The following is a 72,089-nucleotide window of genomic DNA, read 5'->3' on the forward strand; positions in this document are numbered from 1 at the left end:
CCTTAGTTAATGAGGAAGTTGATCTCATCAGAAGACCCTCTTCCATGCTCCTTTGTTCTGGCCCTGCTCCACCCCCTCACATACCATCTTTCGCTGGCCACCTAAGCCCTTCTATATCTCCCTCATATGCAGGACCTCAAAATATTGTCATTTTACATGTGGACATATTGAGCAAGCACCTGGACAACTTTATTAAAAAGAGGCTAACATGCAAAAAAAACTGTGCTTTTTCTACCTAAAATATCTTCTTCTGCAATGAATGTCCTCTAGGAAGCATTCAAATGGACATCTATATTTTGATAATCTGTGCCCATTCTGGAAGATCTATTACCAGAATTGATCCCTAACTTTCTTTGTCATCAATATTTCTAATCTCTTAATTCATCCAGATCAATCCAGATCATCTAAGAAACTTTTATCAGATATTCATGAATCAATATAGACCCATGCTTTTTACAAGTCACAGGGAATAAACAAATGTACTGTCACAATTTCTTCCCATGTGCATCATTTCTCCTCATCATTATCTTATATGGTCACAACCATATTAAAAAATGCTTGAGCATGTTACCAAAAGTTTGGTTCTTGTCCCCATGCCAATTTAATAATGAGGACATGGTTTTGAGAAAAAGGGGGAGAAGAGGTTTATTGCTTTGCTAGCAGCGTTAAAACACAGAGGACTCCAGTCCCAGAGGTTGTGGTTCTTCCCATCAGGGAAAACAGAGGGCTTTTAAAGACGATATGCAAAGGCTCCATTCTAGGTATGCCCTGAGAGTGGGTCCCAGGTGTTTCCTGGATGGTGTGTTGAAATTCACTTGTTAATTTGGGAGATAGTCACTTTGTAGTTTTTCTGGTGACATCTTCTTCCTGTAAAGAACAGATAACTCCAAGCAATCTGGTTTCCTGCCCCCAGGTTAGGAAAGGGGAGAGGAAGAATAGGAAAAGAAAAGCATATTCTTTTAAAATAAGCACCAAAGGCTATATTCAAAAGTGAAAGTGCATCGTTGCTACAAGCATAATGCATTTCATGACTGGGGCTATAAGACTACAGACATTACTTCTAATTACTGCCAAAATATCATTGTAACAGGGGTCCACTTCACATTTTGAATATAGCCCTTGTTGCTCTGAGGCTTATTTTGAGAAGGATATTTTTTTCTCTCTCTCTCCTCCCCTTTCTCCCTCCCTAGCTTCCCCTAGTTAATTGTCCTTGAACAAACACACCACAGAAAGAAGATGACTTTCAGAGAGTCTAAGAAGTGAATATCTAACACATCATGCTGCAGAGATGCTCTCAAGTCTGCTGTGTGGGGATATCACAGTTCTCAGATGGCCACTCCATCTGAGCAGTACCCAGTTATCCTCGTCCAAGTGGTTCTCCCATTAAATAATATCTTCTACATCATAAAAAGTGTTTATTTAAGAGAACTTTTAATACATACAGAAAAGCACAAAGGATTACCTATCACGTGTGAAGTGATATAAAACTCAGTTGGTACATGACTCAACATGACTCATAACCTAAGAGCAAAGGAGGGCATCATGAACTAGTGGGAGGAATATGGATTTTCTCCATTTGTACCTCATCCAGTGTAGAATATCTCAGGCAATCTATTGAATTTTCTAAATTTAAGTTTCTCTTTGTAAAACATAAATGTTAAGAATCTAGCAAGGTTTTAGGACTATTAGTCTAAACATTTACAGAAGAATATTGTACCTAGAAGAAGATTTTTAAAAAAAATTGCTGTATTTCAAACCCGATAAAGAAGCAACTCAGTTTGTCTCCTTTCACTTACAATGCAATGTAATTATTTCAAGACATAAAATTACCCCCCACATACATATTTTAGAATTCACTCTGAGTTCCAGGTAAGAATCCCTTAGGTCCTTTAATAGCATCTTTTATCCTATTGCCTCTTTTAGTTCCTCTTTAAATATCATTGGCTCCTAGAAATGGCAGGGTGAAAGCTGAAGAAGGTATGATATTTCCAGAAGGCAACAGTATGTAGGACATGTCCTTTGATGTATATACCAGGTAGCTTTGCTGAGTATGTATGTGATAATTTAAAGAGAATATAATAAGGATGTTTCTGAAAGTTTCTCCTGTATTTTTTTTTTTTTACAGAAAGTCCTTTTGTGTGAAATAAAATTTTTGCCAAAAAATATTTGGAAACTGTACTGCTACAAGATTAAACTGAATGAACAGAAAGAGAAAATAATTAATGTTTATTCAACATTTATGAAAAAGTCATAAAAATTTAATTGCCTTTTGTATAATTCTGACATCTTTACAATACATTTTATATTGAGTCACTTCTTTGCACAGATGAAGAAATGGAAATATAAAGTAGGTTTAGATCAAGATGACCAAAAAGAGAGAGATTTAAGACCAGATATGACAAATTAAAAGTCTATGGCTAGTCTGCTAATATTCCTATGAAATAAATATTAATATAATATTAAATATTATAAAACTACTAAAAACAAAAGCTGATAAGAAAAAATATCATTTCTAACTGGTAAAGTTCCCTATGAAAGCATATATTCATCTTTTAGCAAATTTCTCTCTTAAACACAACTGAAGAACTTTTTTCTGTCAACTATCTTCTCTTGCTTATTCCAACATAACAGATCTAGAACTGTCTATTGAAAAATCATCCTAGAATGTTTGAATTGATAAGAAATTAAGTTTAGTGATAGAGGTCATATTTTTCAAGTTGCTCAGAGGGCATAAATCTATCAGGTGTTATATCTGAATATTTTCTTGAGAAACTAATGTATACAATGGAGTATTATACATTTTGTAAGACGTATGTGCTTGTCTGTTTGTGTGTGTGTAGCACATATATACACACACATATGTTATTATTACTCCTTTAAGTTAAATCTTTGTAAATTCCACATATAAGATTATGTGGTAATTTAACCAGGCATGTTGGCACAGGCCCGTAAACCCAATGGCTCAGGAGACTGAGGCAGGAGGATCCCAAGTTCAAAACCAGCCTCACAAGGGCAAGGTGCTAAGCAAATCACTGAAATGCTCTCTCTAAATAAAAATACAAAATAGGGCTGGGGACATAATTCAGTGGTCAAGTCCCCCTGAGCTCAATCCCCAGTACATTCCCCACCCCACCGCCCGAAAAGATTATGTGGTAATCTCAATTTTTAAAAATATTAAAACAAAATAATATTATTGACTCCTCCAAATGAACTTATAATCATATTGCATAAGAAACAAATAGAAATGCTTCGGAATTAATTAATCTAAAGAATAAAGGGAATGTAGATTCCATTGATGAAGTTGAGAGAGCTATCATTAATATCTTCTACCACAACTCATATACAGTGTTACAGAGGATTTGATCAGGAAGAGAGTCTTTAAATACAAAAATCTCTGGAGCTCTGCCTGAGATGGAACACAACATGGAGGGTTCCATGCCCCAGGACTCTGTGGAAACGATGGTTATCTTGGCGAAGAACAATCAAGAGGGTGGTGGAAGTGCCACAATACTGGTAGCAACAGTAAAAATAGCTGAGCAAATGGGAATATAATGGTGAGTACCACCCAAGAGGAGATTATAGTCAATCAAGACTCTGGAAACCTGTTTACAAATGTCAGTTTACACCTTCTCAAGAGTAATCAGAGAAGAACACGGTGCAGATGGTATGGATGAAAGGGAAAGAGACAGGAAGGAAGAACTTTGGGGGCTGAAGCACATTCATCAGGTTGGCTATGTTGACCTCTTCAGGCTGCATATATTTCAAGATGTATAAAACAGCACTGTGAAAATATGCAAGTTGTTATATGCTTAATTGCACAAAAATAAAGGCTTTGTTTAAAAGATCTCAGATGTATTTCAATTTTATTTATTTATTTATTTATTATTTACTTTTTATTTATTTATTTTTTTTTATTTTAAGGCATGGTCTCACTAAATTGGTGAGGGCCTAATTAAATTGTTGAGGCTGGCCTCAAAATTGCAATCCTACTGCCTCAGCCTCCCAAGCCCCTGGGATTATAGGCATGTGCCATCATGCCTGGAAAATTTCCTATTTTTTGAAAAAAAATTGTAGAAATAATCTTGATAATTTGATATCCAGTGCATAACTGTCAGGATGTCAACTAATCACAGATAATATTAAAACAACAGTCAACCAACCAAGATTATCTACCTATTTAAACAATGTAGTCATATATCACATAGGTGTATGATTTGTCTTTTAACTGAAATTAAAACTTTAGTTGAATCTAATTATATCAAGTTACAGATCAAGTTTTCAGATGTTACCTCTTTATTATAGGCATAATGTTTAAATTTTACTAAGTTTTAACTCACAGATGATTTTTCTACATTTTTTATTAAGTATTATAGGTACATAATAGTGGAATTCATTGTTATATGTTCATATATGCACAAATATAACAATGTAATTTGGCCAATATCACTTCCCAGCACTTCCCAGCTCTCTACCCTCCTTCCACCTCCTGGTACCTTTCCTGAACTGATCTCCCTGTGATTTTCATGAGATCTACTAACATGTTTCTTTTTCTTTTTCCTCTCTAGCTTCCACATGTGAGAAAAAACATATGACCCTGGACCTGAGTTTGGCTTATTTAGCTTAATATAATGTTCTCAAATTCCAACCAATTTCCTGCGAATTACATAATTTGATTTTCCTTTATGGTTGAATGAAACTCCTTGTGTGTATATATGCTACATTTTCTTTAACCATTCATCTGTTAATGGATATCTAAGCTGGTTCCAAAGCTGATCTCTGTGATGTTTATCTTGTCTCCTTGTTATGTTTTCCAATGTATGAAAAGGTTGATGTTACTCCTAACAAAGATGTACTCAAGGGATGTTTAAAAAAAAAAAATCCATGATTCTTTTTCTGCCTGAAATACAGAACAGGAAAATTTCACTCAAGGGACCTCTTTTGTGTTTTAAATATGTCAGGCTGAGGGAAATCACTTCCACTAATACTGTCTCCACACAACAATGGGTGTCAACTCCAGTGGGTTGCGGAAGAGCACACTGAAAGAAAATGTGACCTTACACAACACCCATGGTGAGTAAGTCATTTAATGTTCTCTGTGATGTTCAAAGAGAAGTAAAATCCAATGCATAATGATGTTCATATTGAAATAGTATTAAAACTTCTAACCTGAGGAAGAAGGAAAACAGAACAAGGCACTAGAAGGAACGTAACATTTATTCCAGTGGACCTCACCCAGTACATATCTAACGCAATCTATTAATTTCTTTAAGGGTAAGAATGTCCTTATGTAAATATTGATATTCTCACAGAGTTTTAGGGTTATGATAGAAAACATTTTTCATAGAAAGATAGCATATTTAGGGTTATGATAGAAAACATTTTTCATAGAAAGATAGCATATCTAGAAGGAGAACAAAAATTTGTGGCTATATTTTATTTATTTTAATCAACGAATAATTCTGTACATTTATGTGGTACAATCTGTTGTCTTGATATATGTGCACAACATGGAATGGCTAAATCAAGGTAATTGACATATCCATCTTCTCATTATTCATGTTACAACTTTTGAAATTTGTATTTTAGCAGGTTTAAAACATAAAACACACCACAGGATGTAGTAGTGCACACCTGCAATACTCTCAGCAATTAAGGAAGCTGAGGCAAGAAGATCCACGAGTTAGAGGCCAGCCTCAGCAATTTAGCAAAGTATTAGGCAACTTAGTGAGTCACTGAGCAATTTAGTGAGATCCTGTTTAAAAACAAAATTTAAAAAGGCTGGGGATATGGCTCAGTGATTTAAGTGCCCTGGGATGAATTCCCAGTACCCAGCCACCACAATAAAATATATAATGCATTTTATTTATATTTTTATAACATCATAATAAGCTGTGGCATAGAACAATATACCCAATTCCTCTTGACCAACTGAAGCTATATCCTTTGGCCAATATCACCTCCTGCCTTTGGTAACCACCATTCTACTCTTTATTTCTATGCATTTAACATTTTAGATTCCACATTTAAGTGAGATCATATAGCATTTATCTTTCTGTGCCTGACTTACAAACCTAGAAGCCATTATGCTGCTATATTCTCTACCTCCAAGAAGAGTAATTTGTCTATTTTCCTTAACTTTACAATTTTAACAGTTTAAGAATTATCATTAACCCTGTTTGTGAAAATTCTGAGTTAATGATAAGAAATCTAAATCCACTCTTACACAATGTTCTACTGTCTCCTATAGGTCCTCTTAAATTATTAATAACTCCTCATGAGCCACAGAAAAATTAAAAAATGAAAAGGGCATAATAGAAAGGATATGTCCAATATGGGCTATGCACCTGTCCATCCCATAGTTTTGCTAAGCCTGTGTGTGTGTTAATTTAGCAAAACTGGAAATAGTAACATTTTTTAAAGGCAATTGTAATAAATGCTCTAACAGAGATATGCTCACCAGTACTCTGACAGGACAAAGAGGGAACAATCTTGTTGTGGCACATTTGGGCTGGGATTATTCAACAGCATCACCAAGCCTTCAGAGTAAATTCAAAGTTCTTTATACCCATGGGCCTTTCAGCTGGCCACTGCCAAACTTCCCACTGGCCTCCCACACACTTCATTCAGGCCATTTGTTGTTTCCCTACAGGTCATGTGGCTTCACCTCTGACCTGAGATGTTCTCTCTGCAGGACTTGGCGAAAGGTTGCTCCCTGACCCCCACTCATAAAGAAAGGCAATTGCATATGTTTCAGTGAGAGAAAGTAATTGGCTGTACATTAAAGTTGTTTTTTTTTTCCAAAAAGCCTTGAAAACTGTACTCTTAAAGATGGGGAATAACTAATAGTTATTAAATTTCACAGTACCAAAAAATATATGTGATTTTTATTTTTTGTTGTTAATTTTCACATCATGCCTATTAGATTGAATAATCTTTTTTTAAATGAGAAAATAGAAAAAATAATAGACTAGTATCAAAGTCACAGTTCACAAGAGTGATAACTCAGACCAGATCTTACAAATTAAAAAACAGATGACTGTTAAACTTTCTTAAATAATGATTGTTTAACTTACCTATTAATATTAGATAATATAGTTATACTATAATAATTCTTAAATGTTAGTAGTTTATAAAACTAATGAAAATCAGCTGGATTTCTTACTGCTAATAATGTTCCCTGTGAAACTATGTGTTCATTTTGTAGTGATTGCCACCAAAATTCTGCTTTTGTTATTAACACTCTTCTATGTCATTTATTCCAACAAGTAGAGAAATAGCTACTAATTTTTTTTCCTAGAAAGTTTTGCCATGTGCTATCAGGGTATTATCCTTAAGTCAGGTAATTCTCATTACAGATTATATGTTTACTTGTATTTTGAGGCTATTATCATATTCATCTCTCTTTCAACAGAAAATGTATGCTTTGTCAAATTGCTTTAGGAATGATTCTTTCTTTTTGTCCTTAATCTGTACTTCTGAGATCTCAGAGTAAGATAAGGGAACAGTTTGGGAGGTTGTAGTGGTTTCCATCCCTCACCTGTTCTCCTTTGTATTACTTTGGAAAGTTAAGAGTATAAAAGGAGATGAAAGCTGATTTAAAAAAATGGAGCAATGTCAAGGAAGAGAATTAATAAAGAGGTGAGGAGAATGGGCAGTAACCTTTCTAATATCCAGTTTCTTTCTAATATCAAGTTTCAGATACCTCAGTTTATTTATGGATGAACATAAGCAATATCATTGTTATATTTGGATTTAATTTCTCATCACTGAAGCTTTAATTTCTTATCTACTAAGCATTAATAGTCAAATATAATAACTTCCTACATATCTCTATAATATATTCTTAGAAAAATTAGATTAAGTAGATGATAGGTATATATATAGATAACAAAATAGGCAAATTTTATGACTTTGACAGAGATGATACTATGTCAAGGCTGGTTGATTTCCCAACATTCATTCATATAACTGAAGAAAAATACTTTCTGCTAATAATCTTGAGTAAAACTAAGCTTCAATTTAGATCCATAAATTCTGAAATTTTGTCTCTGTGGCCTCTACTTTAATTTCAGTCTTACATAATTCTCCATAGATTTTTTTGTATTCATTTAGCTGATTAAATAATATCCACTTAATTATATATTTTTAAAATTAATAGTAAGGTAGTATTTGAGTTTGTTTCCAAATCTTCATATCAGTTATTTATTTATTTATTTGTCTATTTATTTATTTATTGGTACCGGGAATTGAACTCAAGGGCATTCAACAACAGAGCCACAGCCCAGCCCTATTTTGTATTTTATTTAGAGAAGTGATCTCACTGAATTGCTTAGCACCTCACTTTTCCTGAGGCTGGCTTTGAACTCCTGATCCTCCTGCCTCAGCCTCCCAAGCAACAGAATTACAGGTGTGTGCCACCATGCCTGGCATCATATCAGTTATGTATTATATGACTTTTCCTATAGTTTATCTCTGAAACACTGATCTAACATACATTTTAGAGTGAAAAATTTATAGTTATTTTTATGATGTAGGACAGCAACAGAGAAACCGTAATGTTATATCAAATCTCTTTACCAAATTGCAATATTACTTTGCCATCATTTTTCCAAGGACATCATCTAAATTTTTGCTATTTAGTATAAAGATCACTGTTGTTGACCTGCCCAGATCACTTTTACTGGACTGATCCTTTTTACCAGAAAACTGGAGCTATTTCCAGGCAACGTCTCAAGTATGTGTTAGCTTTTCTTCTTGCTGTCCTATTTTTCTCACACCCTGTTGAAAGAAAACTCATAATGAATTATTCACCTAACAATCCCATGTTATTCTCTTAAAAATCCCATCATGGCTATCTTTCCATTTGAACATAATACTAGATATATTGAACTCTGAATTTTCTTCCAATTATACTTTTAATTTCAGATATAGATGCTAATGTCAATGTAAACATCAAATTCTAAAAGTCAAGTTCCTTTTTTATCCCCATAACTGATAATCTATGTTTCTCTCAAGGATATTTCAGAAGACACATTGAATAAAATGGATGGAGGAAATCAATCCATAGTGTCAGAATTTTTGCTTCTGGGACTTTGCCATTCATGGGATATTCAGGTCTTGCTCTTCATGATATTATTTATGATTTACCTGATGACTGTATTTGGAAATATTTTTATCATGCTACTAATCATCAAGAATACCCATCTCCATTCCCCCATGTACTTCTTGTTAGCCAACCTATCCTTTGTTGACATGTGGCTTTCCTCAATCACCACTCCTAAGATGATCATAGGATTCCTCAGGGAGAACCAGAGCATTTCCTTTGGAGGCTGCATGTGCCAGATTCTCTTTGTCCATTTTGCTGGAGGGACTGAGATGGTAATACTGGTGGCTATGGCCTATGACCGCTATGTAGCCATCTGCAAACCCCTCCACTATACCACCATTATGAGTCTGCAAAGGTGCATTGGGTTAGTAGCCATTGCCTGGATTGTTGGCTTTGTGCATGGCATGAGTCACCTGGGTGTGATTGTGCAGCTGCCTTTCTGTGGCCCCAGAGAAATAGACAGCTTCTTCTGTGATATGCCACTGGTAATCAAGCTGGCCTGCATGGATTCAAAAAATCTGGACACTTTAATGAACATTGACTGTGGGTTTGTGGCTGTAACCTGCTTTATTCTATTGCTGATATCCTACACACATATTCTTATCACTGTTCACCGAAGCTCTAAGTCTGGTGCATCCAAGGCTCTGTCTACATGCACTGCCCACATCACAGTGGTGGTGCTTTTCTTTGGGCCCTGCATCTTCATCTATGTGTGGCCAGTCAGCGCTACATGGTTGGACAAATTTCTTGCTGTGTTTTACACTGCTATAACACCTCTTCTAAATCCTGCCATTTACTCATTGAGAAATAAAGAAATTAAAGATGCTATGAAGAGATTAAAAAACTATTGCATGAATTCCAAGGCTAATATTTAATGCCCAGAAGCAAGTGAGTGCTTCAAATTGACAATATATTGATCTTATAAAATAGGTTGAAAATTATGACAAGAACTGAGAGGTGAATCATACTTCCAAGAGTTTTTATTTATTATTTGACATTCAACAGCACAGTAGAAAATTTACTTTTCACCAAATATGTTAAAGCATAACTCATGCCAAAAATAAAGTACCAAAATGTCTCTATTAAGCTAACAAATAAAACACTAGTTATTGTAAATGGTATAATTTTCAATGAAGTTTTCTCTTTCATTATGTATTGTGAAGAAAGTAAATACCTCTCCAGCACATGCCTGTTCACCTATGGTCACAAAGAACTGGCAGTCCATCATTTGGTTGTCTCTATCTTAGAAATTGCCTCAATTCACCTTTAAGGGATACTTTTTCAATCACTGTGTTTTCATCACTGTATGTTCTAAGTTACCATTTTTTCCTACCCAGAATGCTTATTCTGTTTATAGCTCTTTGCAAGTCGTTAGAAGTTAAACTTGAAATTTAAGCACTATTTTAAACATTTCATGAAATGGGTATAAAAATTAAAAACACAGATTTGACTATTCTGTAGTATAACACAGCATGACAAATTCCAAGAGTAAATGCCTCAACTCAGACATTTTCATCATGTTTTACTGTGCAATTCAAGCCTAGTATATACACTTTAATCTAATTAGCAGACCTAATTTCTTTTTTTGTTAGAATCATCTATACAAATACTAATCTAGAGAACTTATAGATATGAATGTTCCCTAGACAAAGCACAAATTACCATAGCCAGTTTTTATTTTCAAATTAATGAAAATATTGTTTTCAACTCTGATGGAAGTATAACTTTCTCAGGGTGAGAGTCCTCCAATCCAACAGAACCCAACCTTAGAGGAAGGCAAGTAAAAGATTCGTGATGAGTAGTAAGTATAACAATAAGAGGAGCTTCTCCCACTTTCTCATCTTCATTCCCAAATCTTAGAAATAATTATTTTTTTTTTCCCATGAGAGCCATACAGCCTCATCACTATGCCATTCAACATTCTTATAGACCAGTTGTTTATGGGTGATCATGTATGTGGTCAAACTAGTAAATTCATTGGTCATGAACCCATTGCTTCATTTGTGTGGCTGTCATATAAAGTTTGCACAAATATCATGATGGTGAATATGAAAATACTTAAACCCACGAGTGGTCGTGTAAGCTGAGTATTGTCATAGGAAGAATACTCATATGTACAATAAATGTGCATTCTCATATCTACAATAAATGTGAATTCTCTACTTCCTCCATGGTGTAAATATTCTAACATCATCCGTATTCTAACATACCACTAGGATCTCCACAGAATACTGTGCCATATTAATGGATGGGTTCTAAAGTGCTGGTAGCCAGATAATGCATATGATTCATTGCATACAGGACTTCAAACTCTGGTCACTTTATATGAGGACCCATTGATGAAATACTGGGACACCTTAAAAAAAAACTTAAGCTTTGTCTACCTAGAAAATCTTCCTCTACAATGGATGCCCTCTAGCATTCAAATGGACACCTATATTTTGATAATCTGTGCCCATTCTGGAAGTATCTAATTCTAGGATTCTTTCCTTTGTTTGTCATCAATATTTCTAGTGTCTTCATTCTATATTCTAGTCATCTAAACAAACTGTTATCATTATTTATGAATCAATATAGACTCATGCTTTTTACAAGCCAAAGGGAATAAACAAATGTACTGTCACAATTTCTTCCCATGTTTATCATTTCTCCTAATCATTGTTTTATATGACCACAACCATATTAAAAATGCTTAAGCGTAATGCATTTTTTGACTGAGGCTATAAGACCACAGACCTTCACTTCTAGTTACTGCCAATATTTCATGTAAACATGAAGCAAAATTTTTATTTTCAGTCCACTGTTTCTAAGGAGTTTCCCACATAGTCATGGCTGTGTAACAAGGGAAACAAAGCAATCTGGCAGAAGTGGGTGTTGTAGTTGTGGCACCAGAAACTCATGCAATCCCTTTACGCCCCAGACTTGATGAGCTTGATCATGTTCCATTTCTACTTGATGACAGCATAGGATATTTTGCATTTCAATTTGTGAATTACAGAGTAAGATACTGTCTAGGTCTAATAGATGGTGACAGTTAGACCTCAAGACACTTTATTGATATCTCTGACACCATCTGTTTAGATACGTCTAAGGCCCTCAAAATAGTACCTCCTTTTTCCTGATCACTCATTCTATCAGAATTTTATGGTCCAGATATGAGGTGTTCCCCAGAAAGTTGATGTGCGAGGCACTGCAAGAAGGTTCGGGGATGAAATGGTCTGAAACCTCTTCCAGAAAAACTTTGTTGCAAGCAATCATCTTTTCTTCTGAAGCTGGTTACCTGAAAGACTTCATGCACACAACAAATTCTCCCATTTGCCATGCATTTATTTCATTTAATTCCCTTTATCTACCATAAACAACCATCACTACCCCCATTCCCTCCCCCCAGAATCCCAAGGCCTTATTTTCTCCTATAGCCAGGAATGCTTTTTACACTGCAAACATCTGGACCTTCTTTGAGTCTCCTATTGAAACAGAACCCCTCTGAAGTTAAAATCTCCAAATTGTTTTAGATCCTGAGCTTCCTCATACTGAGTATGGAGGCTGAGGGGCAACCCTCTGACCTTGGTGGGTGCCTGGGAAACAGAGAATGTAACCTGTTTCTCAGCCTAGCTGAATCTACATATGTACATTTCCTAACTTTAGTCCCACTGTGCCTCTTTTCTTCTTTTTCCTTTTTTTATTGGTTCTTTTTGGTCATACATGACAGTAGATTCCATTGTGACATATCTACACAGACATGGAATATATCTCTCTCTAATTAGGACCCCATTCTTGTGGCTATATATGAAGATGCAATTCACTGTTATATATTTATATGTGTACACAGGACTAAGTTATATCAGATTCATTCCACTGTCTTTCCTCTTCTTACTCCCTCCCTTCTCTTCATTCCCCTTTGTCTAATCCACTGAATTTCTATTCTTTCACTCCTCCCTACCTCCCTTATTGTGGGTTAGCTTTCACATATCAGAGAAAACAAACCTTTGGTTTGGGGGAATTGGCTTATTTCACTTAGCATGATAGTCTCCAGATCCATCCATTTACTGGCAAATGTCATAAAGTCATTCTTTTTATGGCTGAGGAATACTCCATTGTGTATATATACCACATTTTCTTTATCCATTCATCTATTGAGGGACACCTACATTGGCTTCATAGCTTAGCTATTGTGAAATGTACTGCTATTAACTTTTTATGTGGCTTCATTACTGTAGTATGCTGATTTCAACAGCTTTGGATATATATTGAGGCGTAGAAAATTGAGTCAAATGGTGGTCCCATTCCTAGTTTTTTGAGGAATCTCCATAATGCTTTCCAGAGTGGTTGCACCAATTTACAGTCCCACCAACAATTATGAGTGTGCCCTCTTACCCACATCCTCACCAACATTTATTATTATCTGTATTCTTGATAATTGCTACTCTGACTGGAGTGAGATGAAATCTCGATGTAGTTTTAATTTACATTTAATTAATGCAAATTAATTGCTTATAATTCAACAAATATAAGAAAAAAATATTCAACATTATTTGTTGAATATTGGTATTTCTACTTTTGAGAAGTGTCTGTTTAGATCCTTTGCCTATTTATTGTTTGGGTTGTTTGTTTGTTTGGGGTGTTAAGGTTTTTTTAAGTTCTTTGTATAACCTGGAAATTAATGTCCCATCTGAGGTTCAGGTGGCAAAGATTTTGTCCCATTCTGAGGCTCTCTTCATGCTCTGAATTGTTTCCTTTGCTGTGAAGAAGCTTTTTAGTTTGATGTCATCCCATTTATTGATTTTTTTTATTTTACTTCTTGTGCTTAAGGGGTCTTTTTAAAGAAGTCAGTTTCTAAAATGACATGATGGAATGTTAGGCCTACATTTTCTTCTAGTAGGTACAGTGTTTCTGATCTAATGCCAAGGTTTTTTTATCCACCTTGAGTTGAGTTTTGTGCAGGGTGAGAGAGAGAGGTCTAATTTCATTCTACTGCATATGGATTTCCAGTTTTCCTTAATCCATTTATGGAGGAAGCTATTTTTTCTCCAATGTATTTTTTTTTTTTTGGCATCTTTGTCTAGTATGAGATAATTGTATTTATGTGGGTTCATCTCTATGTTTTCTATTCCATTGGTCTTCATGCCTTTTTTGGTGCTGGTTTTCTTACTCTAGCTCTGTAGTATAATTTAAGTTCTGTATTGTGATGCCTCCTGCTTCGCTTTTCTCAGTAAGTATTGCTATCTGTTCTAGGCCTCTTATTTTTTTCTCATGAATTTCATGACTGCTTTTTCTATTTCTATAAAGAATGCCACTAGAATTTGAATGGAAATTTCATTGAATTGGTGTAGTTCTTTTAGTACTATGGCCATTTTGGCAATAATAATTCTTCAGACCTAACCTGACCAACAGAGATAAACTGTGTATGTGCCAAAAGGTACCCAATCTAGGGGGACTTTTCTCTCCATGGGAAAAAAAATAGAGGAGGGGACAACTAATTTAACAGACAGAACCAGGTAGTAGAATGCTCCTGAGATTGGAAAGAACACACAGGTTTAGGACATTTAAATCCATGTTCTAGCATGATATTGTAAAATATGTATTTGTAATTATGGTCCACTTCATGCTTTGAATATAAACTTTGCTGTTCTGCCATTGAGGCTCATTTTGAAATAGACATATATCTTTTCTCTTCTCCCTCTCCCCATCCCTAACCTGGGGGGAGACAACCGAAGTATACTTCTTCCCATCCTAGGTGGAGTTATCTGTCCTTGAGCACATGCCCACAAAGGAAAGAAGTAATTCAGACTTAAGGGATGGAGGTAGAAGATCTAAGAATTAGCTGCCTTCTAAATTACCAAGTGAATTTAAAAAAAAAGAAAAAGAAAAAGAAAAGGGCACACTGGAATGTAGCCTTTGAAAATCCTCTCTTCCCCATGATGGCCAGAATCACAGCCTCTGCAACAGGAATCCCTCATTTTTCTTCTTTGCTAGCAAAATGATAAAACTTTTTCCTTTTTCTCAAACCCTTTTCTTCATCATTGAATTGTTATTGGAAACAAGGACCAAGCTCAGTAATACATTCAGTATTTGATCTACCTCCTAACATAAAGCTATTAAATCCCTTGGGCTCTTTGCATGGACAAAAGGGTCTTTTTTTCCCCCTAATGAAATGAATGGGGGTGTGCTAGGGTGTAGATAGTTTCAGGATGGGGCTGAAACAGCTACTTGGTTTGTGTCTGGCAGCTCAAAAATAAATGGACAACATCCTATCTGGAATGATGTCACTGAAATAGAAAAGGGTAAGCAGTCGAGAGTAGGAAAGAGAGAGAAAATGTCAACACGAGGGCAAACAAGTGAACAGCCATCTTAACGTGTCTCACCATGTTATGAATCAGTTTTAATTTCTCAGAAGGGCATTAAATTTCCATTTTGTAGAAAGTGACTGTATAATCCAGCCAGAGCCCAAGTGCAGGACAATTGATATATCAGGAACCAATCAACAAAGGGCACATCCCTAGTAACAATGTGGAAAACGTCAAGAGGATCTTATCAACTTTTCCTTATGTGCCTTTGAAAGAGGAAATGTTGTTGTAAGACTTAAACAGCACTCTGGCTCTTCCCAGGCACTGAGCTGGAAGTTCCAAGACTTTTCTTCCAATTTCTTTTTTAATAAAATTCCTGCTCACTTGATTACTTTGGCATTCAGGGGTTCATTCTTCAATGCCATGGAACATGAATCTGACCCCAACTCCTGCCAGTAACACTGTGATTTTAAAAAAAGAATATAAAACTAATGAGCTCAGTAGAATTCATTGCATGTTATTTTATAGCTGTGATGGAAAAATGAATAGTTGTAAAAGACCTTATATTTCAGTTTTTACTAGCTTATGAACAGTGGCCACTGCCCTTACCATAGATGCAGGCAGGAAGTCCATGGAAACCTGGATTAAGAAAGGGATTCTGCATGGGACACAGACAAATGAAAATTCAAGGGGGACATTAAAGAGATAAAAGTTGATGCCTAGTAGAAAACTCCTGGGTTCAGAAGATGATTGGAATTGACAAGCAGATAATCCCAGTTGAGGTGATCACCTGTTCCACGAAGGAAATGGGAGAGCTGCAGCGTTGCAGATATGGGCCTAATGTAGACATATTTCTCTTGTACTCCTGAGGGACAAAAATTAACAAGAATTGTTCTGTCTACCAGCAAAAGAAACAGAGACTGTAGGTGGAAATGGCAAGATAGGGTCCTAAACACAGTTGACAAGTCAGTCTGATGTTACTAGTCCTGGGGGCCTCAGATTGGTTTTGCAGACTCTGGACTGAGCTTCCTTTCCTGGTGGAAGCTGCAAATGCTCAGAGAGCTATAGAAAAGGTGTAACAGAAGATATTGCACCAAGTTGGTAGACCAAGGAACCCTCTGCGTTGCCCAGAATGTCAAACAATGGTCAAGAAATATCCTCCACAGAATAGTAGTTTCATAGCAGAATGGAATGGGCAATTGAAACATAGATTATCTAAAATGGGTTAGGATACAATTTGCTTTGGCACTTGAGTGTGTGCTCAAACTTGACATGAGTAGGACTGAAGTATCGCCAATAAATTAATCCCCTGATTTTCTGTGGATCTGGGAAGAGAGAGTGGTGGAGGATTCAGATAGGACTGTGCAATACCTACCAAGGAAAGCTGGTAGCATGACTATTAATAACTATACTTTTTTCCCTTTCTTCCCATAATACCTGTTAGGTTTTTTTTAAGACTTTTTGTTTAAATTGTAGATGGGCTGGGGCTGGGGATGTGGCCAAGTGGTAGCGCGCTCGCCTGGCATGCGTGCCACCCGGGTTCGATTCTCAGCACCACGTACAAACAAAGATGTTGTGTCCGCTGATAACTAAAAAATAAATATTAAAAAATTTTCTCTCTCTCTCTCTCTCTCTCTCTTTCCTCTCTCACTCTCTCTTTAAAAAAAATAAAAAATAAATTGTAGATGGGCATAATACCTTTGTTTTATTTATTTATGTGGTGCTGAGGATAGAATCCATTGCCTCACGCATGTGAGACAAGCACTCCACCACTGAGCCACTGCCCAGCTTGGGTTGTTTTTACTTTATTTTTTCCCACCTCATGCAATGTTCACAGGGTGAGGACTGAAAGTACAAATGCTAAAAGTAGGGACGGGTCACAGAAGCAAGAAACTGTAGCTATATTTTAAAATCATATATTAGTATTTCTAAAGGACTGATGTGGGTGGTTTTTATCTATATCCTATTTGGCAAAATTGAGGTTAACTGTAAGTGCAGCTGTATTTCCTAATGGCAAAAGTATTTCACTAATTCTAGTTCTATGTATACCCTGAATGGGAGTAGACTGAGGGAAAGGTACTTGCTAGACTAGTATTGCTGCCTACAATCTAGAACAGCACAGTAACTGACTGTGAAATCTTGGAAAAAATTGTGGGTATTCATAAGGAGAAAGACGAACAGTGGGTGAGGTTAAAAAAATTACTAAATGAGCTATTAGCTGAAGAAACTCGAATATCCCACACTAACAACTTGAAAGATGTTATACTTATAGCAAGAGATGACTTTATCTCTTGTTACGGTTTAGTTATAAGGCATGGCTAGAACATGTGGCTCACCAGGAACCCTCTATATAAGGGTGCATCTTCCCTGCAGTTCTTTTCCCGACTTGTTCTCACTGTCTGGGCTTCCTGAGCCCACCATGATCTGATCAACTTTCCTCTGCTCGGCACCCACCCACCATATGTGCTGCCTCACCTTGAGCCCAGAGCAATGGAGCTGGCTGCATTCAGTCAAAGGACTGACACCGCTGAAACCATGAGCCCCAAATAAAGTTTTTCTCCCCTTTATTGTTGTTCTCCGGTATTTTGGTCATTGCAGTGAAAACCTAACTAAAACATCTCTCTCATCTTAATTATACCCAATGCCATATAATTGTGAAGACCACTCCTGCTTAGGAAACCTGACAAAACTGAAAGAAGCCTGCAAGTTTGAGTGGCCTCCACCCTGGGAGACATATTTATACTCTTTGATGATGGCCTGAACTACATATTGATGGTTGAATGTGATTCCAGTAAATTTCCAGTACTTTTGACTTATAGGATCCTTTTGTGCTAAGAGCTCTGTGGTCAGAGACCAAGGAGTAGACTGTGAAATAAACAAGAAATTACATCTTGGTCTATTTCTCCAATCTCTGGCACAAAATGCCTGATTTCCTGAGCACTAAGGGTGCTAGGAGAATATTTTTGGAATGTTTCCTCTCAGGCCTTTGTTCTTGAGACAAATCTCCTAATACCTTCCTACGGAGGGGTACAGGAGACTCTTCTGTTCTAATATTTGATATTCGACTCTGGTTCCTGACACAAAACTCTTAATACCTTAGAATTTCCTGGAACATGTAAGTGTCTCCTGTCCTAGTGAAGTAACAATTGATGGCCTCATGAACAGCTACATTATGGGGGCTAAAGGGAAAAAAAAATCTACTATGTGATTAGATATTAAAATTTGGCCCACCATGAACTCTAGGTATGTGAAAATGAATGAAAGCAGTGTTAATCCCAAGGGAGTAATAATTTAATCAACCATGCCTATGAGCCCTAGATGGTGGTACATCTAAAGAGGGCATGGAAGCTACATGCCCCTTCCTACATGCCTTGCACTTTGTATCTTTTCCATCTGTCTATTCATCTGTACCCATTGTCATATCCTTACAATAAATGGACATATGTAACTAAAAGTGTTTCCTTGAGTTTTGTGAACATAGAATATTGTGGGGTGACTAGCACCCTGCTAAAATAGGTCCCTGCTCAGGAGGTGTGAGCTCTTAGGAAATAAAAAGTCTGAAGTAATTGGTAAGAATAGAGACAGAACCAGAATTTAGATATAAAAAGGGGAGCGTCTGATAGGTTTTCCAATCCTAATAGGAGTTGGAAAACCTAACAACTGAAAAGGGCTCTGATTCTTTATTTAAGGGGGAATACTTTAAAGGCAGGGATAAGGGCTCCGCAGGAGGAGTCTTGCTTCTTGTGGTGGCATGGTCCTTGCAGTAAACAGGTTGATTGACATTTTGGAAAGCCATACCCATCTCTGAGAGGCTGTGTAGTTCCAGCAGGTCACCCCATCACTGGTGCTATGCTAACTTGAGCTGGAACTAGGTAGGATGCCACATGAACCAGGCATTCTCAAACCAGTGGGCTTGCTGCTGTGAGTCCCTGATACCAGGCTTTCTTCCTAATGGCTTCAACATCAATTTAGTTCACACACAGTTCACAGATGGCTCTCGACAATAGAGAAGAAAAAGTTTATTTTAGCTCATAGTTTCAGAGGTTCAGTCCATGAACAGCCAACTTCATAGCTATGGGCCCGAGGTAATACAGAACAGCAAGATGGAAGAGCAAGTAGCTCAGAATTGGGCATACAGGAAAGACAGAGAGAGAGAGAGAGAGAGAGAGAGAGAGAGAGAGAGAGCGAGAGCGAGCATGCTTTGATCACCAGAGGGCAGAATGTAAACCCTAATGGGATACCCTAGTGACATACTTCCTCCTGCCACAACCTACCTCTCTACACTTAGGACGCAGTTCATTCATATTACTGCGTTAATTCACTGATTAGGTCACACATCTCACAATCTGATCATTTTACATCTGCATTGTCACACTGGTGAATTTTGGGTGGATATCTCATATTAAACCACAATACTTTATTATTACTTTATGATTCCTTCTTCTTCCCTTAAGGTTTTTCACAGTGACATATGTACTGTCAAAATACAAGGATATAGATAGTTAACTATGCTAGTGATTTCTTCATTTTTTATCTAACAGATGATAAAATTTATTGAATTTTTATTACATCCAATAAAATATGTGTCCTTGAAGAAAATGGGAGAAGTAAACAGTAATAAATTAATTCATTCTCAATACTAATATAAAATTAGAAGGGGACTTCATGAGATACATAGCTTACATATAGACTAATGTGAAAGATAGATTAAACTGAAGAAGTTCATTTAACAATGAACTCACACTTTTCAGATTTTATAAACTTTTCCCTATAAATAATTGAAAAGAGTGATATCAAAACTCTTTTAAAAAGACAATTAGCTAGTATTCTTTTTAAATTTTTATTTGTTCTTTTTAGTTACACATGGCAGTAAAGTTTGTTTTCACATATGTATAAAAAGGAGTATATCTTATTCTAATTAGGATTCCAGTTTTGAGGATGGACATGATGTGCAGATTCACTGTGGTGTATTTCTATATGTACATAGGAAAGTTAGATACATTCCACTGTCTTTCTTACTTCTATTCCCCATCTGTTTTGCACTCGTCTGGGAACATACACTGTACAATTTAATATTTTGATAAGAATATAATGATGTCTATTTTGGTTAATGTTCTAGGGGCCCTTGCAACACTATGCACATTTTGGAGTTACTGCTCAACAGTGGTTTTGCTTTGAATATATATTATTTGGCAGGTAAGTAACCAAACCACAGTCCCTAAATAACTATGGAGCATAGCCTTTGTTCTGCCCAATCAGAAAGCCCAAAAGTGACCTTGACCAAACGTGGAGTCAAATCTATGAACACACTTAGGCAGAAAGCATCCATTAGCCATGTCAAAATGGAGCAAATCCTTCTTCATAATTTAAACATTATACAATGTAAACACATATCAAACATTGCAAAATGTATAAACATATCAAACATTACTTGGTATACAATTAATATGCATAAAGTCAAAATTAAAATACTTTATTCTTAGTCAATGTTATTACATATTATACATATGTAAATATTAAACAATGTTTACTTTATTAAACAAAATAAATTTCTTGCAAAAATCATATTATTGTAACTGAGAATATTTATTAGCATAAGTTTTAAAGCAAAAAAAGAAATCAAACCCAATCAATGTAGAATATGTACCATTTTGCTTGACCAAAAAAAAATAACAGTTATAAGAACCAATTCTCCTTATTAGATGAGAATATTTTTAATCCAATCAGAGAAGAAAATATTAACTTATATCATTAACTCTACATATACACACAGTAGATTGAAATTCATGAAAGTTTTAGTTTTTCACTGAATTAATTAAGAGCTGGCCAACACAGAAAGGGTAAGATATCTAAAATAAATTATAAATAAATTATATAATTATGTAAATAAGTTAAATATATAACCACATTATTGGTTATTAACTTTAAATAAACTAATATTTTTTAAGCTGCTGGAAAAGGGATTTTTAAAAAATGTCTCAAGAAAACACATCCCTTTAAAGACCCATGTTTACAGAAGACCCTATTTAAATAAGGTACTACAAGAGCTCTTATAAGTTAGTTGGAAATTTTCCTCAGACCCAGGAGCTGACTAATCAGTTTCCTCATTGCCAGCTTCATGTCTTTGTTCCTCATTGTGTAAATGGCAGGATTCAGGATGGGGGTGATCAGAAAGTCCAAAATGGCAAGAAACTTATCCACTGGCACTGTGGGAAATGGCCACATATAAACAAAGATGCATGGTCCAAAAAACAAAACCACCACAGAGATGTGAGCTGAAAGGGTGGAGAGGGCCTTGGACAAACCACCTGAAGGGCGTTTCCATACAGTGAACAGAATGAGGATATAGGAGATAATCAATAAGAAGAAGGTGCCTGTGGAAATGAACCCACTGTTGGCAGTTACCAAGAATTCCATTCTATAGGTATCTATGCAGGCCAGTTTGATAAACCAGGGAAGATCACAGTAAAAGCTATCTATCTCATTAGGACCACAGAAAGGCAAATGGACAACAAAAGCTACTTGGGCCACAGAATGAATGATACCAATAAGCCAAGCACCAGACAGAAGCAAAATGCACATTCGTGGGCTCATAATGGTCAGGTAGTGGAGGGGCTTGCAGATGGCCACATATCTGTCCAAGGCCATGGCTACCAAGAGCACCATCTCAGATCCACCCAGGACATGAAGGACAAAAATCTGGGTGACACACCCTTGGAATGATATGGTTTTATCCCCAGAATATAGGTCATGAATCATTTTAGGAACTGCTAAGGTGGAAAAACATAAATCAGTAAATGAAAGGTTAGCTAAAAGAAAGTACATAGGAGAATGTAAATGAGGGTCAAAGGTCACAGTAAACACAACAAGGATGTTTCCCAGAATAATCATGAGATAAAACACTGTAGAGAAGGCAAGGAGGAAATGCTGCACTGCTCTGTAGTTAGAAAGTCCCAGCAATATAAATTCAGAAACTTCAGAGAAATTGGATTCATACATTCGTGTTTTTTTTTTTATTCCTTGTTCTGCCTAAAAGCCAAAAACAAATCAATAAGAAATATTCATCAATAAATATTGAAACAGATTTAAATTATTTTATAAGTTAAAATAATTTTAAAAAGAAATTTTTACCAACATTTATAACATATTTTGAAAAATTAGTGTATTTATTTACTCATTCAAGTATTATTCACCATGATTGTATACAAGTTTTATATATACTTCACATACAAGTATATATGTCAAGTTCTGAACTAGAAGTAGAACATTGATTCTGGTTTCAGTGGATCTACAGACTAATGGTGCATCTAGATATTAGATACTTTTAAAGGTAGGACAGACACTGATGACTGACTAAAGAGAAGAACTGAATACTGTGAGAACAACTTATCTCAATGGTGCCTGCTTTGACTGAACTAAATAGGAAGTCACTATTTAAGAGTAATGGAGGGCTGGGATTGTGGCTCAGTGGTGGAGCACTTTCCTAGCACCTGTGAGGTTCTATCCTCTCAGCACCACATAAAAAAAAGTAAATAAAATAAAGGTATTGTGTCCATATATAACTAAAAATATATTTTTAAAAAATTTTAAAAATAGTAAGTGCAGTAATCCAAACTTTGAAATGTTCTGGGCAAAGACCCTGAAACCTATAGGAAGGCACTGAAATCTATAAGGATTTGATTTTTTCTAAGAGCAATAGAAACCTACCAAGGGTTTTAAACAATAGCTTGTCCATATTTCTATTTTCAAATGTTCATAAAAGCTTCAATATAAAAAAAATAGAATGAAAGGGCTACAGTGACCCTATTGTTACGTACTGAAGCTACATAACATAGTTATACTTGTTGTATCAATTGACTAGAAGTGTCAGTCAACCAATGATGGTCACAGAAAAGATAAAACAGGGAAAACTATAGATATTTGCCTATCAACATAAATTCAATGAAGGTTAACTGGACACTTAAATGTCAAAAGGAGAAATGAATCCAAAGAAGGTATGGGAATATTTAGAATAAACACTCGGTTCATGCTTTCCCACCTGGAGTGGCCTGGGTTCACAACTAGCTTTACCACCACCAAGCTTTCCTCTGGCTCACCTCATTGACAACCTTTCTTTCTCATGTCATCACTGTCCCTGCTGTCACTCCACAACAAGCCCTGGCTCCATGTGGAAACCACTGCACACTGCATATGAAGGAAAGCAAATCAACCAGTAGAGCTTCCTGAACCCATCAGAGTCAAAAACAGACAAGAGGAGAGAGACCAGGCAGGGAGTGGCATTACTCATATGATATAGAGCAGGCACTGGAGCCAGGCGGGAAAAGAGCAGAGGTGATGTGATGAGGCTCCACTATAAGGGCACTAAATGAGGACTTTTATCCACAGTAAATGGGAAGGAATAAAAAAAAATTAGGGACATAGTACATTATCGCCACTGTATTCTGTATTCAAAAATCTGGATGAAAAGATTTTTGATTACTGTCATCCAAAGAAATGATCCATGTTTGAGAACATAATTATATTTACTCCTATTTAAACATTATACAATGTGTATATGTATCAAAAAATCATTTGGTGCCCATAAATATGTACAATTTTTATAATGTATAATTTTTAAATATCTACAAATTCTAAACATCCTGTTACATTTTTAAAATTTAGATAAAAGAAAATCAAGTGTACAGAAAAGGGACAGTAACTAAGATGAATGACAAGGTATATGTTATTTCATAGTAGATATAATCAGGTCTATATAAAAGTTTTGATCATCCATTATGAAAATTTTAATATACACATGTTCAGGAATACAGTTAACCTCCATTCTCTGTTTCCAAGTGAAAAAAAGAAAGAAAAAAGATGACCAAAACAAAAATAAGTATAAAATATCACTAATGGATTGATTTTTTTTTTTCTGAATGGTGGGAGGACTGATTTATTTTCCTTCTAAATGTTAAAATCTTCCTTATTAATACACAATGTATTCATTGAATACAGTTCAATAAGAACAAAAAATAATACCAGAATATTATGAATGATAGAAGGGTCAATATATCAACAGCACAAGAGAAGAGGGTCATTTTTAAAAAGAGAGACGGAAGCACAAGTGACTCAGGAGCAGCCATACCCCTGGATGGACAATGAGCAGACTGATTGACATTCTGCCTCATTGGTCATTAGGAGGTTCATTGTTTTTGTTTTAACATTCAAGCAGGAAAGAAAAATAATGGGGATGGGGCAGCGTGGATAAAAGAAAAAAAATTTCCAGGATTTTCAATGTTCAAAATTAAAACTACCCTTATACACAGTTGAATTCTATCTTGCCAATATTTATGAAAATTTAAGATGTAAAAATCTATTTCTAGGCCCACTAGCAAAGAGCAAATATATATAGACACACACACACACACACACACACACACACACACACACAGTAAATCAATAGTGTTAATCAATAGTGGGGGTATTACTCACATTAGAGAACCTGTATGCAAGAAAATACATGAAACTATTAAAATTAGTTGAATCATTTTTCATAAATAAATCTAGAAATATTTTATATTTAAGTGAAAAAAAGAAAATTCATAATGAATTTAATACTATGGAAATGAGTATATGTATTTGAATAAAACAATCTCCAAAAATGCACACCAAATACCACCAGTGGCAAGTCCTGAAAAGTAGGATCAAGCAGCTTTCACTTCCAAAGCTATATTTCTGAGTTATTTAATACAACTCTAAAAAACAATCGCGTATTGCTTTAAACTTAAAAGTTGATTTTTTAAAATACAAAGTAAGAGATTAAAGACAAACAGCCCACAAATTCAATTTAGGGATGCCAAAATTATTCAAAGTAGCATTTATAAATTATAACAAAGTTTTTAAATGTTTAAAATACAACTGTGTTCTGATTTAAAAAAAAAAAAAAGAAAGAAAGAAAGAAAGAAAGAAATGAAAATCCTCAGAGTGGCTACCCAGACAGAGCCTTTTCTCAGCATGGGATTCTTTAATAAATAAAACCATACCTTCCTGATCAGTCTGTTGCTGGCTTATTGTAAATGTGTCTGTCATTCCAAGGAGGAGATGAAAGGCAAATTGAGAAAAGAGTAGAGAGAGGGAACTGGACAAGGAAAGAGAAGAAACAAACAGAGGCAAGGAACAGCACAAAGGTGAAAAGGGAGGCAGTTGAGCCAGCTTACCAAGGCAGCATTTCCTGTATCTTCCCCGCCTACTTGCCACTTAAAATCCCTACTGATCTCTGCCTTGGAAACATTCTAGTGTGGTGATAAAACTCCTGGAATTTGTCTACTGCCCAGAATCGATCAGAAATATTATATATAATGAATTTAATACTATGGAAATGAGTATATGTATTTGAATAAAACAATCTCCAAAAATGCACACCAAATACCACCAGTGGCAAGTCCTGAAAAGTAGGATCAAGCGGTTTTCACTTCCAAAGCTATATTTCTGAGTTATTTAATACAACTCTAAAAAACAACGGCGTATTGCTTTAAACTTAAAAGTTGATTTTATATATATATACGCATTTAAGGGACCTCTTACCTTTTTAATTTAGCTGATTAATTCTCATGTAAAAATTCTTTCCTGTGTGTTAATTCATCAAGAATAACCTCCTCTCTATTGGCCAATTTATATTTTTATATCATCTGCACGTATAAATATGTAGCAATGAATTCCATTGATAATACATTAATAAAATATGGATAAAATTTTAAAATAACTACAAGGGAAAAAAAAAGATCATCTCACTCTCTACCCAGTCTGGATTAGATAGTTCTCCTCTTTGCTCTCACATCTTATAGGCAAACTTCCTATATTGCCTGTCCCATAGTATACTTTACAATGTGTATTCTCCTTGTCTCCTTTTCTAAATCCATGAGCTTCTTGAGAGCAGGGACTGTACTTATTCACAAATCCTGGCCCATAATAAGTGCTGTGAGTTTGAGAGACAGATCCATAGTTAGATGGGTACAGGCATGCATTTGTATATAAATGCATGAATGATAGATGATGATAATTTCTTGGTAAAGAATGTTTGTACTATATTTTGATCCTATTGAAAAGTGATGCCAGTGAGATTATTAAGCAATTATTAAACTCTAGAAATTATCATAAATCCATGAAAGGCATGAGAAATATAACTGTAAAACCAAGTTCCAGGCTTTTTGCTAGTTCCTATAGAAATACAGTATGGTCTAAATTGAGAAATTGCTCTGCAAATCTAGGCAGAATCTAGGCTTATAAAACAATGAAAACTCTAATTTCTCCTTTGGTAACACAGCATAAGTTTGTGCTCAATGAGTGCTTTTGAAAAGAATGAAGAATAGAAATGGGGATGAGAAAAAGTTTTAATGTCTTGGCATAGGGACCAGACATCTATATAAGAAAAATAACTGATCATTTTAGTAAGCTATTAATTTCAATTGCATCATCCCCACTCACCTGGCTATGGGCAAAAGAAAGATGCCAGAAATCAATATTTCTGCCCTAATATGATCTTTTAAGAAATGTTTTCTTCTCATGCTCTGTGTTTAGTGCCTCTTACAACTGCTCCAGCTCTAACAAGGACCTAGCAGCAGCATTTGGTGACCACCTGACGGCTGGTGATCTGAGTCCCCAAGCCATTTATCATGGGAATTTTACTTTTGAAGACTCATTGTCTAAAAAGAAAAATACTGAAATTTTCATTAATAATGTAAATAGAGGGGCTGGATTCAGTGGTAGGGCACTTGCCTAGCATGTGTGAAGACTGGGATCCATCCTCAGCCCACATGAAAATAAATAAATAAAATAAAGCTATTGTTTCCATCAAGAACCAATTTTTTTTTTTAAAAAAGGATGTCAATACAAGGCAAAGAAATTATTTGTAACAAAATATGATAGAAAAACATCTTCAAAGAAAATTAACAATTTACATTTGATTTTAAATAAATTAACTCTGGTTTAGACCAATGTAAGTGAAAAAAGAATATATATGAATGAATTCATTAAACAGACATCATTTAAAATTATGTTGCATACATATTTATGAAATTTTTTGGCATGTGGATATATCCAGTTGTTTCAGCACTGTTAGTTGGAGACACAGTCTTTTCTTCCCTGAACACTCATGGCACTCTCTTTAAGAATCAACATACTCTTTTAGATTAATTTCTGGAATCCCATTCTATTCTACTGGCCTCTATGTCTATTTGTTCCCACTGTTACATTGTGTATACCATTTTAGCTACATAATAAATTTTGCAATTAAGAAGTGTGGCTTCTCCAACTTTGTTAGTTGTTTTGTTTTATTCAAAGTAAACTTTCTTGATGATGAAATACTTTCAAGGATATAAGAAAAAGTGAAAATAAAAACTCTCCTCCTATCAGTCATTGACAACCACTGTTAAATATTTTTTTATTTTATACATCTTTATTTACTTTTTATTACTAGACTGTTTTTAGATATTTTAGATTTCAGGTAAACCATAGTACAATAATGCTGGGTGATTTCAACACTCTTCCCTCAACAATACATAAGTTATCTAGACATAAACTCAGTAAAGACCCTTCAGAAATAAAAATTATTATAAATCAAATGGACCTAACAGATATCTATAGAATATTTTCAACAATAGCTGAATTCACTTACTTCTTGGCTTCTGAAATTTGGCCATATTTTAGTCCCCAAACCGCCTCTATTTTTTTTATTGGTTTTATTTTTTAAATATATGACAGTGGAATGCATCACATATCAAACAATTTTTCATACCTCTGTTTGTATATAAACTATGTTCACACCAATTCATGTCTTTATGTACTTTGGATAATGATGTCTATTACATTCCACCATCCTTGCTAATCCCCTGCCCCCTCCCTTTACTTATCTCTTGCATCTTATCTGATTATAATACAATAAAATTATAAATCAGCACAAAAAAAGTAAAGAAAATATATACACACATGGAGATTGAACAATTCATTTTTGAATGATGAATAAATGTGAGAAGAAATCGGGAGAAATTTTAAAATTTTTATAACTGAACAAGGATTGTGATACAATGTAGTAGAAACTCTGGAAAATATGGAGGGAGTTCTTATCTTTGTTTTTGAAAGTACAAATAATAGGATTCAAAGCAGAAATGATAGCAAAATAAACAATAGACATTGCTTTTCAGAGTTTTAGGCTCAGATTTTTATTTCATTTTACCTTATTTCAGCTTGTGTGTAAGTTTTGTTGTTTGCATACTACCATGTGCAGCTCATGAAACATTTTAATCATGGTCTATGCATGGCCATCAACATTCAATTAACTTATAGTTAAAACTGTAAAAATATTTGGGTAGAAAGTTTGGGGGAAGGATGGTGGGTTGAAGGGGAATTGGAGGGAATATACAATTCTTGTGAATCTTCAAAATGCTTATTGTGTAACAACCTAGTAATACAGTAAAGGAATTCCTTTTATTATATAAGTGATTTGGAATACATAAATTAATATTTTTAAATATTTGTTATGATATAATTTATACTTAATAAAATTTAAACTATGAAACCTACAGATTTGCTGTTACCCACATACATTTTGGAGACCATCACACTGTCAAGAATACAGCAGTAGCTGTATCCTGAACTCTTCTTTGTTAGGAGCAAAAACTGTCTATATCTCTGATTCAAGCAAACAAGGATCTGATCTTTGTTCCCACAGATGTACTTTTTTTTATTTTTTAAATTGTTTTTATGGTTTTTACTTAGATGCACAACCTGATGTGGTTATGTCAATATACATTTTGAAATGATTTCTATGGTCAAATAAATTCACAATCACTTCACATAGAAATTGTGTGTGTGTGTGTGTGTGTGTGTGTGTGTGTGTATTTGTTGAGAACACCTAAAATCTCCTTTTAGAACTGAGGTCTTCATGTAATCCATTGCTTCTCTACATTTATTCATCCCAAACAACACCTTTTTAAACTTTGACTTACACCCTATTTCCTATAACATGCCGGTCCTGGTAGCCAGTGTTGTCACTTTCCTATGAAGTACTAAAGTAGAAAAGGTAAATATTCATATTTCCACTGTAAATTTTTATCATCAAATATTTCAAAGTAGAAAATAAATATTAATTTTTTTAAATAAATAAATATTTTAAAGCAGGGGTTATTATGAATTCTCAAAGAGGGAGTTCAAGTTTTTCCTGAAGTTTCTGCATTTAAGTGAGATTGTATATTATTTCTCTTTTTTTTGCCTTATTTCATTTTAGCAAAATGTTCATCTGTATTATCCCAAATGGCATTATGTACCCTTCTCCGCTTTGGTTACTGACTTTTGAACCCAGGGGTACTATACCACTGTGCTATATTCCTCAGCCATCCACACATTCTAACCTTTTTCAAATTTTGAGAAAAAGCATAACTAAATTTCCCAGTCTATCCTCAAATATGCAAACTTCTGGGCTCAGTCCCATTTACAGTGATGAAAAATAAAATTGTGTGGACATTCATGTGCTATTTTGCAGTTTTCCTTTACTATGGTAGATAGTCAAGAGTGGACTTGCTGAATCAGAATGTTTATTGTATATTTAGTGATACTAGTGTTTATAAGAATTAGACTCAAAAAGTTGAAATGAATGACCAATGTATGTATGAAATGATGTCTGTAGGGGAATTATTATAGCATTGATGTGTGTTCTTTGGAAGTTTTCTCTAAATTGGTCTCGGTTCACATGAAATTAGAAGTTTTATTTCACAAATAGACCCAGGAGATGGCAAAGTTTACAGCATGTAACTAGAATTAGATAATTTCAGATGCTGAAGGACAAAATTTTCACTAATTTAAACAAAGAAATTTATTGAACTTGTACATGGAGCAAAGCCTACTCCCAACTGGGTACATCAGGTGATAGACAGAGACTCTGAACACTATGAATTATCCCATAAACCAGGAATTTCTCACCTTCACCAGTTTCTGGAGAGCTGCCACTCATATTTTGTGTTGATTTACAGTTGGCTGAGTGTTAATAATGCTACAAAGTTTAATTCACATTAATAACCAGGGAAACAATTTTATGCAATTTCTTTACTAAAAAGAGTAAGTAAATCTTCAGGTTCCCATTGTTAATTTTTGTCCTCAAATATTGCAAAGCAGAACTGTCCCTAAGGATAGAATATAAATATTTGGGAAATGAATAGATCATCTATTACAGAGTTTTAGATATATGTCAGTTTTAGATGTAGCTCACATACCAGAAATTCCACACATATTTTCTGACCTAATTTTCCCAATAACCCCATAGAATGGACCTTACTTTGGGGAGATTGCATCTCTGGGAGTGAAACTTGTTGGAAGTCACAGAGCAGGAAGGCAGCATGACTGGTATACACATCTAAGGGGCTCTGACTCCAATTGCTAAGGTACCACCATGACTCTGTACTCCCCATGACTTTTCTCCTTTCCATGGCCAATAACTTATTTTCATATCAATCTAGAGACTTCCCTCCTTATATTTTATATCAAGATCTTCTTGATATAAACTATTTGCAAACAATATCAACCATTTACTCTTTAGAGTAAATGGCTTAAGTTATCATTATATATCTCTTTACTTGGCCTCCTCTTAATTCAGGAGAAATCTGGATCATGATATCAGTATAGGCTGTTGAGAATCTTGATACCCACTGAGCTCTGGGACTGTATAAAAGAAAGTTGGGGGATTTGGTTCTGTAAAGTGCTTTGCTATAAAAGTCCAGGAGGCCTAAAAATTATTTGACAGGAAACTTTGAATTGTTCTTGAAACGTTATAGAACTTCCAGATCCTCCAAATGGATATATCAAGAAACATGACATAAAAATCTGACATTTGCTTTAAATGTGAGGAATATAGGGAAATTAATAGTTCATCTATGACAGAGTTTTAGATGTATGTCAGTAATATCATTATTTGTGATCATACACTTTTCCATGGATAATACTGATTCTAAATTCTCACTATGGCCAGAGATATAGTTGTCACTCAGGGAAATAAGCGACATGATTTTGTTTTGAATAAAGAATGTATTGTCCGTGTGGAACATATTTACTGCAGAGAGTAAACTTTAGAGGTCTGTGTCGTAGGTAAGCTGGACATATGGGCAGCTGCTTGGGACTTCTCAGCTTCTGTTTCCTAAATGGAGAGCATCATCTGATAGTGTGACTTTTCTCAAATGCAAAAGCAAGGCACAAAGGGAATCAACTACAATGAATCTACACATGAAAATACAGTGTGATTTTAGAAAGTCTTTGAGTTCACTTGATTTTTTTTCTTTCTTTTCTTTTTCTTTTGTGGTGGTGGTGGTAAAAAATCTTGCTTACTTTGGTCCATAGCTATTGTTTCTTAAGCATAACTAAGATAATGATTCCAGTCATGTCAAAGTCAGATGACTTGTGTTGATGTGAGATGAAGGTCAGACATCACCATGCTAGCTGAAACCATAGGTGGCCACGGACTTGCTGAACCATGTTCATGGCGGAAGAGACACCTTGAACTGCTGGTTTATGTGTGACTTATACAAAGCAGAGAATCACAGAAGTTCTTCAAAGGATAGAAGTCTTCAGATTAACTCATTTGTTATGTAAAGAGAACAGTCAGGTTTAACTTACATTTTGTAAGAAAAAAGCAATACTAAGAGCAAGTGGTTTAATTTTATTAGTAATGTTTTTACACTTTAAACAAAAAAAAGTCTGTCTGACAGCATGTCCTGGCTTTTGAAAATGAAATGAACATTTTGTGTGAGAAAGTTAGGACATGCCCAAGAAGTAATGCATCCTAAAAAGTAAAGAAATACTCCAAATATCTTGTTCTTCATTTGGAAAAATATTAAACTACAGGGCCTATGTAGTATCCTAAAGTGTCAATTGAGGATCGTATCCCAGTATGCTTTTCAACATGTGCATGCCTCCCTTCTCAATACCATTTCCCAATGATGTGTCCAAAATTTAGTCTCCAAATAAACTACACTCATTTAAAATTTGTCTCAGGTTTTATTAGGAGGGAATTGATCTAAGTAACTGAATAGATCTACTAGTCCCACATATATAACCATTCATTGTAAGGTGTCCTGATATTCAACAGTTTAAGTTAGAAGTTATTTGAAAATTCAATGGATGAAAAGCAGAGGGAATATCATTATATCTGGTCTTATGATCAAGTGATGAACAATTGATCACAAGTTAAATCATATAACATTGTTTATACACATTATTTTTGCCTCTTAAAGAAACTCATGACACATTGGATTTATTTCTGATGTCAGCAGAAAACAGGGAGTAATTCTGTAGAAGAGAAGTAGGCATAGTCCTAGTATAGATAGGAGAAGATCGGCAAGGTACAGACCTCTGTCAAGTAAGCACATTACATACCAGATACCTATGGGGAGGGGTCCATCATGTAGGTGAAAGTAGTTCCTGAGCTCTCAACAACAGACTTGGTCAACATAATCTGTCATAATGATGCCGCTTTTTCAGTCTTTTTATTGCTGTTTTTACATCTTTGTTTCTTAATGTATATATGATAAGATTCAAGGCAGGGGTGATAGCAAAATCAACTATAAACATGTATTTATCAACTGATGATTCTGGGAAAGGCCACATATAGATAAATATACACGGAGTGAAATAGAAAACCACCACAGTGATGTGAGCTGACAATGTGCCAAGAGCCTTGGTCAAGTCCCCAGAGGAACGTTTCCAGACAGTGACCAAAATGAAGACATAGGAGAGGAGGAGCAGCAAGAAGGTGATCAGGCTCATGAATCCACTGTTGGCAGTTCCAAGAAACTCAAACATGGCTGAATCTGAGCATGCAAGCTGTATGACCCTGGGGAAGTCACAGTAAAAGCTGTCTATGGTATTAGGACCACAAAAAGGCAAGTTTACAATCAGAGAAAACTGGGACATAGAATGGATCGTTCCAGTTACCCAGCTAATGACTACAAATAAAATGCATTTCTTCGGGTTCATAATATTCAAGTAGTGGAGAGGCTTACAGATGGCTGCATACCTGTCAAATGCCATGGCTATGAGCAGCACCATTTCTGTTCCTCCCATGATGTGGATGAAGCATACCTGAGCCATACAGCTTTGGAAAGAAATTACTTTCTTCTCCTTTAACAGGTCTGTGACCATCTTGGGAACTGTTATGGAGGACAGTCCCACATCATTGAGGGACAGGTTGGCCAGTAGGAAATACATAGGAGAATGTAAGTGAGAATCAGTGATTACCAAAAAGACGATGAAGAGATTTCCCAGGATGATCCCTAAGTACAGCAATGAGAATGTCAGTCTGAGAAAAACTTTAATTTCCCATGAACCAGAGAGTCCCAGCAACACAAACTCAGAGACCACAGAATCATTCAGTCCATCCATTGACTTGGGCAGGAAAGTTGTTTCCAAACACCTGTGGATAAAAAGTGAAGAAGAGTCAGATCCAGTGGTATAAAATGTACTCCTCATTATTCCTGCTAATCTATGCTATGGGTTACAGATATGAGAGTTAGAAATCATTGAACAGTGGGGAAAAGTGCATGGAGTAAGTACATGGCAAAAGTCAAGGGCATCTGAGTGGCAAAACACTCCCACGTGCTAGGCATGTGAGTGTCAAACCACTTACCCATTAGGCACAGCCCTGGGTATGAGGCTACATGTTGCTGTCCCTACATGTTGCTCCACAACCTGTTCCTTGATTGGTCGCTGTAAGAACAGTTGGCCAGAAATTGTATTGGTGGCTCCCTGAAACATGCTTAGTTATTGTCTGAGTATGCATACATGGTAAATGTGCAATAAAATCAGACCTGCTTCCTGCTTGGTCTCCGGAGGTCTTAATTAGCAACTCCACAGTCACACTGTCCTCTACCCTGTTCCGTGGACCTCTTCGCTGGATGAGAGAGAACCCACACATTGAATCTGATAGAAAACAAAATGAAATAGAAAATTATAGGAATATGCCATATAACAAGTGAAAGAGCATCATGTATATAAGATGAACACATATGGGTTGCTCTCCTTTTTGTTTCATGAGCAAGCTTTTTGTTTTGATTCCTTTCCCTCTGAAGGATTTCTGTGGGTTTTCTGCCACTACTTTATATAAGTGTTCTCTCATGATCTCAAGTGCCAATAATTTCAGCTATTTTCACATTAATGCTTTTGTGCTAATTCAAAAAATTATATTTAGCTGAATTTCTTACTCTAATATTCAATATTTTTAAACCAAAATTGTTTAATACATTTCACTTTTGTGTATGTTTTGTTTTTATTTTAACCAGTGTTAATTTTAATGGACAGAATTTATTAAATGGTCTTCCATGCAAAACACTATACTTGGCCCATTATCAGATTTAAACTTCACAAAATTTCCTCTACTTTGTTAGACCTGTTTAATAAGTTAAAAAACTGAGTTTCAGAGAGATGAAGTGTCAGAAGCAGTACTTGAATCAAGAACTCTGCAGATGGTGATCATGCTCCTAACCATGGTAATCTGTTTTCAAGGCCAGCACCTTCAAGTATATATTAACATCTATTAATTAAATTTCATTTCACTTTACTTTCCTTAAACTATTAATGTAGTTTCTTTGACAAAATCCATCCTATAATTTTGAATTCCTTTCTAATGTGTCCTTTTCACTCCAATGTTTACATTCAAGTTAATCTTCACTTTTCCTTCATTTAATTGAAATATTCTGGATCTACAGATTTCTATTTTAAAGAAAGAAATTCAAATACTTAATATCCTATGCAACATGATTTTCCATCTTATTTTGCTTGATATCCCTGAAGGATTTGAAACATCCTGTCATGGCCTATTTGCTATAATTCCCCTAGCTTTGGCTTCTTGACTTCTAAAAGGTCATTCCCCTCCTACTTCTTGCTGATAGAAATTCCTTTTTTTTTTTCAGGTACAAGGCCCAAATCTCTCAATTTTAGACAAAATATTTCTACTACAGATCAAGAACACAATGTATTGTTTTTCTAAATCTATTGTGCTAATTCCATTCTTCTCAAACTTGGGTTTGTCTAATATGGGGCCTATGACCCAGGACTGTTAGATGAAATAAAAAACAATATGTCCTCTGGAAGGCTTTCCTGAAATGAAAGAATATGTATTCGTGTAGAGAAGGGATGTTTTCCTGTATTTCTTGTTAATGTTGGGTGAAAGAACTACTAAATTCTAAAACACATAAATTAAATTAATAGTAAAGAGTTACAAAGACCCCTGGGACCAAAATTGTCATATAGTATCACTTGTCCAAAGCCCAAAACAGTGTCTCCAGATCCTGTAATGTTAAAAAAAAAATCTAATTTGTTTGTTCCACTATGAATCTAGTTTTTGGATAATTGCAGGTAAATGTAACACTAATATTTCTATGATGGTTCTCTCCTAATTGTTCTTTACATTTCCACTTTTCTATAACATGTCTATATGAGACACTGATTATTTGTCCCCTGCTATCCTTTTTTTAGCTTTTTATTTTTTTAATTCGTTCTAATTAGTTATGAATAATTAATTGTATATAAATGGAGTATAACTTCTTACTCTTCTGGTTGTTCATGATGTAGAGTTACACGGTCATGAAATGTTACATGCCCATGGGGTAATAATGTCCAATTTATTTTACTATTTTTTCCTACCCTCCACTACCTTCCCTCCCTTCAGTCCCCTCTGCCTAAATCAAAGTACTCTATTTTCTCTAGCCCTTAACTCCTTCATTTTAATTCAGGATCTGTATATCAGAGAGCCTTTGCTTCTTTGGGATGGACTTATTTCCTTTAGAGTGATAATCTCCACCTCCATCCATTTACATGCAAAGTCATCATTTCATATTTTGTTAAGGCTAAATAATATGCCTTGTAAATATATACTACATTTTCCTTATCCATTAATCTATTGAAGGGCACATAATTTGGTTCATATTTTAACTCTTGTGAATTGAGCTGCTATAAACATTAACGTGGCTGTGCTGCTGTATTATGCTGATTTTAAGTCCTTTGGGTACAAATTGAGGAATGGCATAGCTGGGTTGAATGGAAGTTCCATTCCAAGTTTTTTTTTAGGTATCTCCATACTGCTATCCATAGTAGTTGCACAAATTTGCAACCCCACCAGCTATGTCTGAGTGTTGTTCTTCCCCACATTCTCACCAACATATACTGTTGCTTATATTCTTGATGACTGCCATTCTTATGGAGTGACATGAAATCTTACTTTTAAATTCCCTGTTCATCTTTAATATTTGACATGAATCAGAATTTTTGACGCAACTGTCTCTTTCAAAATTCAATGCTGGGTTACTCTTTTAAATTAGTACCTACATATTGACTTCTAAGTCTCACTTTATTCTTGAACTTCAGAATCATCAGTCCAATACTGTTTGTGGTAAAAATAAATGGGAGATCCACCTCCACCTTCAAGTTAACTGGCTAAAACTGAACTCCTGGTCTTATCTACCCCATATCCAGCTCCAGTCTTCACGTCAACTCTAATCAAATCTAATTTACTCCAATGCCTTAATAAATGTCATTAGCATTCTTCCAGAAATCCAACACAGGCATATGTGTGGAAATGTTGTCCTTCCTTCACTTTTCACCTCTGGTTGCACACTTTTTATCTTCAAAGAGTTCTTAAATAAACTTCAGTATCTCAATATCCATTGTTATTTTTCTACTTTAATTGTTCATATTTTCTCATCATAAAAACTAAAAGATAATTTATTTCATGATATCTTTGCTTTCCTTTTCCCCCAAGTACACACTATTGTGTGCTATTCTTCCAGAGAAATACATCTAAAGATCAAATACACTCCTGTGACTTTGTAATTTATATCCTTTGTTGATTCCATCAAGGGAAGAATCATTTAATGGGTCTATCAAGGAGAAATTCTACATATTACCACACAAAAGTGTTGAGTGAAGAAAGCATCCTTGGATTCAGAGGGTATTTCCTTAATGATGTTAGGAGATGAATGTACAATGGACTTACAGAGTCAACTTAAAATTGATTTCTACTTCAAAACTTACAAAAATAGGAACTGTAAAAATAGTTCATTCAACAAATTTCCAATGGATTTTAAACTATCAGCTTCTGATTAAAGATAAAACATCAAAATTAAATCAAGGAAGGAAGCCTGCTAGCACTATGGTTCAATAATATATTTCAAATTATAACAGAAGTTTAAATAAAGTAATACCATTTTTTGTAAGAAGGTAGTAGAATTGTAATTATTGCTTGTCAAACCACATAACTCCCTGCTTCAAAATCTTAAGAAAATCATATAAGAAATATTAAATTTAATAACATTATTTAAACATAAAAACTCAGTAAAACCTGCTAAAATATGATGAAAAGTGTTTTTCATAAAGGAAATATGGAAAAATATGCATTATTTTGAAATATTTTTTTCTGATACATTTGAAACGTTAAATAAGTTTGGAATTCAAACCATGTTAATAAAAATAAGAAGACTCTAAGTTATATAACTACCAGTCCTCATTGAAATAATGCAGTGGATTTATAATGGAACAATGTAATATGAACCAAATTCTACTTCACAACAAGGGAAGTTATGAAAAGGAGAGTTGGAGGAGGAGGAACTGAATACTTTCTATATGGTAAATCAGAATATATCATAAACTACAATAATTAAATCATGATAAAATTATTCTGAGTGGAACAGAATATATTTTTTAAAAATCTAGAATTAGTTGCACATTAGGCAATTTAGTACATGGAAAAGAAGGCATTATGATCACAAAGCAAAATAAGGTATAATTAAAAGCTATAGTATTCCATATTTAGTCATTCATGTCAATATTAGACACACAGAAATATACAGGCATTACCCCACGTCTTATGGTAAAATAAGATCAGGATGTGTAGAAGGCTTTAAGGTAAAACATAGATATGAAATTTTTATAAAATGTGTGTAGATTTTTCTTTAATACTTGAGGTTAAGAAGCCTTTGTAAGTTAACTCCAAATTCAGAAGCTGGATTCCAGTTTTAAATTGTTTCTTGAACAAACAAGCACACCTGTGGCTGCTGAGGACTGGGGGGCAGAGCTGCTCAGTCCACCTGAGGGGAAGGTGAAGCGTGGGCTCACTGCAGAGGGGGATGTGGTAATAGCCATCACCCTTAGCTGTGTCTTTTATCATAGAATGAACTTTAAGGAAATAAACAGACAAACAGAAAAATGTATGGACAGTCTTGAAAGTTGCATTGTTTAATCATGAGTACTCTTCTAATACTGGGTGGAAGCTAGTCACTTAAAAAGAGATCAACTAGGTAAGTAAATGGATGGATTCTCTTTATAAACAGGCTTTACAAATTACTTTCAAGACCTTAATGAGCATGGAAAGAATACCAGTAAATCAAGGAAATATTATGATTTCAATGGGGGTGAAGTGGATAGCGATTTCTATGAGTAAATATTCAAGAGTTATTAATTTTTCTAAGGGTTGTAGGATTTAAAAAACTTTACGCCTGTTTCTTTGTCCATGACTTCATTTGCTCCTTTTTAAAAGACATATTCATTTATTCAAAATGAGATATATTACAATTAATGAAGGGAAAAGGGAAAGTTATATAGAGCAACTTCCACATTAAAAGTCATGGAATATTTTGGCACACAAAAAGTTCTAACTGAGTGTTCTCTATCATGAGGAGTTTGATAACCTTTAGGAATATCTATGTGAAATATTTATATTAACATAATATATTGATTTGTATTAAATATAAATATTAATGTTTAACCTAGAAGTTTTCAGAGTGGGAACAATGATTGAATCGTTGTGGCAAAAATAAAAAGGGCATGTCTTTTCATGTTGTATCAGTAAGAAGGTGCTGTCCAAGACACATGTATTGCTTTTGATTTTTATGATATTGTCTTCAGAGAGAGAAGGAATGGAAGAGTCAAAGTAGTCCACCTACAATTTAAGCTATTGATATAGCTTATGCTTAAAGTACTTCACATACCATTTAAAATATTATGGCTTTGAAGAATATTTTGAATCTATCTTATTACATAATTCAACCTAAAGACCAGATGATACAAAATAACTTGAGTAAAAACCACTCATGAAGTGAGCTAATAAAGAAAACCAGGGACATCCAGAAAAAATGAATGATGGTGAACAGAAAGCGAATGTGGGGAATAATAATGCAAACTGATGCTGTGGGATTAAAGGATGAGCATCCCACCTACCTGTGCCAACAGAGAGTTCTCCTAGCAACTTCAAGGTATGATGAACAGAGAGGTTTGTTCCTTTTTAAAGTTATCATTACTTCACAAGACACACAGCTATTAATAGCTCTGATTTTTAGGAATGAAGCCAATTATCAGGACTGGAATAATAACAAGTATCTGCCTTGGTGCTGGCTTTCTGGAGAAAATAGTTCTTCCCTGTACATTATTTCCCCCAGGGGTCAAATGTCATTAGCTGCAGAATAGAGGAAAATGGAAACTGACCAATTCCCAGCTATAAGTAGTAATTAAATGGCTCTGAAAACACCTTTTTTAAAAAATTTGGCCATTAAATGTTTATTGAATTTTAAAAAATTATCAAAATCCCTAATTATATCTGTTTGGCATTAACATCAGGCTAATGCTACTATGTTCCCTTACCTGTTCATTCCTCTTATGGTTTTGAGAAATAACAAAGTAGGATTTGAGGATAATGGAAGTGTTTACAATAAAAAGAATATTAAAAATTTTCATGTGTAGTTTAATAACTAAAATTATTCTATGTCGAAGACTTTTTAAGAAAAAGTGTTGGGGATGAAAAGCAATGTATATTCCTGGGGTAATTGTACTTAAAGAGGTTATATCACAGTCTTCCAAAAACACTTATTAAAGCATTACAATGGGCTTCCTTGCAGGCTTTCTGTGACTTGTTTTTGTACAGGTGTTGCTTGGGATCCCTTCAGTTTACTGTAATGAACTATAATATTCTATTCATGTTTAAATAAAGAAATATATTTATATAAGGTGATATAAAATATATTTAATAAGGTGATATTTAGTCTATGTTTTTCTGGAGGCATTAGGTTCCAGAGTTTCAGTCATTTTGGGCCAAGAGAATAGAACTTTTATGATAAACTTACTTGTCATTTCCCAGCATATGAGCTAGAAAAAATAGTTGATTACAAAACAACAAGAGTATGAAGAGTCTGAGAATTAATTGAACATGTAGTGCAGAACAAGAAGTCTGAATTTCTCCTGCTTAGGACAGATGCCAAGGAATTATGTCTGACCCACAGACTAACAAGCCTAGTTAATCTACATATGTGTGCAACCTGGTTTTCATTTCTATAAATGGCACCTGCTTTTGTGAGACCTGAAGAGAAAAAAATCTAGCTACTTCTCCACAGTTTGATCAAATGGCACAAACACCATTTTCCAATGTGCCATAATTTTCCCACTTCTTATGCAAATGTGGCCACCTGGGATCCAAGCAAGGTCCCTGAGCAGGGTCTCTGATAAGAACCTGATCAAAGTCAGAAGAGGTTGCCTCAGTCTGGCTGCAGCAAAATAACCGGGGGGTGACGAACAACTTGTGTAGATTGATACAGCAGGAGTGGAAGCCCTTTATTGTAGGACAACAGAGGTATTTATACATTTTGCACAGCTTATCTAATTAGCATAAAATAGATAGAGCAGTCAACCAATAAGGAATCTCCACACTTAATGGCTCACTTTTGTTACTTCACAAACCACTCCCTCTGGCATTTTGCCAGGCATCATGCAGACTTGTTTACAGACTCTAACATTTCTCTGGCAAAATACCAGGTGCCAATCTGACTTGTTTATAGACCTTAACAAGAGGTAATCTGTTTTATTTTACCAATAGTTAAGAAATATGAATACTTATATTCCAATATTAATGTTAAATAAAATTCATTAATTATTTTTAAATGACAAAGGACATTTTATTATATTTCCACAGCCTTCGATACAAGCTTAGTGAATATCATCTTCTTCATAGAAATATTGTCATATCAGTTCTCCCCATTACATCCCATCGTTCTCTGTGCACTTGGTGGTGCAGTTACCACTTCTCCAGGACTTAATTGATGCATAGCATCATTCTTCTGAGTCTTCATCATAATGGGGTAGGAAAGGTGGTTTTGTGTCTGAAGGTTGAGTACTCAACTTTTTAATACAACTCTTCATAAATTTAAACATCCGGTACTCCTGTTACTATTTTGTCACAAACATGTATCAGTATCACTTCAGGTACACTGTGAAGCAGCAGTCTTGACAGAATTAGATTTCCTTTAGAAATACCTGTAAAGATGTATTCAAACTAAAACGTTTTTTTTTTTTCTCAGCAAGAGAAACAATAAGAGAGGTAAATAGAGAGTCTACATCCTGGGAACAAATTTTTACTCCTCATACTTCAGATACAGCCCTAATATCCAGATTATAGAAAGAACTCAAAAATATTAAACAATAAGAAAACAAATAACCCAGTCAACAAATGGGCCAAGGACCTGAACAGATACTTCTCAGAGGAGGACATACAATCAATCAATAAGTACATGAAAAAATGCTCACCACCTCTAGCAGTCAGAGAAATGCAAATCAAAACCACCCTAAGATACCATCTCACTCCAGTAAGATTGGCAGCCATTATGAAGTCAAACAACAATAAGTGTTGGCGAGGATGTGGGGAAAAGGGTACACTTGCACATTGCTGGTGGGACTGCAAATTGGAGCAGCCAATTTGGATAGCGGTATGGAGATTCCTTGGAAAGCTGGGAATGGAACCACCATTTGACCCAGCTATTCCTCTTCTCGAACTATACCCAAAAGACCTTAAAAGAGCATGCTACAGGGACACAGCTACATCAATGTTCATAGCAGCACAATTCACAATAGCTAGACTTTGGAACCAACCCAAATGCCCTTCAATAAATGAATGGATAAAAAATGTGGCATTTATACACAATGGAATATTACTCAGCACTAAAAAATAACAAAATCATGGCATTTGCAGGGAAATGGATGGCATTAGAGCAGATTATGCTGAGTGAAGCTAGCCAATCCCTAAGGAGCAAATGATGAATGTCTTCTTTGATATAAGGGTGGGCGACTCAAAACAGAGCAGGGAAGAAGAGCATGAGAAGAAGATTACCATTAACTAGGGACAAGAGGTGGGAGGTAATGGGAGAGAGAAGGGGAATTGCATGGAAGATGGAAGGAGACCCTCATCGTTATACAAAATTACATATAAGATGGTATGAGGGGGAAAAAATAGAGAGAGAGAAATGTGTCACAGTAGATTGGATAGAGAGAGGTGATGGGAGGGGAGGGGAGGGGGAAAAGGAAGGGTAACAGAATACAATAGATACTAATATGGCTGTATATATAAATCAATGTGATACTGCAATCTGTACATGTGGAAAAATAAGAATTCATACCGCATTTGAATCAAATGTATGATGTCAAGATCATTGTAATACTTTGAGCAACTAATAAAAATTTTTTTTTTTAAAAAAAGAGAAATACTACAGGCAAAAAGCACATGAATGGGAACAGGAGCAGGCAGAGGAGGCCTCCATGACAAAATGCCAGCATCTCTCTAGTGACATTGCCTTTCATCAAAGAGACAAAGTGTAAGTGATGGCAAGAAAGTGCAGAAGAGGGAAATTTTGGTACAATGTTGGTGGAAATGCACATTAGTACAGCCATTGTGGGAAATGATATGGAGGTTCCTCAGAAAATTAAAAATAGAACCACCATATGATACAACAATTCCACTATTGGGTATTGATCAAAAAAATGAAATCAACATGTAGAAAAAATGTCTATACTCCCATGTTTATTGTAGCACTATTTAAAATAGCAAAGATGTGGAAACCACCAAAGTGTCCACCAGCTGATGAATGGATAAAAAAGAGTGGTACACATTCACAATGGAATATTACTCAGCCATTAAAAAATAGAAATCCTGTCATTTGAAATAACATGGATGAGCTAAGTCCTCATTATGCTAAATTAATTAAGCCAGGCACATAAGACAAGGACAACTCCCCTGTAGAATCTAAAAACGTTGAACCATGGAAGTTGTAACCAGCATGGTGGCTCCTAGAGGCTGGAAGAGTAGATGAAGGAAGACTGGGAAGACATTGATCAGTGGGTACCAAGTTGTACAGTAGGGTGACTAGAAAATGATAATAATGTATTCCATATTTTTTTTATTTTATTTGTTCTTTTTAGATATACATGACAGTTACTGTATATTTTAAAATGGAGAAAAGATCTTGAGTTCTCATCACACAAAAATGTTTGAGGAGATGATTGGGTTGTGTATACCCTGTTTTCAGTATTACACATATGAAAACATCATGTTTCCCCATTATTGTGTGCATTTTTGTATTACACATTTAATTTTTAAATAAATATATAAACAAAAATTAACACTGAAAAAATATATGAAGTACTTCTTTACAAGAACAGGGGAAAGGAAGGCAAATTGCATGGAATAGCCTCAGACTGCAGCGCAGCTTTGGGGAGGTCTTAACCAGGTTGATGGGAGCTCCAGGGCAAAGACTGGAACTTAGAGGAATTCTGCATTGGGTGGAAATGCCCGGGCTCTGGCACACCCACTGTTGTCAGTCACTGGATTGGAGACAGAACAGTGATGTCCATAGGAGTGCTGTTGGAAAAACTTCAATGGCAACAACTGGATGCTGTCTGCAGCTGCATTCCTTGAAGCAAGGGATATCTTGATGTGGGGGTCAAAGCATATTAATTTCCTGAGGGGAAGCACAGTGCTAGCTCTTCCCTTCCTGCTGTATTATGGGTTAATGCCAGTTGATGACTTTACTGAGTTTTTCTTGGAGCTCCTATCCTTGGTTTTGTTTACACAGAGCCCCAACTCTACTTGCTAATATCCCTTTGCCTCTAAAATACCATTTGGTCTATTTTCCATCTGTTTTCACTCTGATTCCTGCACATCATTATGGTTGTCATCTTTGGGAAAATGTACATAATATTATTTGTAAGAGATTTCTAATATTTATAGTGAGTGAGGTTTTAATAAATATTTCATTGTTATTTTATTGATTTTTTAAATAAATGTCAGCAGAATGCACTACAATTCTTATTACACATATATAGCACAATTTTTCATATCACTGGTTGTATCTAAAGTATGTTCACACCAATTCATGTCTTTATACATACATTTGGATAATGATGTTCATCATATTGCACCATCTTTGCTAACACTCTGCCCCCTCCTTTCTCTCCCACCATTCCACCCTATATAGAATCTATTCCTCCCATGCTCCCCCTCTCTACCCCACTATGAATCAGTCACCTTATATCAGAGAAAACATCTGGCATTTATTTTGGGAGGAATTGATTAACTTAGCATTATCTTCTCCAACTCCATCCATTTACCTGAAAATGCCATGATTTTATTCTCTTTTATTACAGAGTAATATCCCATTGTGTATATATAACACATATTTTTTCCATTCATCTACTGAAGGGCATCTGGATTGGTTATATACTTTTAGGTATTGTGAATTGTGAATTGTGCTGCTATAATTGATGTGCCTGTGTCCCTGTAGTATGTTGTTTTTAATTCCTTTAGGTATACAACAAGGAGAGAGATAGTTGGGTCAAATGGTGATTCCATTAACAGTATTCCAAGGAGTCTGCATATTGCTTTCTTTTTTATTTGTTTTCACCAGTTACACATGTCAGTACAATGATCTTGACATATACAATTGAATCCGATGGGATATAATTTCTCATTTTTCTGAGTGTACAGGTTGCAGAATTACATTGGTCATACAGTCACGTATATACCCACAGCAAGAATAATGTCTATTTTATTCTGCTGCCCTCCTTTACCCCTTCCCCTTCCCTCCTCTCCCATCACTTCTCTCTACCCAATCTAATGTGACACAATTCTTGTTTTTCCCCTCACATCATCAAACCTGTATTCTGTATAATGAAGGGGGTCTCCTTCCCTCTTCCATGCAATTACCCTTCTCCCTCCCTTTCCCTCCCACTTCTCTTCCCTATCTAGAGGTAATTTTCTTCTCATGCTCTTCCTCCCTACCCCATTTTGAGTCACCTCCCTTATATCAGAGAAGACATTCAGCATTTGTTTTGGGGGGATAGGCTAACTTCACTTAGCATAATCTGCTCTAATGCCATCTATTTCCCTGCAAATGCCATGATCTTGTTATTTTTTAGTGCTGAGTAATATTCCATTGTGTATAAATTCCACATTTTTTAATCCATTCATCCATTGAAGGACATCTAGGTTGGCTCCACAGTCTAGCTATTGTGAATTGTGCTGCTATAAACATTGATGTGGCTGTGTCCCTGTAGTATGCTGTTTTTAGGTCTTTTGAGTATAGTTCGAGAAGAGAAATAGCTGGGTCAAATGGTGGTTCCATTCCCAGTTTTCCAAGGAATCTCCATAATGCTTTCCAAATTGGCTGCACCAATTTTCAGTCCCACCAGCAATGTATGAGTGTACCTTTTTCCCACATCCTCGCCAACACTTATTGTTGTTTGACTTCATAATGGCTGCCAATCTTACTGGAGTGACTTGTTGTTGTTTGACTTCATAAGGGGTGCCTTTCTTACTGAAGAGAGATGGTATCTTAGAGTAGTTTTAATATGCATTTCTCTGATTGCTAGGGATGGTGAGCATTTTTTCCATATTGGCTACACCAATTTGCAGTCCCATCAGCAATTTATGAGTGTACCCTTTTTCCCACATCCTAACCAACACTTATTGTTGTTTGTCTTCACAATAGCTGCCATTCTGACTGGAGTGTGATGAAATCTTAGAGTACTATAGATTTGCATTTCTCTAATTTCTAGAGATCATGAAGATTTTTTTTATATATTTTAATAGCACAAGAATTAAAACCAATAAACAATAAATGAGATGGATTCCAACTAAAAACATTCCTCTCAGCAAAAGAAATAATCTGTGAGGTGAATAGAGAGCCTATATCTTGGGAGCAAATTTTTGCCCCTCAGACATCAGATAGAGCACTAATCTCTAGGGAATATAAAAAACTCAAAAAGCTAAATACACACACAAAAACACATAACCCAATCAATAAATGGGCCAAGGACCTGAACAGACACTTCTCAGAAGAGGATATACAATCAATCCACAAATATATGAAAAAATATATTTATAGAGAAATGCACATTAATCAATTTTCAATGTAACCCTTTTCTTTTTAAAGAGCTTTGGAAGGCATAATTTACAAATAATAAACCAGAGATATTTGAAGTGAAATGTAAATAAAGAAAAAAAATAAAGAAAGGAAGGTAAAAAACTTTACCTATCCACAGCAAAATATAAACAGTTATCAAAAATGAATATTGTAAAAAATGTCCATTAAAAAATCTTCCCCCTAAACAGTTTTTCCAATTCTTGAATGAATCTGTCCCTTCTGCCAGAGAGACTTGTTTTGAAATGCCCAGTTCTAAAATATATCTTAGGCTTTATATTTTTTGTTTCAGAGTGAATCCAGAGCAACATTTTTTTTATATATTTCATATACAAATATACATTTCTTGCACATAAATATATTACTAAATGGACATGTAGATAAATAATTATTTGATCCAAAGTCTACTGCAAGAAGGGGAAAAACTGTTCATCAAGTCATTTGAGAGAGGGGGTTTAACTACCAAAAGTGACCCCATACTCTGAATGCACATTTATATTATTATATATTGTATATAACAATATAAACATGCATTCTAATTTCCACATGAGAGTGTATTTCTTCAAAAACACATATTCCTTGGCCTGAGTAATCCCACCCATTGTCATACATTGACTGGTTCTGGACTCTCAGTGGTAAGAAAGATATCATTTAGAGACTAGTTGAAATAATAGTTATGTGGTAGTCCTTCATGGAATATAATAAAATTGCAAGCTCATTTGTTTTTGAATGATTCAACTTTTTATAATTTCACCTATATTCATTGAAATATTTATAGGTATAAGTCAGAGAGCACTAAGTGCGTTTTTCAATTTTTGTTTCCTTTTTCTTCTCTCCCTGACTCCCTCTCCTCTTTTTCTTCCTTCCATGTCTCCTTTCCTAGTTCACCTTCTTATTTCCTTATTCTCTTCTCCCTTTGTTTCTTTAACTTCTTCCATCTCAATTTCAATGACTTTTTCACTTACTATTTTTAGGCAATAAAATGGAAAATTAAAAACTAACAATTTTCAGATATTATATGCCAGCTCTCTACTGGACACATTTTTAGAACGCTATTTTAATAATAACAACATTTGTTGCCATTTGGCAGATGTGAAAACTTGATTTTTCCTATCATACAGTTAGAATGAGGCAAATAAATAATACAAATTGAAGTCTGTCTAATGCCAAGCCTCCAATAAAAACTCCATGCTGGACATGGCTTCAGATAGGAATCTTAATTTTGAGAAGACTAAGACTTAATAATACTTGTAAAATAAGACATATTTTTCTATGATAGATAATAAAATACAAATAAATTTTAATTGACAATAATTAGGGATGACACATGTTTATGTTAAAATAATTTCAATTTCATCATTTGTGACTTTGTGAAATTGCTGTAAAAAGTCCAGAAGCCTCAGGGATCAGTAGGAAGAAGATCAATACCATCAGTCCAAAAACATTCTTATACATCAGTGATGAATTCACTGAATGAGAAATGAGAGAAAAACCACCTCATTCACAATAGCCTCTAAATAAATAAATAAATAAATAAATAAATAAATAACTTTGAATTGAACTAAGAAAACAGGTGAAAGACCTATACAGAAAATTACTGAACACTACAATAAGAAATTGAACAAGACCTTAGAAGATAAAATGATCTTTCATGCTCTTAAATAGGCAGAATTAATACTATCAAAATGGCCTTACTAACTAAAGCGCTATACAGACTCAATGTGATTCCAATTAAAATACCAATGATATTCTTCATAGAGCTAGAAAAGGTAGTCATGAAATTCATTTGGAAAAACAAGACCCAAAAGAGCCAATGCAATCCTTAGCAAGAAGAGTGAAGCAGTTGGCATCACAATACCAGACATTAAACTATACTACAGCTGGTAGTGGTGGTGCATGCCTGTAATACCAGTGGCTCTGGAAGCTGAGGCAGGAGGCTCATGAGATCAAAGCCAGCCATCCTCAGTGAAAGTGAGGTGCTAAGAAACTCAGTGAGACCCTGTCTCTAAATAAAGCACAAAATAGGGCTGGGGATTTGGTTCAGTGCCCCTGAGGGCCCCTGAGTTCAATTTCTGGTTCACAATTCCTCTGGTACAACCCCACAAGAAAAAAATTAAACTGATCTACAGAGCCTGAGTTCAGCCTGATGCAGTGAACACAGAGCCAGAGTAATGAAAATAGCATAGTATTGGCACCAAAACAGACATGTAGATCCCTGGTATGAAATATAATACCCAGAAACAAACCCGCATAAATACAGTTATCTCATACTAGACAAAGGTGCCAAAAACATTCAGAGGAGAAAAGAACCTCTTCAACAAATGGTGCTGTGGAAACGGAAAATCCATATGCAGCAAAATGAAATTAAGCCCCTATCTCTCACCCTATACAAAATTCAACTCAACGTGGATCAAAGACTTAGGCACTAGGACAGAGACACTGTGCCTAATAGAAGAAAAAGCAGGCCCAAATCTTCATCATGTTGGCTTAGAGTTTGACTTTCTTAACAAGACTCCTAAAGCACAAGAAACAAAATCAAGAATCAATAAATGGGATGCATTCAAATTAAACAGCTTCTTCTCAGCAAAGGAACCATTCAATAACGTGAAGAGAGAGCTTACAGGATGAGAGAAAATATTTACTACCGGCACCTCAGATACAGCATTAATCTCCAGGACATATAAAGAACTCAAAAAATCTTAACACCAAAAAATCAAATAACCCCATCAATAAATGGGCTAAGAAACTGAGCAGACACTTCACAGAAGAAGAAATACAATGGATCAACAAATATATGAAAGTGAAAGTGAGGTGCTAAGCAACTCAGTGAGACCCTGTCTCTAAATAAAATAAAAAATATGAAAAATGTACAATATCTTTAGCAATTAGAGAAATGCAAACCCAACATCTCTAAGATTCTTCTCTTTCCAGTAAAAATGGCAATTATCACAATAAGTGTTGGCAAGAATGTGGGGGAAAATGTACACTCATACACTGTTGGTGGGCCTGCAAATTGGTGCAACCACTGTGGAAAGAAGTATGGAGATGTCTCAGGCAAGATCAGGCACATTCAGGGTGCTATGGCTATAGAGATGGAGATACCTCAGAAAACTTGGAATAGAACCACTATTCGACCCAGCTATCCCACTCCTTAGTTTATACCCAAAGGACTTAAAATCAGCATACTACAGTGACACAGCCACATCAATATTTATAGCAGCTCAATTCACAATAGTTTAACAATGGACCCAACACAGATGACTTCAACAGATGAGTGGATAAAGAAAATGTGGTATATAAACACATGGAATATCACTCAGCCTTAAACAAGAATAAAATTATGGCATTTGCAGGTAAACAAATGGAGGTGGAGAATATCATACTAAACAAAATAAGGCAATTCAAAAGAACCAAAGGCCGGATGTTTTCTCTGATATGTGCATTCTAATTCACAATGGGTGAGTTGCTATGGAAGAATAGATGTACTTTGGATCAGGCAGAGAGAATAAAGAGAGGGAAGAGGGCATGGGGTATGAAAGATAGTAGAATGAATCGGACATTACTACCCTATGTACTTATATTATAACATGACCTGTGTGGTTCTACATCATGCACAACCAGAAGAATGAGAAGTTATATTCCATTCATGTATGGTGTCTCCAAAAGCATTCTACTGTCATGTATAACTACTTAGAACAAATTTGTAAAATGCATTAAGTAAAAAATAAATATACAACAGTCCTATTAAATCTCAAACTATCCTAAGTTACCTCATTGTCAACAAAGACCTACATCCCAACTCAGACAACCAGAACTATTCTGTTCTTTGTTTTCATTACTTTTGCTTTTTTTAGTTTTTAAATTCACTTCTATTGTATCTACTTAAGGTTCTCAGCATGATAATATTATATCCTTATTGGTAGAGAAATATTTTCTGTTTTCGGTATTCAAACAAATTATCATTATCCATTATTTCACATAAAAACTGTGTGTGTGTGTGTGTGTGTGTGTGTGTGTGTTGAGAGCATTTAAATATCTTCAGCGAATTTTCAGCACACAATACCAAATTATAAATTATGGTCTTCATGCAAAACATGACTTTTGTTGATGTATTAATTCTAACAATACATTTTTAAATTTGACGTAATTGTACCTATTCCTTCCCAACTCTCCTTTTAGCAATCCCATTTCTCCTCTGTTTCTATATGTTGAACACTTTTTTTGTTGTTGTTGTTTCCAGTGTACTAGGGATTGAACCCAGGGCCTTGTGCATGCAAGGCAAGAACTCTACCAAGTGAGCTTTATCCTACCCTCATTTTGAATTTTTTTGTTAAAGTTTCTGCATATAAAAAAGATCATATTTTAGTTTTCTCTCTATTTCTGGTTTATTTCATACAGCATATTGACCTTCGGTTTCATTTATATTGTCACAATTATGTCCTTTTTACATGCCCAATAGTACCCTATTCTATTTATGTGCTACATTTTTTATTTCCTTTGCATATTTATACACTATGCATTCATTTAATTTTTGATAATAATTCATGCTCATATTTTAAGATAGGGTATTTCTAATGTGTCCAGTCCTGCTTGATGCTGGGATTCCTATACCTCAACTTCCCAATTTCCTGGGATTATACTGTACACCACTATGCCTGCCAATAATACTATAATTTTAAAATAGAAATGATGATCTATTCAAAGACATTTGATAAGTACTACATAATCTAGGTCAAAAATATACAGTTTGGCTCATGAAATGCAAAACATAATCATAATAAGGAAAAAAACACTTCATACTTTTTATGATGGTTATATTATTTTTTAAAAATGAGAGATATCAACAATTTAAGTTTGAAGTTACTTGAAAAATATGGGATACAGAGGACATGATATTATAACCTTTCTTGTACTAAAGTTATCACAAGGTAAATCTTACAACCTTGTTTATATGGATAACTTCTGCTTCCTAAAGAAACCCATATTACATTGAACTCATTTCTAATGTTAGAAGAAAGCAGGGAGTAAATTCTGTAAAGAAGGAGTAGGCATAATCCTAGTATAGATAGGAGTAAGTCAGCAAGGTGTAATAACAGAATAAAATTATACCACTATCAATTGAGCACATTAAGTACCACATGCCTAAGGGGAGGGGTCTATGACACAGGTGAAAGTAATTCCTGAGCTCTCAACAACAGAAATGTCAGGAAAATCTGTCAAAATGATGCTGTTTTCTCAGTCTTTCTGTTGCTAATTTTATGTCTTTGTTTCTTAATGTATATATGATAGGATTCAAGGCAGGGGTGATAGCAAAGTCAACTATAAACATGTATTTATCAACTGATGATTCTGGGAAAGGCCACATATAGATAAATATACACGGAGTGAAATAGAGAACCACCACAGTGATGTGAGCTGACAATGTGCCAAGAGCCTTGGACAAGTCCCCAGAGGAACGTTTCCAGACAGTGACCGAAATGAAGACATAGGAAAGGAGGAGCAGCAGGAAGGTGATCAGGCTCATGAATCCACTGTTGGCAGTTCCAAGAAACTCAAACATGGCTGAATCTGAGCATGCAAGCTGTATGACCCTGGGGAAGTCACAGTAAAAGCTGTCTATGGTATTAGGACCACAAAAAGGCAAGTTTACAATCAGAGAAAACTGGGACATAGAATGGATCGTTCCAGTTACCCAGCTAATGACTACAAATAAAATGCATTTCTTTGGGTTCATAATGTTCAAGTAGTGGAGAGGCTTACAGATGGCTGCATACCTGTCAAAAGCCATGGCTATGAGCAGCACCATTTCTGTTCCTCCCATGATGTGGACAAAGCATACCTGCGCCATACAGCTTTGGAAAGAAATTACTTTCTTCTCCTTTAACAGGTCTGTGACCATCCTGGGAACTGTAGTAGAGGAAAGTCCCACATCATTGAGGGACAGGTTGGCCAGTAGGAAATACATAGGAGAATGTAAGTGTGAATCAGTGATTACCAAAAAGACGATGAAGAGATTGCCCAGGATGATCCCCAAGTACAGCAATGAGAATGTCAGCTTGAGAAAAACTTTAATTTCCCAAGATCCAGAGAATCCCAGAAACACAAATTCAGAAACCACAGAATCATTCAGTCCATCCATTGACTTGGCCAGGAAAGTTGTTTCCAAACATCTGTGGATAAAAAGTGAGGCAGAGTCAGATCCAGTGGTATAAAGTGTGCTCCTCATAAATCCTGCTAGTCTATTCTATGGGTTACAGAAATGAGAGTTAGAAATGATTGAACCTGACAGAAAACAAAGGAAATAGAAAATTTATAGGAATATGCCATATAACAAATGAAAGAGCTTCATGTATATCAAATGAACACAGATGGGTTGCTCTCCTTTTTGTTTCATGAGCAAGCTTTCTGTTTTGATTTGTTTTCCTCTAAAGGATCTCTATAGGTTTTATGCCACTACTTTGAAAGTGTTCTCTCATGATCTCAAGTGCCAATATTTTCAGCTACTATCACATTAATTCTTTTGTGCTAATTCAAAAAAATATATTTAGCTGAATTTCTTACTTCACTGTTCAATGTTTTTAGACCACAACTGTTTAGTTCATTTTGCTTTTGTATATGTGCTGTTTTTATTTGAACAACTCACCATGGAGGCCAGGTGCACAGATCAGATGATACAGAATATGTAACCCATGACTCATCAAAATGAATACAGGTCTTACACAAAGCATTATTCTCTACCTATTAGAATGCCTATTAGAATGTAAAATATGATGATTAAATTGTGCTAATTTCAATAGATAGCCTTTATTAAATGGTCTTTCATGCAAAACACTAGATTTGCACATTATCAGATTTAAACTTCACAAAAAATCCTCTAGTCCTTGGTTAGACCCGTTTAAAAAATGAAAAACTGAGTTTCAGTGAGATGAATTGTCAGAATCAGGACTTCCACTTCTCTATAACATGTCTATATGAGACACCGATTATTTGTCCCCTGCTTATCCTTTTTTTAGCTTTTTAATTTTTTTATTTGTTCTAATTACTTATACATCATTAATTATGTGTAAATGAAGTATAACTTCTCATTCTTCTGGTTGTACATGATGTAGAGTTACACGGTCATGAAATGGTATATACACTTGGGATAATAATATCCAATTTATTTTACTATATTTTCCTACCCTCAAATACATTCTGTTTCTTCGCTCCCTTCTGCATAAATCAAAGTACTCTATTTTTTTCTAGCCCCTCTCTCCTTCATTGGGATTTAGGATCTATATACCAGAGAAAATATTTGGCCTCCACTTCTTTGGGATTGACTTATTTCCTTTAGCATGATATTCTCCACCTTTATCCATTTGCCTGAAATGTCAGCATTTCATAATATGCCATGTGTATATATACCACATTTTCCATATCCATTCATCTATTGAAGGACACTTAATTAGTTCCACATTTTCACCTTGTGAATTGAGCTGTTATAAACATTGATGTGGCTGTGTCACTGTAATATGCTGATTTTAAGTCCTTTGGGTATAAACTGAGGAAAGGCATAGCTGGGACAAATGGAATTTCCATTACAAGATTTCTGAGGTATCTCCATACTGCTTTTCATAGTAGTTGCACAAATTTGCAACCACACCAGCTACGTATGAGTGTTCCTTTTCCACACATTCTTAACAACATACATTGTTGCTTCTATTCTTGATGACTGCCATTCTTATGGAGTGACATGAAATCTTACTTTTAATTTCCCTGCTCATATTTTTAATAATTGACACAACTCACTTGAGTTTTGACTCAAGTGTCTCTTCCAAAATTCAATGTTGGATTACTCTTTAGTTAGTACCTACATACACTTGAGTTAGATATTGACTAACTAAATACATATTGACTTCTAAGTCTAACTTTATACTTGAATCCCAGAATCATAAGTCCAATACTGTTTGTGATATAAATAAATGGAAGATTCACCTCCCCCTTCAATTTAACTGGCTAAAACTGAACTCCTGGTCTTATCTACCCCATATCCAGCTCCATTCTTCATGTCATCTCTAATCAAATCTAACTTACTTCAATGCCTTAATAAATGTCATTAGCATTCTTCCAGAAATCCAACACAGGCATATGTGTGGAAATGTTGTCCTTCCTTCACTTTTCACCTCAGGTTGCACACTTTTTATCCTCAAAGAGTTCTTAAATATACTTCAATATCTCAATATCCATTGTTATTTTGTTCTACTTTAATTGTTCCTATTTTCTCATCATAAAGACTAAAAGGTAATTTATTGCAAGATACCTTTGCTTTCCTTTTTCCCCGAGTACACACTATTCTGTACTATTCTTCCAGAGGAATCCATCTAAAGATCAAATACATTCCTGTGATTTTATAATTTATATCCTTTGGTGGTTCCATCAAGGGAAGAATCCTTTGATGGGTCTATCAAGGAGAAATTCTATACATTACCACAAAAAACTCTTGAGTGAAGAAAGCATCCTTGGATTCAGAGGGTATTGTTAGGAAATGAATGTACAATGGAGCTACAGAGTCAACTTCATAACTGATTTCTATTTAAAAATTTAGGAAAAATAAAAACTATAAAAGTAGTTCATTCAAGATATTTCTAATGGATTTAAAACTATCACCTTCGGATTAAAGATAAAACATTAAAATTAAATCAAGGAATGAAGCCTGCTAGCACTATGGTTCAATAATATATTGCAAATTATAAAAGAAGTTTAAATAAAGCCATAACATTGAAAAAAGGGTAGTAAAATTGTAGTCATTGCTTGTCAAATCTCATAACTCTCTGCCTCAAAATATTAAGACAATTACATGTGAAATATTAAATTTAATAACATTATTTAAACATAAAAACTCAGTAACAACCTCTTAAAATATGATAAAATGTGTTTCTCATAAATAAAAATGAAAAATATACATTGTATTGAAATATTTTTGATACATTTGAAACGTTGAATAAGATTGGAATTCAAATCATGCTAATAAAAATAAGAAGACTCTAAGTTAGGGGCTGGGATTGTGGCTCAGAGGAAAAGCGCTCGCCTAGCATGTGTGAGGCACTGAGTTCAATCCCCAGCACCATACAAAATTAAATAAAGGTATTATGTCCACCCACAACTAAAGAATAAATATTCAAAAAAAGAAGACTCTAAGTTATATATCTACCAGTCTTCATTGAGCTACTCCAGTGGATATCTAATGGAACAACACAAAGTAAAAAAAAAGTCCACTTAAAAACAAGGGAAATTATGAAAAGGGGAATTGGAAGAGGAAGAATTGAATGCTTTCTATAAGATAAATCCAAATATATCATAAACTACAGTATTAAGTCATTATAATTTTAGTGGAATAGATTATATTTTTAAAAAATCTAGAACTAGATGCACATTAGGAAATTTAGTACATGGCAAAGAAGGCATTATGATTACATAGCAAAATAAGGTATACTTAAAAGTCACAGTATTCCATATTTAATCATTCATATCAATACTAGACACACAGAATTACACAGGCATTATCCCATGTCTCATGGTAAAATAAGATCAGGATTTATAGAAGGCTTTAAGTAAAACGTAAGTATGAATTTTTTATAAAATGTGTGTAGATTTTTCTTTAACTCTTGAGGTTAAGAAGCCTTTGTAAGTTAACTCCAAATTCAAAAGCTGGATTCCAGTTTTCAATTGTTTCCTGAACAGATGATCACACCTGTGGCTGCTGAGGACTGGGAGGCAGAGCTGCTCAGTCCACCTGAGGGGAAGGTGAAGTGTGGGCTCACTGCAGAGGGGGATGTGGTAATAGCCATCACCCTTAGCTGTGTCCTTTGTCATAGAATAATCTTTAAGGAAATAAACAGAAAAATGTTTGGACAGTCTTGAAATTTTCATTACTTAATCATGAGTATTCTTTTAATACTGGGTGGAAGCTAGTCACTTAAAAAGAGATCAACTAGATAAGTAAATGGATGGATTCTCCTTATAAACAGGCTTTACAAATTAATCTCAAGACCTTCTTAATGAGCGTGGAAAGAATATCAGTAAATCAAACAAATAGTATAATTTTAATGGGGGTGAAGAGGATAACGATTTCTATGAGTAAATATTCAAGAGTTATTAAAAATTTCTAAGGGTTATAAGATTTAAATAACTTTATCCCTCTTTCTTTGTCCATGAATTGGTTTACTCCCTTTTAAAAGACATCTATATTTATTTAAAAATGAGATATATCAAAATTAATGAAGGGAAAAGAGAAAGCTATATGGAGCAATTTCTGCATTAAAAGTCATGGGATACTTTGGCACAGAGTAAGTTCAAAATGAATGTTCTCTATCATGATAAGTCTGATAACATTTAGGAATATCTATGTTAAATGTTGATATTAACATAAATATAATGTTTTGTATTAAATATAAACATTAATATTTAACCTAGAAGTTTTCACAGTGGGAACAATGATTGAATCACTGCGGCAGAAATAAAACTAGTATGTCTTTTCACGTTGTATCAGTAAGAAGGCGCTGTCCAAGATACATGTATTGCTTTTACTTTTTATGATTCTAGCCTTCAGAGAGAGACGCAATGGAAGAGTCAAAGTAGTCCACCTACAATTTAAGCTATTGATATAGCTTATACTTAAAGTATTTCACATACCATTTAAAATATTACAGCTTTGAAGAATATTTTGAATCTATCTGATGACATAATTCAACTAAAAGAAAAGACCAGAGGATAAAATATAACTTGAGTAAGAATCATTCAATGAATTGAACTAATAAAGAAAAGCAGAGACCGGCAGAAAAATGAGTGATAGGGAGCAAAAAGGAAATGCGTGGAATAATAATGCAAGCTGATGCTGTGGGATTATAAGATGAGCATCCCACCTACCTGTGCCAGAAGAGAGGTGCCCTCAGAAGTTTCAAGGTATGAGAAATGCAGAGAGATTTTCTCTTTTTTAAAGTCATCATCACCTCTCAAGACATACAGCTATAAATAGCTCTTATCTTTAGAAATGAAGCCAATTAACAGGACCTGAATAATATCCAGGATCTTCCTTGGTATTGGCTTTCTGGAGAAAACAGTTCTTCCCTGCACATTGTTTTCCTCAGGGTTCAAGTGTCATTAGCTGCAGAGTAGAGTAAAATGGAACCTAACCAATTCCCAGTGATTAGGAGTAATTACATGGCTCTGAAAATACTTTTTTAATTTGGACATTAAAGGTTTACTGGATTCTAAAATTTATCAAAATCACTAATTATATCTGTTTGGCATTAATATCAGGTTAATGCTACTATGTTCTCTTACCTGTTCATTCCACTTATCCTTTTTAGAAATAATCAGTAGGATTTGAGAAAAATAGCCATTTAGAATAAAGAGAATATTAAAATTTTTCATGTGTAGTTGATAACTAAAATCATTCTATGTCAAAGGCTTTTTAAGAAAAAATATCGGGGATGAAAAGCAATGTATATTCCTGGGTTAATTATACTTAAAGGGGGTATACCATATCTTCCAAAACCACATATTGAAGCATTACAATGGGATTCCTTTCAGGCTTTCTGTGACTTGTTTTTGTACAGATCTTGCTTGGGATCCCTTCAGTTCACTGTAATGAACTATAATATTCTATTCCAGTTTAAATAAAGAAAAGCTATTTATATAAAGTGAGTTTTTTATTTTATTTTTTTTTTCTGAAGGCATTATGTTCCAGGGTTTCACTTATTTTGGGGCCAAGAGAGCAGAACTTTTATGATAAACTTACTTGTCATCTCCCAACACATGTGCTAGAAAAATAGTTGATTGCAAAACAACAAGAGTATGAAGAGTCTGAGAATTAATGAACATGTTGTGCAGAACAAGAAGTCTGAATTTCTCTTACTTAGGACAGATGCCAAGGAATTGTGACCCACAGACTAACAAGCCTAGTTTATCTACAAAGGTTTGCAACCTGGTTTTCATTTCTATAAGTGTCACCTGCTTTTACAATCTGGCTGCTTCTCCCTAGTTTGATCAAATGGCACAAACATCATTTTCCCAATTCTTATGCAAATGTGGCCACCTGGGATCCAAGCAAGGTCCCCAGGCAGGGCTTCTGATAAGAACTTGATCAAAATCAGAATAGGGAATCAGTGTGGGTTTTCTTGTTTGTTTGTTTGTTTGTTTGTTTGTTTTTTACCAATAGTTAAGAAACATGAACATTTGTATTCCTATATTAAATAAAATTCATTAAGTATTTTCCAAAGAATGAAGACATTTTATTATATTCCCACAGCTTTTATTACAAGCTTAGAGAATATCATCTTCATCATAGAAATATTGTCATGTCAGTTCTCCCCATCCCTCCAAGAACCATTACATCCCATCGTTCTCTGTGCACTTGGTGGTGCAGTTCCCACTTCTCCAGGACTTAATTGATGCATATCATCATCATCATGGGGTAGGAAAGGTGACTTTGTGTCTGAGGCTTGAATAGTCAATTTTTTATACAACTCTTCATAAATTTAAACATCTGGTACGCCTGTTACTATTTTGTCACAAACCATGAACTAGTGTCACTTCAGGAACATTGTGAGGCAGCAGTCTTGACAGAATTAGATTTCCTTTAGAAATACCTGTAAAGAGAGAAAGACTACAGGCAAAATCACACAAAACAGGAAAAGGATCAGGCAGAGAAGGCCTCCATAACAAAATGCCAGCATCTCTCTAGTGATAATGCCTTTCATCAAAGAGGCAAAGTATAAGTGATGGCAAGAAAGTGCAGAAGAGGGAAAAATTTGGTACACTGTTGGTGGAAATGTACATTAGTACAGCCATTGTGGGAAATGGTGTGGAGGTTCCTCAGAAAATTAAAAATAGAACTACCATATGATACAACAATTCCACTATTGGATATTGATCCAAAAAAAGAAAAAATGAAATCAGCATGTAGAAGAAATATCTTCACTCCCATGTTTATTGTAGCACTATTTACAATAGCAAAGATGTGGAAACCACCAAAGTGATGAATGGATAAAGCTGATGAATGGATAAAGAAGACTGTTATATATGCACAATTGTGTTTGCTCACTCTCATCCAGCCTGGAGGAGCAGGGAACAGGGTAGACAACAGTGTGGCTGTGGAGTCGCTTATCAAGAACATCCGGAGACCAAGTAGGAAGAAAGTCTGATTTTATTGTGCAGTTACTATGTATATATATTCAGGCAGTAGCTAAGCAGATTACAGGCAGCCACCAATACAATTTGTGGCCAACTATCCTGTAGCAACTAATCAAGAAGCACGCCCTGGAGCAAGTGCAGAGACTGCAATAAGCTGCCTCCTGCCAAGGGCTGTGCCTAGGGGATAAGTGGTTTGAGGCTCACATGCCTAACACAAAGGAGTGGTTTGCCACTCAGAAGCCCTTAACATATGTCATGTATGCAGTACTCCATGCACTTGTCCCTACCTCTCCCTTCTCTGACTGTGCAGCAAGGACTTCAGCCAGCATTGTAGTTTTTTTTCAGTGTCTTTTACATGGTTACATAAGTGCCTCACAACACAAGAAAAAATTATCACTATTATAAACAGTAGGGCCATGGTAATAACATTATGAGGATTAGTTAATTTGGCTATCAGGTTTTTCCAATGTTCAGTTAATCCCTGGGTGAAAGAGGAAATTGTCAAAATAGATACCTTAGTTTCATTGATTTTGACAATTGCCTTAGTAAAGTTATTCATGGTCATAATACAGTTAGCAACCAAAGTGATCTTAATATATTGAAAAAAAATGTAGAATTATAAGGTTACATCTTCAGATATAGCATATTGGGTGACACAAATACTATGAAATTCAGGGTCACAATTGAACCTTTGCAACATAAACAGAATATCTAGTTGTTCCTGATGGAGTTCCAGTTCTTGCTGAAAGACTAAAACAGCTGCTTGGGACAGTTTATTTAAGTAATTTTGAATGGCAAAAGCTTCTGCAATGGCAGTAGACAAATTTTTTACAGTCTGAGCAGTCTGGATACTCTGAGTGAGTGAAGCAGCTGCAGTGGCTGTGGTGGTAATGGTGGCTACCAATGCAATAATTCCAGTGATGATGATGCTAATTGCACACCTTTTCAGGTGCAGAATCTCATTCAGAATATTCTTCATCTCCAAGTCCCATAGACTCCTTTGTTGTCTGTACAGGTTCACTGGAAACCAGATTGCTGGGAGCACTCTGAGGATAAACATATGTTTAGCTTTCATAGCAGGGATTAGACAATTTGTGAGCCAGAAGGATGTACTGCCTGTACAAGGGATCTCTATATGAGTGATATTTATGCCATCAATATCATTGATTATTAGCATGGCAAAGGGTGGTATAACACAAGCTTGTGCATAGTGGTTACGGGTATAATTTGGCACAAAAGCAAATCCATGGTCAGGGTCTGGACTCAATATCAATCCATTCATCCAACCAGCTGCTGCCCATTTGATGGGGCTAGCAGCTAGCAATACTGGCATGCTATCCATCATGCCATACTGATTTTCTGCATAATGGCTGGTAGTGGTTTGTCCCATGTAGCAGATACTGTAGTAGCCCATGTGGTTGGGGGCACATCAGTTACATTCCAGGGAGCTATTCTTGCCCAGGTGCATAGATGTTCTTTCCCCCTGGGTAATTCTGCTGACCAAAGAGATAAAATATGGCAGTAAAACATTGATTCCATGGGATTCTATCACTATCTGGGGGGGGGGGCTTTCCAAAAAGCATTATTGGGCATGGTGGCAGCAAGGGTCTCCTGCATTTGCCATGGGAGAGTCTGTGGCTATAGACAGTATTAACTATAACTCTAAGATCAGCCTAACATATGACTTATTATAGTTATCTACAATAGTTTCATTGGCAAGAGCAAAACAGAGGAGACTGTCTGGATTGTAGGTTTCACTATCCACTACAGAGAAAAAAATGGGCAGAGTGGGTATGGAAATGCTGGTATTCCAGGGTTTGGTTAACTCCTGAATGGATAGCTCAGGGTCAATAACGTTGGAATAGTTAGAGAACAGCTTGGATAAAGCCCCTTCCCAATTGACCACTGCTAAAGGTGGTGGCCTAGTGACCAAAGCCCAATTTACCTGATAGGAGGCTTCACTGTTAACAGTGAACATTGCACACACTAGGACCATCATCCTAGACCCAGAGATGGGGTTGCCACCAGGCAAAGGGACCAATCTGGTGGCTTGTTTAACAAGACCTTTAATATAACCCCAGGTTACATTTTTGAGGTCCGTTTGCATTGTTGAGTCCTTTGCTTGTGGGTTTTCCCCCCAGATTTAGATTCTTTATCTTCTTGGTTGGTGGCTCTGGGGGTCCAGGGCTTGACTTACTGGCAGATACCCAAATAGGGTGAGGCTCCTGTTAACATATGCAAACCCTTGACCCTTGGTTGTGAGGGGCCCCAGACCATCCTATGCATTTGTTATGGGATGCTTCCATGAGACCATAGGTAGATGGGAGGGTCCCATAAGGTGGGGGGCCATGGTTATGGACTGCTGTTTCTGTAGGAAATTTTGACACTGAAAGGAAATTTAAAGTAAATAAAGCTTTGTTCAAGCATTGCAAGGGGAAATGTTATAGTTCCCCGCCCCCATTTTGTAACATGGTTTTTAATTCCTTGTGTGTTCTTTCCATCATGCCTTGAGCCTCAGGGTTACAGTTAAGTGCCGTATATGCCAATCATTGCAAATTGACTGAAATGTCTTGCTAGTATAGGCTGGTCCATTGTCAGTTTTCATAGACATGGGAACATTCATAATTCCAAAACATTTAAGTATATGGGAGATGACCTTTTTTTGTGGTTTCTCCTATGGAGGCTGTGGCCATGACACAGCCTGAATATATATCAATAATTACATGAATATATGTTAAACTTCCAAAAGGAAGCATAATGAGTGGCATCCATTTGCCATAAATTAGCATTAGATTTTAACTCTTGGGGATTCACTCCAGGAGATTGTAAAGGGCCAATGGGGAGAAAAGGTGCATATTTTTTGCAGTCCCTCACTAGCTATCTGCAAGCCTCCTTAGTCCTGCTTTTATGCAATTACCACAATTGAAGCCAAAAGAGTTGCTTGAGCTGCTGGTGTCCCTATATCCTGTGTGCCCCAAAATCCAGTCATCCAGTGTACCATTTTGTACTGGTGCCATTGCTGCTCTATGTTCCTTATTTAGTCCATCCCAGATCAATTCCTTGGCTAAGACCAGCCTAGCTCCTTCATGAGACACCTTCCCTTCTACCGCCTTGTTTACTCTGTCAATAAACTGTGGCAAGACCTCAGTGGCTTTATGCCTTAAGCCCTGTCTAGAAACTCTACCTCTCCCAGCCCGCAACTTCCTTCAGGCTCTTAGAGCACAGAGCCACACCTGATCAAAATAATTTGTTGGGCCTGCATCTGTACTGCAAGAGAACTGCAGATACCTTCTCCTCTCAATCATTCAGCTGGGAGGTTAGCATTTGTGATGTGGTTACCATCCCCCTGCTGTTCACACTCACCATAGAAAAGTGCCTTCCCCTTCAAAAACAAGGCTCAAGAGCAGCTCTGGCTAGGTCTTTCCAGTCTTGAGTGCAATTAAGTTCAAGACTGAGTGATTTAAGCACTTGCTCTGCAAACAACCCCTGTGGCCCATCCTCTTTTACTGCCTTCTTTTACTCATTCAGGGTATTCAGAATGTGTGGATACCAAGTGGCAGGGTGCTGTTGTGTGGGGGCCGTGTTGACTGAGAAGGCTTGTGTTCCCTACCCCCACTTTTCATCTCTATCTTACATTGATCTTCAAAAGGATCTCTGGCCTCCTGGAATGGGTTTCTGGGAGACCATTGCCTGGGCCTGTCCAACAGCCTGGTCATCTCTAAGCTGTCATAGTCCTTTGCTGGCTTTGGCTTTGCTTCATAAGGAGGAAGTCACCATTGACTTAGGGAAGGATATAATCTTTGCCTGTCAGTAGAAGGCACACTTGCACCACTGATGGTCACATCTTCCGTCACTATGAAAGCTAGTGGTACTGTTTCCTGCCTCTCTCCCTCCTGCACCTGCGTTGTGGTTGCTTGCTTTGAAGTAAATTCTTGTTCCACTTTCCTGTTCCAGCTGTGGTTGCTTGGTTTGCGATAGAGTGTGGGCCTCTTCCAATTTTTTTCCCTTTGCCTTTCATAGCCTCATCTTCCCTCAGGGACATCATTGTATGGCAAGCGTCTCTTGCAGTGCCCCTTAAACCTTGCTGAATGACTGTCACAATAGGAAAAAAAAAATGTAGTGGTCAAGTATACCCCTGTCTCCCTTCAGCTTACCACACATTTGCCATTGTCTTGTCCCTTATTATAGGATCAGAAACATTGGGCTTCTCTCTTATTTGGGGTTAAATCTCTAAGAGAGGGTGCAGCACTTGCAGCTGGGAGTCTTTGCCGGAACTCAATAGATTCCCCATTTCCCCTTTCTCACTGCTCTCTGAGTGGCCACACCCTGTTTTATAGGCTTACCTCAGATCCCTGTTCAGATGCTACCTGCATGGGCTCTCTCTCCTCCAGCAAGAGGTCCATGGAACAGGATAGAAGAGAGTGTGGCTGCAAAGTTGCTAATCACGACCTATGGAGATGAAGCAGGAAGCAAGTCTGATTTTATTGTGTATATATTTATATTGTGTATATAAATATATTGTGTATATATTTATGGATATATACACAGGTAGTATATATACACAAATACAATTTCTGCTACCTGTCCTTGAAGCAACCAATCAAAATGTGGGCTGTGGAGCAAGCCCAGGGACTGCAACACTCTGCCTCACACCCAGGGCTGTACCTACATGGTAAGCAGTTTGTAGCTCACACGCCTAGGACATGGGAGTGGTTTACTACTCACAAGTCCTTAACATATGCCATGTATGCAGTACTCCATGCACTTGTCCTGACACACAATGGAATATCATTTATCCATGAAAATATAGAAATCCTGTCATTTGAAATAACATGGATGAGCTAACTCCTCATTATGCTAAAGAAATTAAGCCAGGCACAGAAAACAAGTAGAACTCACATGTAGAATCTAAAATCCTTGACATCATGGAACTTGTGACAGGCATGTTGACTCCCAGAGGCTGGAAAAATAGAGGAAAAAGGACTGTGAAGATGTTGATTAGTGGGCACCAATTTGTACAGTAAGAGTGACCAGAAAATGATAATAATGTATTCCATATATATTTTTATTTTATTTGTTCTTTTTAGATATACATGACAGTTACTGCATATTTTAAAATGAAGAAAAGATCTTGAGTTCTCATCACACAAAAATGTTTGAGGAGATGGTTGTGTATACCCTGTTTTCAGTATTACACATGTATTACATGTATGAAAACATCATGTTTCCCCATTATTGTATACATTTTTATATTACACATTTAATTTTTAAATAAATATATAAACAAACATTAACACTGAAAACATATACAAAGTAGTTATTTACAAGAACAGGGAAAAGGAAGGCGAATTGCATGGAATAGCCTCAAACTATTCTAAGGAGGTCTTGACCAGGTTGATGGGAGCTCCAGGGCAAAGACTGGAACTTAGAGAAATTGTGCATTGAGTGGAAATGCCCAGGCTCTGCTACACTCACTGTTGTCAGTCACTGGATCGGACCAACCAGGACAGTGATGTCCATGGGAGTGCAGCTGTAGAAACTGCAATGGCAACAACTGAATGCTGTCTGCAGCTGCATTCCTTGAAGCAAGGGGTATCTTGAGGTGGGGGTCATAGGATATTAATTTCCTGAGGGGAAGCACAATGCTAGCTCTTTCCTTCCTGCTATATTATGGGTTAATGCCAGTTGATGACTTTACTTTTTTCTTGGAGCTCCTATTCTTGATTTTGTTTAAACAGAGCCCCAATTCTATTTGCTATTATCCCTTTGCTTCTAAAATACTATTTGATCTATTTTCCATGTTTTCACTCTTATTTCTGCACATTATTACAATTGCCATCTTTTGAGGAAAACACATAAAACAGGAAATATTATGTGCTAAAAGTTATTAGGAATAGGGAGACTCTCTTACACTTGAGCAGTCTATAGAGGCATATATAAGATTTTAAGAAAATTACCGTCTATGAAGAATAGTGGTTAATTTTTATTCTTTTGTAGATTTTATGTACTTCTCTCACCCTATTTAACTGTCCAGGCCTTGCAGTAAATTAAAAATGCATCGGTGAAAACAAACATGTCTTCTCATTCCTTTCTAACAGGGAGAAACCTTTCAATATTTTATAATTTAATATAACTTGTGCTAGAGATATTTTATAAATATCCTTTATTACATTGGAGAATTTTCATTCTATGCCTTCATTTCTAAGAATTTTACCATAAACCTGTATTAGATTTTATTCATTGCATTTTTCTGTATTTATTGAGATGCATATGATCCTTTTATTTTAAACCTGTGTTTTATTCCAATTTCTAAATTAACCTTTCACTTCAAATATAAAATTTATCTTTATATAACATATAATTCTTAAAAAAAGTTTCATCCAGTTTCTGGGGTCTTTAGTTGGTTGTTTTTGTTTCATTTTCATTTTCATGAATAGTCTAATTTTTTTGGGGGGGGGTTAAATTTATGATTGTACCAAATATAATTCTGTCTCTTTGTGATGCTAGAGTAACGGAGTCCTGTGCAGAATTCTACAGAATGGTCATAGGCATTGCCACAAGAAGTGTCATCTCACTCCCTGCAAAGAAATGCACACAGAGAAAGAATCTGGCTCATGTAGCCCCCAAAAGAAATGGCCCCCTTGTCCTTTAGGAGGTCTGTGGTCAGTTTGGAGGTGGTGACTGAGGAAAGGCAGAGAACAAAGGAGAGATTAGCTAACAGGAAGTACATGGGAGAATGTAGATGGGGGAATGTAGATGGGGGTCAGAGAGGATTAATAGCACAGCAAAAAGATTGCCCAACACAATCATTAGGTAGAGCATGTAGAATGAGAGGAAGAGGAAGATCTGCAGCTCCTTTGAGTTACAAAGGCCCTCCAAAATGAACTCATGCACCACAGATTGGTTTGCTTTTTCCATTTAGTATTTTCTGTTCTAATGGGATCCAAAGAGAAACAGATGAACTGAGCACTTCTAGAAGAGAAAAAATAATTTAATGTTCAGCTTGAAGTGATCAGATAACTACATTTCTTGCAAAAATAAGAATTTCAGCATTGTACTGAACTTGAAGTTTAAAATAAATACTTCTTGAATTTAGATGTGTGCACGGCCTTGTGTCTAAGCAGGGGGGCCACAAAACAGTCAATTTGGTGGAGGAAAGAGAAAGGCAGTAGACTGATTATTAAGAAAGTAGATTCAATTAGGTATTTGTGATAAAGGAGGAAGGGAAGAGCAGAAATCTTTGGCAATTGTGAGACAGTTCAGATAATCATTCATTTTTGTTTTCTTGTTCCTCTTACAACTGAAGATTTTATTTATTGGACAAAGGAAAAATGTTTTCTAGACTCTTAGAAAAAATGCTGCTGCAATATGCCTCATTGGAAACCTAATTCCATTTATACATCAAAGGAAGTGGGGTGGTGCACATCCTTCAGTGGGTTGATGAAAATATCTGTATGCTGGATTCTGAGAAACTGGGAATTAATTGTAATTTTTGCTCAATGCATTCCTATGGGTCATTTCTAAGTATGATTACAAAGTATCCTAGAACAAAATTTATATTTTGCTCATGTTTTTCATGTACATAATAATTATTTGTAAGACCTTTCTACTATTTATAATAAAGTTTTAATAAATCTTTTTATTGGTATTTTTGATTTTTTAAATAAATGACAGCAGAATGCATTACTATTCTTATTACACATTTAGAGCACAATTTTCTATATCACTGGTTGTATATAAAGTATGTTCACAACAATTCATGTTTTCATACATGTATTTGGATAATGATGTCCATCATACTCCACCATCTTTGCTAACACTCTACCCCTCCTTTCCCTCCCACCACTCTGCCCTATATAGAATCTATTCCTCCCATGCTCCCCCTCCAGACCCCACAATAAATCAGTCACCTTATATCAGAGAAAACATCCAGCATTTGTATTTTGAAGGGATTTTTTTTGAGATTGGCTAAATTCACTTAGCGTCATCTTCTCCAACACCATCCATTTACCTGCAAATGCCATGATTTTATTCTCTTTTATTGCAGAGTAATTTTCCATTGTGCATATATGCCACATTTTTTTTCATTCATCTACTGAAGGGCATCTAGGTTGGTTCCACAGTTTAGCTATTGTGAATTGTGCTGCTATAAACATTGATGTATGCTGATTTTAAGAACTTTGGGTATAGGCTGAGGAGAGAAATAGCTGGATCAAATGGTGGTTTCATTCCCAGTTTTCCAAGGAATCTCCATACTGTTTTCCATATTGGCTGCACCAATTTGTAGTCCCACCAGCAATTTATGAGTGTACTTTTTCCCTATATCCTCACCAACACTTATTGTTGTTTATCTTCATAATACCTGCCATTCTGACTGGAGTGAGATTATATCTTAGAGGAGGAGGAGGAGGAGGAGGAGGAGGAGGAGAAGGAGTGGGGGGGAACCCTTCCAAACTCCTTCTATAAGGCTATTTATCACCCTGACACCAAACCAGACAAAGACAGATCAAGGAAAGAAAATCTCTGGCCTATATCTTTGATGAACACACATGCAAAAAATCTCAATGCAATTATGGCAAATCACATACAAAAACATATTAAACAGATAGTGCACCTCGATCAACTGGGTTCATTCTAGGAATGCAAGATTATTTCTAAAATACATAATCAAAAACATAATCCATCATGACAATAGACTTAAAGGAAAATAATCATATGATTACCTCAAGAGATGCAGAAAAAGTATTTGACAAAATACAGCACCCTTTCATGTTCAAAATACTAGAAAAACTAGGCAAAGTAGAATCATATCTCAACATTGTAAAAGCTATATATGCTAAAACCAAGACCAGAATAATTCTAAGTGGAGAAAAAAATTGAAGCCACTCCCTTGAAAAACCAGAACAATACAAGGATACCCTCATTCAACACTTCTATTCAACATCATCCTTGAAACTCTAGCCAAAGAAATTAGACAGAAGAAAAAAATTAAAGGCAACTCATTTGCTGATGACATTATTCTAAATTTAAAAGATCAAAAAACTTCTAAGACAAATAAGTGAATTCAGCAAAGTAGTAGGACATATAATCAATACCAACAGTCAAACACATTCCTATACATCAGTGATGAATCCACTGAAAGAGAAATTAGGAAACCTTCCTCATTCACAATAGCCTCAAAAAAAAAACCTGGGAATTAATCTAAGAAAGGAGGTGAAAGATCTATAAGTGAAAATTACTGACCAATACATTACAGCAAGAAATTGAAAAAGACCTTAGAAGATGGTATGATCTCCTATGCTCTTGAATAAGCAGAATTAATACTATCAAAGTGCTATATGGATTCAATGTGATTCCAATTAAAATCCCAGTGACATTCTTTATAGAGCTAGAAAAGGCATGAAATTCATTAGGAAAAATGAGACCCAAAAGAGCAAAAGCAATACTAAGCAAGAAGAATGAAGCAGGAGGCATCACAATACAGGACATTAAACTGTACTACAGATGGCCATGGTGGTGCATGCCTATAATACCAGTGGCTCTGGAAGGTGAGGCAGGAGGATCATGAGTTCAAAGCCAGCCAGCCTCAGTGAAATTGAGGTGCTAAGCAACTCAGTGAGACCCCATCTCTAAATAAAATACAAAATAGGGCTGGGGATTTGGCTCAGTGCCCCTGAGTTCAATTTCTGGTATATACCCTCCCACCCACCACAAGAAAAAAAAAACACATAGTATTGTCACCAAAACAGACTTGTAGACCAGAGGTATAGAATAGAATATACAGGGACAAACCCACAGAAATACAGTTATCTCATACTAGACAAGCATGCCAAAAACATTCAGAGGAGAAAAGAACCTCTTCAACAAATGGTGCTTGAAAACTGAAAATCCATATGCAGCAAAATGAAATTAAGCCTCTATCTCTCACCCTACACAAAATTCAACTCAATGTGGATCAAAGACTTAGGCACTAGAACAGAGACACTGTGCCTAATAGAAGAAAAAGCAGGCCCAAATTTTCATCATGTTGGCTTAGGATCTGACTTTCTTAAAAAGACTCCTAAAGCACAAGAAACAAAATCAAGAATTAATAAATGGGATGTACCAAACAGCTTCTTCTCAGCAAAGGAAACAATCAATAATATGAAGAGAGAGCCTACAGGATGAGAGAAAATATTTACCACAGGCACCTCAGATAGAGCATTAACCTTCAGGACATGTAGAGATCTCAAAAAATCTTAACACCAAAAAATCAAATAACACAATCAATAAATGGGCTAAGGAAACTAACAGACACTTCACAGAAGAGGAAATACAATTTATCAACAAATATATGAAAAATGCTCAACATCTTTAGCAATTAGAGAAATGGAAATCAAAACTACTCTACGATTCTTCTCACTCCAGTCAGAATGGCAATTATCAAGAATACAAAACAATAAGTGTTGGCAAGAATGTGGGAAAAACATACATTCATACACTGCTGGTGGGCCTGCAAATTGGTACAATCACTGTAGAAAGAAGTGTGGAGATACCTCAGAAAACTTGAAATGGAACCACCATTTGACTCATCTATCCTTCCTTGGTTTATGCCCAAAGGACTTAAAATCAGCATACTACAGTGACACATCACATCAATGTTTATAGCAGCTCAATTCACAAAAGTTAAACTATGAAAACAACACAGAATCCCTTCAACAAATGAATGGATAAAGAAAATGTGGTATATATACACATGGAATATCACTCAGCATTAAACAAGAATAAAATTATGGCATTTGCAGGTAAATGGATGAAGGTAGAGAATATCATGCTAAGCAAAATAAGCCAATCCCAAAGAATCAAAAGCTGAATGTTTTGTCTGATATGTGCATGCTAATTCACAATGGGAAGGGGGGTTTCTATGGAAGAATAGATGTACTTTGGATCAGGCAGAAGAGAGTGAAGGGAAGGGATGGGTATGGGGATACAAAGTATAGTAAAATGAATCAGACATTACTACCATATGTACATATATTATAACATGACCAGTATGATTCTACATCATGTACAACCAGAAGAATGAGAAGTTATATTCCATTCATGTATGACATGTCAAAAAGCTTTCTACTGCCATGTATAACTAATCAGAACACAATTTTAAACACATTAAAAAAACAAATATACAATAGTCCCATTAAATCTCAGATATTCCTGAGGTACATCGTTGTTAACCATGCCCCACATCCCAACTCAGACAACCAGAACTCTGATCTTTTTTCCTATTATTTTTGCCTTTATTTTTTAGTTTTGAAATTCACTCTGATTGTATCTACATAAGGTTCTCAGCATGATATTTTGATATCCGTATTGGTAGCAAAATGTTTTCTATGTTCTAACTACTTATCATTATCCATCATTGCACATAAAAACTTCATGGGTGTTTATGTGTGTGTTTGCGAGTTGGGAGCATTTAAATATCCCCAGCAAATTTTCAGCATACGATACCAAATTATAAACTATGTTCTTCATGACTTTTGTTGATTTATTGATTCCAGCATTACCTTTTAAAATTTGACCTAATTGTACCTATTTCCTTTTCAACTCTATTTTGGCAATCTCATTTCTCCTCTGTTCTGATATGTTGAACTTTTTTGTGGGGGAGGGTGCTGGGGATTGAACCTAGGTCCTTGTGCATGCATGGCAAAAACTCTACAAACTGAGCTATATCCCTAGCCTTATGTTGAACTTTTTTGATAAGTTTCTGCATATAAAGAAGATCATACATTAGTTTTCTTTCTAATTCTGGTTTATTTCCTATAGCATAATGACCTCCAATGTCATCAATGTTATCTCAATTACGTCCTTTTTTACATGCTGAATTTTTAATTTCCTTTATTTGCATATTTATACATTATACATTCATTTAACTTTTGATAATAATTCATGGGTATAGTTTGAAATAGGGTCTCCCTAAATTGCCCAGGCTGGTGTGGTCCTTGGGATCCTCATACCTCAATATCCCAAGTACCTGGGATTACAATGTGCACCACTATGCCCAGCAATCATGCTATAATTTTAAAACAGAAATGATAAATTATTCAAAGAAACTTGGTAATTACTATATGATCTAGGTCAAATATATACACTGTATGGCTCAGAAAATGCAACTCAGAACCATAATAAAAAAATAAAACACTTTGCAATTGTTAGGATGGCTACATTATTTTTTTTTAAAAAAAGGAGAGAGGAAAAAAAGAGAGAGAGAGAGACAACAATTTAAGTTTGCAGTTGCTTAGAAAA

The 72,089-nt window shown here is 35.5% G+C and overlaps 4 protein-coding genes across 4 annotated transcripts; 1 reads left to right on the forward strand and 3 right to left on the reverse strand.

Annotated features, from left to right (window-relative positions):
- Positions 1 to 9,039: 9,039 nt before the first annotated feature.
- On the forward strand, positions 9,040 to 9,981 carry LOC143393938 (olfactory receptor 4K14-like). The gene has a single exon (XM_076848430.2). It carries the CDS (start codon positions 9,043 to 9,045, stop codon positions 9,979 to 9,981), a length of 939 nt encoding a protein of 312 aa, XP_076704545.2. The 5' UTR covers positions 9,040 to 9,042.
- An 11,469-nt stretch (positions 9,982 to 21,450) lies between these two features.
- LOC143394713 (olfactory receptor 4F15-like) lies at positions 21,451 to 22,392 on the reverse strand. The gene has a single exon (XM_076849367.2). The coding sequence runs from the start codon at positions 22,390 to 22,392 to the stop codon at positions 21,451 to 21,453; it is 942 nt and encodes a 313-aa protein (XP_076705482.2).
- Positions 22,393 to 27,640: 5,248 nt separating this feature from the next.
- Positions 27,641 to 33,792, reverse strand: LOC143394714 (olfactory receptor 4F21-like). The gene is made up of 2 exons (XM_076849368.2): positions 32,882 to 33,792; positions 27,641 to 27,734 (listed from the first exon to the last, which is right to left on the reverse strand). Exons 1-2 carry the CDS (start codon positions 33,790 to 33,792, stop codon positions 27,641 to 27,643), a joined length of 1,005 nt encoding a protein of 334 aa, XP_076705483.2.
- An 18,045-nt stretch (positions 33,793 to 51,837) lies between these two features.
- Positions 51,838 to 52,773, reverse strand: LOC143394715 (olfactory receptor 4F21-like). The gene has a single exon (XM_076849370.2). It carries the CDS (start codon positions 52,771 to 52,773, stop codon positions 51,838 to 51,840), a length of 936 nt encoding a protein of 311 aa, XP_076705485.2.
- Positions 52,774 to 72,089: the final 19,316 nt, after the last annotated feature.

Source organism: Callospermophilus lateralis, chromosome 3, assembly GCF_048772815.1.
Source record: "Callospermophilus lateralis isolate mCalLat2 chromosome 3, mCalLat2.hap1, whole genome shotgun sequence".
NCBI classification, from domain to species: domain Eukaryota; kingdom Metazoa; phylum Chordata; class Mammalia; order Rodentia; family Sciuridae; genus Callospermophilus; species Callospermophilus lateralis.

Excerpts from the sequence above, each read along its gene's own strand:
- LOC143393938 (XM_076848430.2), top strand. The coding sequence starts at position 9,043 with ATGGATGGAGGAAATCAATCCATAGTGTCAGAATTTTTGCTTCTGGGA.
- LOC143394713 (XM_076849367.2), bottom strand. The coding sequence starts at position 22,392 with ATGTATGAATCCAATTTCTCTGAAGTTTCTGAATTTATATTGCTGGGA.
- LOC143394714 (XM_076849368.2), bottom strand. The coding sequence starts at position 33,792 with ATGGATGGACTGAATGATTCTGTGGTCTCTGAGTTTGTGTTGCTGGGA. Across the intron at positions 27,735-32,881 it reads ATAAAAAGACTGAAAAAGCG|TATTTCATCATCAAGAAAGT; the intron begins GCATCATTATGA and ends TATCCTTGAAAG.
- LOC143394715 (XM_076849370.2), bottom strand. The coding sequence starts at position 52,773 with ATGGATGGACTGAATGATTCTGTGGTTTCTGAATTTGTGTTTCTGGGA.